General features: G+C 33.5%; 8 protein-coding genes across 21 annotated transcripts in view; 7 read left to right on the top strand and 1 right to left on the bottom strand.

Annotated features, from left to right (window-relative positions):
* LOC123200561 (casein kinase 1-like protein HD16) overlaps nucleotides 1-7,915 on the top strand; it is an 8,604-nt gene extending 689 nt beyond the window's left edge. For 2 of the 4 annotated variants that reach the window (XM_044615788.1, XM_044615786.1), the window contains exons 2-20: nucleotides 593-743; nucleotides 817-1,001; nucleotides 1,636-1,761; nucleotides 1,856-1,929; nucleotides 2,010-2,079; nucleotides 2,194-2,249; nucleotides 2,387-2,458; nucleotides 2,545-2,639; nucleotides 2,765-2,831; nucleotides 3,065-3,194; nucleotides 3,302-3,520; nucleotides 3,612-3,742; nucleotides 4,134-4,308; nucleotides 4,401-4,491; nucleotides 5,000-5,068; nucleotides 5,193-5,350; nucleotides 5,432-5,620; nucleotides 6,591-6,694; nucleotides 7,461-7,915. In XM_044615788.1, the coding sequence (XP_044471723.1) occupies nucleotides 641-743; nucleotides 817-1,001; nucleotides 1,636-1,761; nucleotides 1,856-1,929; nucleotides 2,010-2,079; nucleotides 2,194-2,249; nucleotides 2,387-2,458; nucleotides 2,545-2,639; nucleotides 2,765-2,831; nucleotides 3,065-3,194; nucleotides 3,302-3,520; nucleotides 3,612-3,742; nucleotides 4,134-4,308; nucleotides 4,401-4,491; nucleotides 5,000-5,068; nucleotides 5,193-5,350; nucleotides 5,432-5,620; nucleotides 6,591-6,650 (2,070 nt within the window). In that variant the 5' untranslated portion in view covers nucleotides 593-640 and the 3' untranslated portion in view covers nucleotides 6,651-6,694; nucleotides 7,461-7,915. The other 2 variants (XM_044615789.1, XM_044615790.1) reach the window with 2 other exon arrangements.
* Nucleotides 7,916-8,658: 743 nt separating this feature from the next.
* On the top strand, nucleotides 8,659-11,815 carry LOC123201087 (FRIGIDA-like protein 4a). 2 transcript variants are annotated; one of them, XM_044616540.1, is made up of 3 exons: nucleotides 8,659-9,673; nucleotides 10,797-10,972; nucleotides 11,072-11,815. In XM_044616540.1, the coding sequence occupies exons 1-3, from the start codon at nucleotides 8,845-8,847 to the stop codon at nucleotides 11,645-11,647; spliced, it is 1,581 nt and encodes a 526-aa protein (XP_044472475.1). In that variant the 5' UTR covers nucleotides 8,659-8,844; the 3' UTR covers nucleotides 11,648-11,815. The 2 variants fall into 2 exon arrangements, with proteins under 2 accessions (XP_044472475.1, XP_044472474.1); XM_044616539.1 differs by having other exon boundaries at nucleotides 8,661-9,688.
* Nucleotides 11,816-12,839: 1,024 nt separating this feature from the next.
* On the top strand, nucleotides 12,840-17,895 carry LOC123200334 (aldehyde dehydrogenase family 2 member C4-like). 3 transcript variants are annotated; one of them, XM_044615485.1, is made up of 10 exons: nucleotides 12,840-12,964; nucleotides 13,088-13,270; nucleotides 14,211-14,353; nucleotides 15,267-15,650; nucleotides 15,736-15,825; nucleotides 15,912-16,085; nucleotides 16,199-16,336; nucleotides 16,518-16,655; nucleotides 16,734-16,795; nucleotides 17,420-17,895. In XM_044615485.1, the coding sequence occupies exons 2-10, from the start codon at nucleotides 13,171-13,173 to the stop codon at nucleotides 17,691-17,693; spliced, it is 1,503 nt and encodes a 500-aa protein (XP_044471420.1). In that variant the 5' UTR covers nucleotides 12,840-12,964; nucleotides 13,088-13,170; the 3' UTR covers nucleotides 17,694-17,895. The 3 variants fall into 3 exon arrangements, with proteins under 3 accessions (XP_044471420.1, XP_044471419.1, XP_044471421.1); XM_044615484.1 differs by having other exon boundaries at nucleotides 12,840-13,270; XM_044615486.1 differs by having other exon boundaries at nucleotides 12,842-13,188.
* Nucleotides 17,896-19,681: 1,786 nt separating this feature from the next.
* On the top strand, nucleotides 19,682-23,945 carry LOC123200862 (ARF guanine-nucleotide exchange factor GNL2). Its single transcript, XM_044616250.1, has 2 exons — nucleotides 19,682-20,736; nucleotides 20,824-23,945. The coding sequence occupies exons 1-2, from the start codon at nucleotides 19,682-19,684 to the stop codon at nucleotides 23,918-23,920; spliced, it is 4,152 nt and encodes a 1,383-aa protein (XP_044472185.1). The 3' UTR covers nucleotides 23,921-23,945.
* An 11,880-nt stretch (nucleotides 23,946-35,825) lies between these two features.
* On the top strand, nucleotides 35,826-40,225 carry LOC123200861 (probable sulfate transporter 3.5). The gene is made up of 12 exons (XM_044616249.1): nucleotides 35,826-36,135; nucleotides 36,370-36,577; nucleotides 36,660-36,831; nucleotides 36,955-37,020; nucleotides 37,158-37,271; nucleotides 37,832-37,948; nucleotides 38,046-38,172; nucleotides 38,541-38,827; nucleotides 38,921-39,111; nucleotides 39,201-39,283; nucleotides 39,639-39,715; nucleotides 39,789-40,225. The coding sequence occupies exons 1-12, from the start codon at nucleotides 35,826-35,828 to the stop codon at nucleotides 39,978-39,980; spliced, it is 1,944 nt and encodes a 647-aa protein (XP_044472184.1). The 3' UTR covers nucleotides 39,981-40,225.
* Nucleotides 40,226-48,936: 8,711 nt separating this feature from the next.
* LOC123199891 (leucine-rich repeat extensin-like protein 3) lies at nucleotides 48,937-51,639 on the top strand. The gene has a single exon (XM_044614917.1). It carries the CDS (start codon nucleotides 49,191-49,193, stop codon nucleotides 51,234-51,236), a length of 2,046 nt encoding a protein of 681 aa, XP_044470852.1. The 5' UTR covers nucleotides 48,937-49,190; the 3' UTR covers nucleotides 51,237-51,639.
* Nucleotides 51,640-58,492: 6,853 nt separating this feature from the next.
* Nucleotides 58,493-64,548, top strand: LOC123200065 (probable serine incorporator). 7 transcript variants are annotated; one of them, XM_044615168.1, is made up of 13 exons: nucleotides 58,495-58,686; nucleotides 60,041-60,312; nucleotides 60,555-60,628; nucleotides 60,988-61,147; nucleotides 61,271-61,295; nucleotides 61,447-61,536; nucleotides 61,805-61,976; nucleotides 62,067-62,140; nucleotides 62,635-62,704; nucleotides 63,145-63,216; nucleotides 63,303-63,427; nucleotides 63,566-63,639; nucleotides 64,109-64,548. In XM_044615168.1, exons 2-13 carry the CDS (start codon nucleotides 60,123-60,125, stop codon nucleotides 64,168-64,170), a joined length of 1,188 nt encoding a protein of 395 aa, XP_044471103.1. In that variant the 5' UTR covers nucleotides 58,495-58,686; nucleotides 60,041-60,122; the 3' UTR covers nucleotides 64,171-64,548. The 7 variants fall into 7 exon arrangements, 6 of the variants coding, with proteins under 6 accessions (XP_044471103.1, XP_044471102.1, XP_044471098.1 ...); XM_044615167.1 differs by having other exon boundaries at nucleotides 63,300-63,427; XM_044615163.1 differs by having other exon boundaries at nucleotides 58,497-58,686; nucleotides 63,294-63,427.
* A 1,570-nt stretch (nucleotides 64,549-66,118) lies between these two features.
* The window catches only part of LOC123200655 (probable ADP-ribosylation factor GTPase-activating protein AGD14), a 7,988-nt gene continuing 4,773 nt past the window's right edge, over nucleotides 66,119-69,333 (bottom strand). Inside the window, exons 8-15 of one of the 2 annotated variants that reach the window (XM_044615967.1) lie at nucleotides 69,021-69,333; nucleotides 68,743-68,969; nucleotides 68,487-68,648; nucleotides 68,300-68,401; nucleotides 68,137-68,217; nucleotides 67,780-68,038; nucleotides 67,619-67,664; nucleotides 66,119-66,796 (exon numbers count right to left, since the gene is read on the bottom strand). The exon at nucleotides 69,021-69,333 is cut by the window's right edge and continues 117 nt beyond it. In XM_044615967.1, the coding sequence (XP_044471902.1) occupies nucleotides 66,658-66,796; nucleotides 67,619-67,664; nucleotides 67,780-68,038; nucleotides 68,137-68,217; nucleotides 68,300-68,401; nucleotides 68,487-68,648; nucleotides 68,743-68,969; nucleotides 69,021-69,333 (1,329 nt within the window). In that variant the 3' untranslated portion in view covers nucleotides 66,119-66,657. Of the gene's footprint in view, nucleotides 66,797-67,618; nucleotides 67,665-67,779; nucleotides 68,039-68,136; nucleotides 68,218-68,299; nucleotides 68,402-68,486; nucleotides 68,649-68,742 lie in introns of both variants that reach the window. The other variant, XM_044615966.1, reaches the window with a different exon arrangement.

Genomic DNA, 69,333 nt, shown 5'->3' with positions numbered 1-69,333 from the left:
ATTTTTGGTAAGCTCAAAATATCAATGATTGTTTTCATTTTGTAAGGAGGAATAAAGTAGACATTGGCATAGTCAACCGGTGCATTATTTTCGAGAATTTTCATAGTTTGATTTCTAATGGATACAAGTTGGCAATGCAATTTCGGAGAACACAGTTGTATTTTTCTGTTTGGTAGCACATGGTTGTCTATTAAAATGTTTGATGATGCATCTTTGCTGTGATGAATTCTTGTTGTGTGGGCATCTTGTGTATCTTTGATCTGTTCTGATATATTCCTGTTGGCTTGTTGTTGAAATGCAGATAATGCATATGTATTTGTTTATACCAAGTTTTAACTTTGGATTAAAGGTCTAAATTATCTGCCATTTTAAACACAGTTTGTTATGTAGAGTTTCAAGGAATGCAATGTATTTTATATTTGATCATTTCTTAAATTTAACAAATGGGGAGAGCTAAATATCTGAACTTGAGGTCTGCTGGACAAGTTTAAATTTGAATAATTACTATTGGATAGTTTTTCTTTTCTTATTAATGTTTTGTTATTTGTATTTTCTTGCAGTGTAAATTCATTGATTATTAATCTTTTTTCAGGCTTGGAGATTAAGGATAGACTGAGATTTACCTTTGTATGGGAAAAGAATGCCAGATTTGCAAGATGGAATTCGTCGATCAAAGAGGATTAACAAAATCCAGGGGAACAATGTATGTTTAGCTCAAACTCCACAGCTTGGTGCTGGTAGAGGTATGACTCCCAAGCCTCCTCTTGATAACTTGTAAGAAATCCATTAAACTGGTTTTTCTTTGTCTATATCCAGCCTCAGCTGGTAGAGGTAGAGGTTCTAGAGCAATGAATCAAGAGAATACCAAGCGTTTTGCTGCTGGGATTCATGGTAGGGGTGGCAGAGGTTTGGATTTGCCAGCAAAACAGATTGTTGAGAAAAAGGCTGAAAAGTTGTTGGCCGCTGAGGAAGAAGGAAGCATGAGTCCACTTCCTGAAAAGGTGGTTACTTTTCATTGTTTCTTTGCAGTTATCTGTATTTGTAGGTGCCTCAACTTTCTGAGATCTTTAATTTTTTTACCTTCAATTTATTTACTAAAACCAACTTATTGATGATGATTTGTTTTATTTCAAGCTTATTATATAATTTATGTTATTGGATCATTAATTTGATTTTTCATGCTTAAGATCACAATGCAGGAGGATGTGCTGTGAGCACTTACTAAGTTAAATGAGTAGATGCAAAATCAATTGTGCTTATCATTATCTAAAGTGAAAGGCACACTTCTTTGAGCCTGAACTAATGTTTTATCCTTCTGAGCTATTGCCTTTGTAGTTAATTCTTACATTAAGCTTAATAACTTTGATGGGATCTCTTTGCACTGCTCCAAGTATTACATATGTTGTTCTAAATGTGAGAAGTAGTCAACGTATACATTTTCTGTGCTGAATATTCTGAACTCTAGTCATTAGTATGTGCACTTAGGCTGTATTCTGTTTTCTAGCATAACTTATGTAGTTGTTAAATATTGACAACATTGGTTAATCATGTTAAATGTCTTTCTGGATTTAATGTAGCATCACCTATTTCTTTATTTAGTTTCTGTCTAATCTACCGTCTGTATTTCTACAACAGATACAGTTTGGCAACTCCCCTGTGTACAGGGTAGAGAAAAAGCTGGGAAAAGGGGGATTTGGACAAGTTTATGTTGGAAAGAGGGTGACCGGTGGTGCAGAGGGAACTGGGCGTGATGCCTTTGAGGTTTAATTCTTGTTTGCAGCTCTGGTGATACTGTGTTAGAATCTTTTTGGAAGTTGATTCTGTTGTTAATGGCATCCTGCTATTATGTTTGTAGGTTGCTATGAAGTTTGAGCATCGAAATAATAAAGGGTGCAGTTCTAGCCCTCCTTATGAGTGGCAAGTATACAGGTAAACATTCTTTCTTACCATTTTTTAAATTCTAATTTTTATGACCTAACTATTCTATTGGTTTCAAAATTACTGTTTAGCACCCTTAATGGTTGCTATGGAATTCCTTTGGTCCATTACAAAGGTCAGCAAGGAGACTACTATATCCTTGTGAGTTTGCACTTCCTTTACATTTAATGGTTACAGATAGAAGTTGTTTTATTTTTCCTGGGTGATCTTCGTTGATCTGACTGTACTATCTTTTTCGGGTATCTCTGAATCCAGGTCATGGATATGCTAGGCCCAAGTCTGTGGGATGTCTGGAACACTAACAACCAGATGTATGGAGCTATTATTGTCCTTTTCACTTTTTAATATAAGAATATTTATTGTAGTTTTCCAAAGCTACATTCTGTCTTTAGTTTCGAAGTTCTTCAGATTGACACTTATTTTTCATTGTCCTTGCTACTGGGTACAGGCTGTCTGAAGAGATGGTGGCTTGTATAGCAGTGGAGGCAATATCAATTCTGGAGCAACTTCACCTCAGAGGGTAGCATCAAGTTATTATGTTCCATGGGAGTTTTTTCCTTCATTCTTTTTCGTATCTTGTCTACAATTTGTTGGTTTCTACCTCAGTTTTGTACATGGAGATGTTAAGCCGGAGAACTTTTTGCTTGGCAAGCCTGGAACAGCTGAAGAGAAGAAGTTGTATCTGGTTGATCTTGGTTTGGGTATGGCTTCTTTCTCAATAAAGTTTGGAAAGCACACTAAATGGCATATCAAGATGCTACTGTATTTTCTGTCATGTTTAATTGTAGAATGAATTATAACTGGTCTATTATTGTGTCTACTTTAGCTTCGAGATGGAAAGAGGCAGCTTCTGGACGTCATGTAGATTATGATCAAAAGCCTGATGTTTTCAGGTAATTACATGATCCCTAACCAGGGATTTAAGCTGGTACCTTTTTATGCAGTGGCTGATCAGGTCAATGCCATGTTTCATATGTTACATATTAGGTGGTTATTCCATATGATAATATTGTCAAATTATGCCTAATTGGATATCTAGGACTTCTTTTTCCAGGATTATCTTCCTTATGATCAAATGCTCAAAAAAAAAAAAAATGTTGTAAGAAATATCTTATACTTGTTACAGGGGAACTGTGCGATATGCTAGTGTGCATGCTCATCTTGGTAGGGTAGGAAGTCGAAGGGATGACCTTGAGTCATTGGCTTATACCCTTATATTCCTTCTCAGAGGAAAACTTCCTTGGCAAGGATTCACTGTAAGTTGATTCCACTTTTTATGCATTTGTAATGTAACTTCCTAGCTTTTGACTGCTGAGCATTAATCTGATTATAAGATATTCTTTTCCATTTTCTTGATACGCAGGGAGAGAATAGGGGATTCCTTATTTGTAAGAAGAAGATGGGAACTTCCCCAGAGATGCTCTGCTGCTTGTGTCCTCCTCCTTTCCAACAATTTCTGGAAATGGTGACCAACATGAAATTTGATGAAGAACCCAATTATGCAAAGCTTATTTCCCTTTTTGACAATAGCTTAGGCTCCAATGTGTTGTTGCGACCTATCAAAACTGAAGGAGCTTTTAAGGTTTTCTCCCGGCATCTAAGTTGACTTATTACTTTTTCTATTATACATGGTTTCCCTTAAATATTTTTCATAAATCTTTTATGCTCTTTAGGTGGGTGAAAAAAGGGGAAGATTGCCTGCTGGGTTAGAAGATGGTGAACAGCTTAAGAAGAAAGTTCGCCTGGGTTTTCCAGCTTCTCAGTGGATCTCTGTCTACAATTCAAGAACACCAATGAAGCAAAGGTAAAGGATACAATGAAATCCAAGTATTATAACCCTAATTTCTCTACCAAGTTAGTGAAGATGGATATAGAAGTTACTCAGTTTATAATCTGTACCAGTGAACCGGGCACAATAGTAAATTTTTAGACGGTACTGGTGGGACATGTGGAAAGATACAAGCGTTTGCTCAGTTAATTGATTAAGGCTTTTGGTGTCACTATTAACCTTTGTTGCGAGTGCTATCCTGTTCTGCATTCTCAAAAACTAATTTTTATTTTTTAAACAAAAAAGAAGAAATAGAGATAGAAAGCCAGTGGCCAGTTATAACTATTTTCATGAGTTTTTGTGTCTAATTATTATTGTTACCAGAGGGTTGTTTGCATGTCATTTGTTATGGGTAATCTTACTGCAGGTATCACTATAATGTTCTTGATTCGAGACTGCACCAACATGTAGAAAAGGGCAAGGAAGATGGTTTGTACATTAGCTCTGTAGCTTCATACAAAAATTTGTGGGCCATTGTTATGGATGCAGGAACAGGGTTTTCTTCCCAGGTTTATGAATTATCTCGCAGTTTTTTGCACAAGGTCGGTATAATTAAAATCTCTTTGCCTATCATTTAGTACTACTTTAATCATTTCAGCAATTTCATTTCTTCTACCCTAATTATTTTTGTCAGGAATGGATAATGGAACAGTGGGAAAAGAATTATTACATCACTTCGGTTGCTGGTGCATGTAATGGTAGTGCCTTGGTAGTTATGTCTAAGGGTAATAAAAATTTACTAAATTAGTCCTATATTTGTCTCTTTCATTTTACTGATACATTCATATTGAGTCTGGCATCTGAGATAGTACAGCTTGGTACTCTAAATTTGTTTTCATGATCAGAACAAATTTGCTATGCGCTGGGGCTGGTGCCTCTGTGGACTATTACACCACTTGATCAGCTTGGACATAATTGTTCCATACTTGCGTGGCAGAAATTACATTTGATTCAGAGGTTCCTAGATATGATATTCATGATTAGACCAGATGTGCTATGGCATTTTTCTGGTGCCTTTCTGTACCGCTTAAGTCACTTGAATTACCTTTAGACTTGAGCATTCCGTGTTTGCGTGGCATAAATTGTGCTCTAATTCATATTTCGAGATTTGATAAGTAGAATTCTTAGGATGTTTTGATGTTGCATGATCAATATTATTGATGGGCTTTTTTTAATTTCCCCTAAACTGGTTGAAGGTTTTTGACTTTTTCCTGGATGGTGCATCTTTAGCAGAGTCCACTTATTCTAAAGAAGTATCTTCCAGTATGTTAGACTTAAACACTAAATCAAGTAGAATTAGTGGTAAGATGATGCCATGGGTGAGGAAGCTTAAATCAGATAAATTATTTGACATGGTCTTCAGAATGATTGAGTAATGCTTATAGTCTAATCTGCTAATTTATCCTTTTCCCACTTGCTTCTGAAGGAACGCCTTTTACTCAACAGTCCTACAAAGTTAGTGATGTATTTCCTTTCAAATGGATCAATAAGAAGTGGAGAGAAGGCTTCTCTGTAACTTCTATGACTACAGCAGGTAGCAAATGGGGCATTGTCATGTCCAGAAATGCTGGTTATTCTAGTCAGGTTGCTAAATTTTCATCTGTTATACACTCGTCTGATGGAAATTTGCAGAAAGCACTTACATCTTTTGTATTCTGTTATCAGGTTGTTGAGCTTGATTTCCTGTATCCTAGTGAAGGAATCCATAGAAGATGGGAAAATGGATATAGAATTACTTCAACTGCCTCGACAGAGGATCAATCTGCATTTATACTTAGTGCACCCAAGAGAAAATCGCAAGACATAATGCAAGAAACTCTGCGGACAACTGCTTTTCCTTGTACCCATGTCAAGGTACACCTAGATTGGATAATCCCAAATTTTAATTTCTGGGACTGTTTTTCTGGGGAGAGTGTACATTACAGTATGAGATGATTTGATGCTATATGACTTGGTTGTTTGCTTGTGTGCTTTATATGCTTGTTTCTGAAACTTCTTCTAAAATTGACACAATTCTGAGATTTTTTTCCCAAAAGCTGCTTGGTTAGGATTAGGGCTAGTAGATCTATTTTCACGGAGCTCGTCATAGGAATGATGCATACAAAATATCTCTTGGTCTCCCTATCTACCAAAATCCTATCATAATGCCTTTTGGTATCAAATATATTACATTCCTCTGAGGTGGAATTGCAAACTAAGGATTCTCTAGTTTTGTTGATAGGCTTTTGGGAAAAAATTGTCCTTACCCCTTTAATTGAGACTGAGGTATTCTGATTTAATTATATTTTGGTGCTACCTACATGCCTTAAAGTTCAAGGAGTGATTTTACTGTTGCCAACCGAACAACAATGTGCACCTTTGAATTATGTTTGTATGTGGTTGGAAATTTGTGTCTATATTTTAGTCATATCTTTTTTTTTTTACTATGCATGCAGTGTCTGTGTTGCTATCTTCTTAAATAGCTTCATAATTTGAATGGTATAAGGAGCAATTGCTATCTGCAGCAAGGTGGTGTATTGATCTTTTTATTTTATCATTGAGTGGAAGGGATGTAATAATTTGGGGAGTAAAACCTTAACAATAGTTTTTGCTCCAAATAATTTCACAAGTGCTCATGATTATTCATTGAGATCCCTTTGTAAGCATTTTAATGGGTGCCGAGGGCTGTTGTGTCTTAGTCTTCTGGCATTGCAATGATTGTTTTCTGTGTAAATGTTGAAACTTTTCAAAACATAGTGGTTGGAGTTTCTGTTCAGTATTTGCTGTGAATGATTGGTTTCATGTTATAGATGATAATGATTTTTTGTTCTTGTCTAAATGGCAGGACAAATGGTCAAAGAATCTCTATATTGCATCTATCTGCTATGGGAGAACAGTATCTTGAATTCAATAATTGGAAGGAGAAACTGCACCTGTAAATCAAACACGGTTAGATATTCCTGTCTAAGCCCACACTAAATATTCTGTATTGTTTTTCCTGTGTTACTGCATCACAGCCGTTTCTTCTTGTGTTTTTTGATGATATGAACTGTAAGCAATGGCTTGCAGTCGTGGTTGCACTAATGCAGACAGCATTGCATATCATGATCATTTCCAAATTTATGTACCGCATGAATTATCCATTACTGTGTTTCTTTGCTGAGTTATAATATGTGATCAATTCCTGTATGGCTTAGATGAAGAAACTCTGAAGCCAAGTCCACTCAATCGCAGCTTAGTGCCCAAAACTCATAAATCAAAACCAGTGAAGGATTAAGTAAACCAATAATTTTTTTTTTGCCATCTCTGCAATTGTAGACACACGAGATATACTTCTCATTTCAATTGAAAATACCTTTGAAAAATTTTTTCCAGTCTATAGATTATTGTTGGTTGATATTGCATTGCACCTTTCTTGCAAATTGATTCTATCAGTGTCCATATTCTCGGGTCGGTCTAAGAGTTTATTATCAGAGATGAGCAATTCCTACATCTTATGGTTGCTAAGATACTGATGACTTTGAATCTGCTTGGCATAAGAATTCTTACACTCTCTTTTTTATCTGGGCATTGTCTCTGCAATAATGCCTTTTGGCTTGATTTAGCTGCATGGCTGCGTGTAGATACTAAATATTTTAGCACATAAATCTTGTTTTAGGCTGTATCTGTATTATAGAGATTTTTGACTTTGTACCATCATTTCCAAATTTTACAGGTTGTTGGATTGCCTAAGACTAAAGGTTCTATAGTAAGCAGAGAGAAAAGCTGTTGTCATGTAGAGATCACCTTTCTGGGGATGTTTTGAGAGACTTGAATCAGGCGCTGTATGAAAATCCAGGCTCGTGGAGTTTATACTGTGCCGGAGCCATCTCTTTAGGATCAGTTCCAGAAGGCTTTGCTGACACCATATCAATGACATTGACCTCTTATGCATTTGAAGAGGTTCTGTAGTATCTCAACAGCTTTGTGAGGCTTCAGAGAGTAACCAAAATATCTAACGCCACTACTACCATTGCTGTAGTCGATTGTGAAAATGGAATTGTTGCAAGCTTTTGTATAAAAAAATTGTTGAGGCATTAACTATTGGGCCTGCTGGTCCTCTATATGTGCAAACGGCTGTATTTATAGAGCCTCTACAAAACTATGGAATGGGCAAGTTTTCTTTGTTTCTGTCTGATTCTTTAAAAGTTCAATGAAATTATGTGTATGTATTTTTGAGTATACAATTAGGTACACAGATTATATGATCAAGTGAACTCGGACAGAGACAGTAGAATCATTTGATTGGATCAGAGTTGAGGCAAAATTAGACCTGTGAATTCATCCTCTACCTCTGGACCAACCAAGTTAAGGTGGAAAGTTCTGTGGAACTTTAAGAAAGAGAAGAAGATGCTTGAGTCTGTGTCTCCTTCGAGATTCCTAAACCTACGGAATTTTGATGAAGGGTTCACATGGGAAGCGCCTGATCATCTCTCCCGATCATTCTCTCTGCGTTTTACTGATCCTTCCAGGATCTTTCTTAAGAAAACAGAGATGTAATGGAAGATACAGACGATACCACAAATTCCCGAACTTGGTTTGGTTTCTATCTTGTGTATAAATATCAATTTTACTTTATTACATTAAACATTTTTATTTTTAATAAAATTATATAAATAAATATTATGTATTATTTTATATATAAATAATGATGTATTATTATATAATTAAATATTATTTTATTTTAATTTAAAATTATTTAATCATCTTATTATTTATATATATAATATTACCCATTTATTTTTTACCATTTTAACTCAAATTATTATTTAATATTATTGGCCTTTTAAATATATTATATATTATTTGATATTATTGCGTTTTACTGTCCCTCAACAAATTGATGAGGTTAAAAGCAAAAAATACGACATCGTTCCCTCTGTTCACACTTCACGGAGTCTTCTTCCTGGTAGAAAATGACGCCAGACAATTAAGGCAGAGAAGAATCACAAAAATTAAAAAAACAGTACCGTAAATATCTTCTTGTTTTCATTTCTTCGCTTAGGTTTAGGGTTTCGGGTTTTTGTTAACCATTGAAGGCTTCACTAAATCTCCTTACAATGGCGACTGAGTTATCGATCAAAACAGACACAGTGGAGCAATTCTTTGACGACCTGGAGGCACAAAGAGCGATTCTTTCCTCATGCACTCAGTTATTTAAAACCCTATCTTCCCATTTCACTTCCCTCCAAGAGTCCCTTTCCCGTAAGTCCGAATCCCTAGATTCGAAATTCCTCTCTTTGGAATCCACCTCCACCGAAACTCTCCAATCCCTCAGCCAGCGCGAGTACTCTATCCCCGAACGCGAGGCAGCCGCCGTAGCTCTCCTCAACGACCAAAAAGAAGCCGCCGTGGAAGAATTTCGAAAACCTGCGAAATCCACCGACCTATCCGAGACCTTAAAATCCTTATGTCGTAAAATGGACTCCTCTGGACTATTAAAATTCATCATCTCCAAACGTAAGGAATCCATGTCGTTGCGCGCTGAGATCTCTGGGGCAATAACGGAGTCCGTGGACCCACCGAGACTGCTCCTAGACGCCGTGGAGGAGTTTTTAGTTCAGAAGATGGATAAAATTGGGGTTACTGATAAAAGGTGGGCTTGTGGAATGCTGGTTCAAGCTTTGTTTCCGGAAGGAAATAACTGTAAAAAGGCGGTGGGGCCTGAGTTTGCGAGAAGGGTGGTGGACAGAGCGGCGGGGATTTTGGAGAGGTGGAAGGAGCAAATGTTAGATACTGAATTGGGCCCCGCGGAGGCTGTTATGTTTTTGCAAATGGTGGTCGGTTTTGGGTTGAGTTCGAGGTTTGATAACGAGTTTCTAAGAAAATTGGTTTTGGATTTTGCCTCCAGAAGGGATATGGCTAGGCTTGCAGCATGTTTAGGTTTCGGTGAGAAACTAGGAGGTTTGTTCTTTATAACTTTAAAGAAAAGAGTTATGTGGAGTGAAATGAAAATTTCTTTATAAACTGCTATTTGCATTTTCTTGTAAAAGATGAAAACTTTCTTTATATGACTGTATGGCATACAGTGTAGTTGTTCAAATTTCCTGCGGTAGACAAATATGAGAATAAGACATCTTTAATACTAAATTTTCCCATGAGAGAATCAATATTTAGTGTTCTCAGTAGTCTAAGAATCATATTAGAATGCACAATGTTGCATTTTCTTCTGCTTGCTTTCTTATTTCAGGAAGATACACACATTTATTCTCTTTCAAATGTATATAGCATCCCATGCTCTCATTACATTACTCTTGGTTTTGATACAACATGGTCAGGTCCAGGCAAACAAGGTTTTCAAAATCTTCATGAGAATATATAACTGATACTTTTTCCATCTCTCGGAGTATATGAATGGACAATCTTTTCCTACCGCCCAAACTTAGCGACTTTGTAATTCATGTTGTATACTTCTTCAAAATATGCATTAGTACAGATTCCACACATCTTGATTTTTTTAGAGGTTCAATATTGGAAAGTAGGACTCTGATTTGCTATATGTGAAGTTGCATTTATGCTGATTTTAAATAAATAAATGAAAAATATGTACTTCATTATGTAGTCTCTATACCCTCTTTTGTTACTTAGTTTACACTAGGGTGCCCCCCCAAGGATCAAAGACGTGTGTTGACGGTGTAGATCATTGCAATATATTGAGCATGCCATTTTATTTAGATTATAGAATTCAGATTATCAAAATTAATATGTTGAAGCAAAAACCCAATGATATAAAAAAATAATGATCTATGGGATATTGGGTTTCAGAATTTACTATAATTTGTTGCTAACTTTGTTGAGTTTCAATGCTTTCGTGACAAGAAATCTAACCAACAAGACTATCTCACGAGGATTATATAAAATCAAATGCTTAAAAGGAAATGCTATTATAAAGTAAAGATGAACTAACAGAAAGTGATTTCTCTGGTTTTGTATTTTTTGGTCGGTTGCCTTTTATTGTATCAGAATTTTATCAGTTGCCTCACTTGATTGAAGAAATCTATTAATTTTGCAGATATAATTGATGAATTAGTGAAGAATGGTAAAGAGATAGAGGCAGTGTATTTTGCTTCTGAATCCAGCTTGACTGAAAGATTTCCTCCTGTTTCTCTGCTCAAGTCCCATCTCCGGAACTCCAAAAGAAAATCCGCATCTATATTGAAGAATGGCAATTATAGCAATGCTGCAACAGTATGTTGACTTTTTCCTTCTGTTTTTCAATTAACTGCCACATGCAATACAACCAATAAACTAAGCTTTTCTTAATATCTGTCAACTATTGTACTTCAGGAGGATTCAACCAATATGGAATTGAATTCTATTAAAGCCATCATCAAATGCATAGAAGACCATAAGCTTCAATCAGAGTTCTCTGTTGATAGCTTAAGGAAGCGAGCTGCTCAGCTTGAAAAGAACAAGGCAGCAAGAAAGAAAAGTTCAGCAACCAATAGCAAACCCCAAAATAAGCGAGGTCATGGTTCTAGTAGTAGCCGTAGTGGTGGACCACCTACCTTTCGGCCGGCTAAAGCAGCCAAGTTTTCAAATGCTTACCAATCTTTTGGTCGCAGGAACCCAGCCCCTCCTACTCTGCATAGCCCAGCTGCAAGATATTCTACCCCATACAACTATCCTAACCAAACTGTCTATGAAGGTGCTGCTGCTGCTCAGTATGCAACAACTTATGGTGTACCACACTCTCAAAGTCCTGCTTCTATCCCTCAACAGCACTACTCACTTCCAGTAGACAATATAGTTGCTGGTGGGCTCAGAGCCAGTGGTTCGAATAGTTCACAGACTGGCTATGGTGTGTATGATTACAGTTCTGCACCAGCTTCCTCTTACCAGTCTCAATCATATACACAATAGTATGCAAGAAACACTGGTCTGACCATTAGTAATTTGGTTTTTTTAGATATTTTGGTAGTTGGCATTATGTTTTTGAATTCCTTTGTTTATTACCTATTACTACTTCGGAATTAAATCTGGAAATGGTTCAGATTCCCCATAGAGGCATTATAAATTACTTGTTTGGAAGCTGGATCTGATTCCTGTTCTCAAATTTTGACCATGCTGATTTCTTATTATCCTTGTGAAAATCTTTAAGTTGGTGAATTCCATATGGATGAACTTGACCAGCAATGCTGTCATTTTCTATTCTTCACTAGTTGTATTAAAAAAAAAGAAGTAAACCAGAATGCTGAGACGCTCTCCCAAATTTAAAATTGTAATATAATATGGAAAAATGTTATATATGTATATTTTTAATACACAATTTAAGTGCATAAATAATATATTATTATATAATTAAAAATTATTTTATCTTTAATTTAAAATTATTTAATTATATATATGATGATAAATAATTTATATATTTAAATTATATATAAAAAATGTGTATCTACAATTTTAGTGTATGATGTGAAGATGACAAGTCTTCTTTTAGTAGCATTTCTCTTCCTACTTCATTATAATTATCCTTCTGTTTGGAAGGTTTAAATATAAGCGGCTAACCCCATAAACTGAGGTCCGTAGGTTTAGCAAGTTAGGCGATAATTTTTGTCAGTGATATTATACAAAATAATATTATATATATCTAGTTTAAACATATTTAAAGATATATTTATATATATTATTATATAATAGAATATTATTTTATTATTAATTTAAAATTATTAAATTATATAATGATACATTAAATGTGTACTTAAACTAAGTATACTGTTTTATTGTATTATATATACAAACAAAATGTAAAAACTCATTCGTATAATTTGATATAATAATATCTAATTAAATAATTTTAAAATGATCAAAAAGTATTTGATAAATTTATATAATTTGTTTTTAAACGTAATTTTATTATTTCTCTTATTCTCAGCTGGGGCTTCAGGGAACTTTGTAAGAATTCAAGATATTAAACTGATTGTTCTTATTGGTTATTCACCAAAATCTGTTGACGTTTTGATAGCAACGTCTATGGATGAAAAGGTTAAAGCTCATATCTGAAACGCTATACATCTACAGAAAGTCCAAAAGGAAAAAATAAAATCAAAGCATCAGGAAACAAATTAATTCAAATAAAAGTTGTTGGTAACATATGCTCATATATCAAAATATTTTATCAGGAAACACAGACACCCCATCTATCTTCTCCCCCATCCAGCAGGAATCATGTTACTTCTGGTATTTGCCAAGAGGCTACAATGCTGTGAAACTTAGAGTCATAGGCTGTGACAGCAGCAAATCTTGAATGACTTGCTTATTGTTATATATTTATTTATATTTTCTCCTTTTTTAATTATCTAGGGCCTACAAATACTGCCATTGCGTTTTAAAAAAGAGATCAAACACAGGAGTTGGTAATGCCAGGTAGAGAGACTTTGTAAAAGATGGCAACTTATCCCAATGTAAGTTCTTCCGAGTTTAATATCCCCAAGATCAGGTTTACTAAGCTGTTCATCAATGGAGAATTTGTTGATGCTGTTTCAGGTTTTTTTCCCTTTCTCTTTCACTTGTTTGACAAAATCAGTTGAGATTCTGTGACTGACTTTTAATTACTTTTTCTGTTCATCAATGCTTCATTCTTGACCTGTTGAACAATATTCCATGTCTTTTCTTATATCTTATTAATACAATCACTGCTTATATTTTTTATTTCTCAAAAAGAAAGAAAAGATCTGTCATTATTTGCTATAAGCAAGGCTAATCAACTAAGAAGAATCCAGCTGAAAATGTCCAAGTCAAAACAGTTTAGCCATAGATGTTAAACTGAACTGATTCTCCTATGCATATGTGTTTTTGTTAGTATCTGTCAGTGCATGCTTTAATGCATGTTAAGCTTGTTTTCACTTGAAAAATCTAGTTCGGAGAATTTCCCAACTTTTATCTCTTCATATGAAGGTCTGTTAATGAACAGAATCTTGCCTCTGTTCTCATCCTCTCTGATTTTCTCCTCTTCCCGTTTGTTTTATGAACACACCCATTTCACCTTTTTTTTTTTTCTTTATTATTTATTCACTTCCAGAGAAACACTGAACGAGTTGAAATGGCAAAAATTGAACATTTCGTATTCAGGCTTACCTATGCTCACTACCAACTGTTTTAGTTGCTGCCTTTTGCAAGATTGGTTTACTTGATTTCTTTATTTACCATATTATAATATATATATATATTTTGCATTTATGAAAATAGAATGGGGTTCTCTGGTTGATGTATATTCTGGGTTTCTTGTTTGAGTTAGCAATAACTACATTTATGATTATTTTTTCTATTAATTTATCAGTAGAGTCGGCTACTCAGATATTCTTAAAAATATATATTGAATTCTTTTACTGGTAGGTTTATGATTAAGTAGTTAGAGCATGTGATATTCAATTATAAAGTGGTTGTCGGTGTGAGATCAGAAAAGGATAATTTTGTTTCTTAATAGGGAAAACTTTTGAGACAATAGATCCAAGAACAGGTCAAGTGATAGCAAGGATTGCCGAAGGAGACAAGGACGATGTTGACCTTGCAGTCAAGGCTGCCCGTCAGGCCTTCGATTATGGCCCTTGGCCACGCTTGTCTGGCTCTGTAAGTTATGTAAAAGTAAAAGGCTAAAGGACTTATTCCCTCCCAAAGTATTTTTTTTTTTTCAACTTTCATCCTTTAATTATGAAAATCTAAAACACCCACCCATACGAGGTTAAGTCTATTAGTTTTAAGGGCAAAATCATTATTTCATCTATAATATTAAAAATAAATTAAAATTTAATCTCTTTTTCACTCTCATAACCCTAAAAACTAAATGTTTGCTCCCTAAAACAAGTTTTAAAAAATGACACTCCCCCCCTAGGGTTTAGTTTTCAAGCCCTAGCACCATTGCCAGTGACAAAGATTCTCTGATGCATCACCATACTTTAATAGTCTCTCTCCCCTCCTTTAGAACTTTGACCTATAAAGATCTCGTTTAGAAAGACGAAGACGAAGCTCTTCGTCTTCTTAGACAAAGACAAGATTTTTGTCTTTATCTCTCCAGCTTCATTCAATGCCGATCGGGTGTCTAATTGAGAGGAGAGAGATCGCCAAAGAGAAGAAGATTCAGGAGGGAGAGGTCGCTAACAATGACGCCGAAGTTTGAAAACTAAGCCTTAGGGGAGAAATGTCATTTTTTAAAACTTGACTTATGGGGGAAATAGTTAGTTTTTAGGGTTTAGGGGGGAGAAAAAAAAATAAAATTTTAAGAAGTTAGAGTTCTGTTAATTTTAACTACTCATGGGTGGATAAATGAGACTTTCAAAGTTAAGGGGTGGGAACTTGAAATAAAAGGAGGTCCTTTGGCCAAATTAAAACCGTATTAATTGGCAAAGGCAGATATGTAGTGTTAAGAACTTGAAATGGTTATTGTTATTTCAGTGAAGACTGCAAAGATTCAGCACTTTTAAATGTCAATATAATCAGACAGACTAATGCATTTTTCTGATTCTGATATACGGTGATGGAACAGGAAAGAGGAAGAATAATGAGGAAATTTGCGGACTTAATAGATGAAAACTTAGAAGAATTAGCAGCATTGGATACTATTGATGCTGGGAAGTTGTTCGGTTGGGGCAAGGCTGTGGATATTCCTCAGGGAGCTGACCATCTTCGATACTACGCGGGAGCAGCGGATAAAATTCACGGGGAGGTGTTGAAAATGTCACAGCCGTTTCAGGCATATACTTTGCTTGAACCCATAGGTGTTGTAGGACATATTATCCCCTGGAATTTCCCTACTTCCATGTTTTTCATGAAGGCTAGCCCCGCCTTAGCTGCTGGCTGTACCATGGTCATCAAACCAGCCGAACAAACGCCCCTTTCTGCTCTTTTTTATGCCCATCTCGCTAAGCTTGTAAAAACAAATTTTCTACTTCAATTTCATAAATATTTTTCAAATGATGATCAGACTCATGTTTTATAAGTTCTTGATGTTTCAGGCTGGTATACCTGATGGTGTGATCAATGTTGTTACTGGATTTGGACCCACTGCTGGTGCTGCTATTAGCTCACATATGGACATTGATAAAGTGAGACATAATGCATAGAAATTTCATCTTTTGCTAATTTGGGAAGATTAGGCTGTAAATTTAGTGAGCCTTGGTCTTGTTTACAGGTTAGTTTTACAGGGTCTACAGAAGTAGGACGAAAAGTAATGCAGGCTGCAGCAGCAAGCAATTTGAAAGCAGTTTCACTAGAATTAGGAGGCAAATCGCCTCTCTTGATTTTTGATGATGCTGATGTAGATAAAGCAGCCGAACTTGCTCTTTTGGGTATCGTGTTCAACAAGGTTTAGTATTTATATATTCCAATTATGCACAAACTAGTCGCGCATAGGATCGTATACATACATATATTTATATACAGCTTAGCTAACTCTTCTTTGGGTTATGAATTCTATAGGGAGAAATTTGTGTGGCAAGTTCACGTGTCTATGTTCAAGAAGGGATTTATGATGAATTTGTAAGAAAATTGGTAGAGGAGGCCAAAGCTTGGGTAGTTGGGGACCCTTTTGATCCTAAAGTCCGTCAAGGGCCACAGGTATTATGAATTTTAAGTTTTACAATAAGTTTTTACTTTATAAAATTAAACGAGATAAGTCAAACATTTGATCTTAAAATAATACTATTAAATCTTGAACCCAAACCTCTTCACTTGCAATTCTACAATAAATTTAGCTAGTAAAACCAACAAGATTTTGACATTATAATTTTTTCGACAGGTCGATAAGAAGCAGTTTGAAAGAATTCTGTCTTACATTGAGCATGGAAAAAGAGAAGGAGCCACTTTGCTAACAGGGGGAAAGCCTTGTGGGGAGAAGGGATATTATATTGAACCTACAGTTTTCACTGATGTTGAGGTAAAATTTTAAGCAGTTACTGGAAATTTTCATCAAAGGATTTGCCTTTTTAACCTGCAAATCTCACAACTTGTGCAGGAGGACATGCTGATAGCAAAAGATGAAATCTTTGGCCCTGTCATGTCATTGATGAAGTTCAAGTAATTCCCTGAACTTCCTAGATCAATCAGAACGGAAAATTTTTACCACTTAACATTGATTTTATTAGAGTTATTTTGCATAAATAACATTTTTTTAATATTCTAAATTAAGCATAAATAATACTTTTTCATCCAAAATTAAACTAGGTTAATGAAACAACAATATTAAGGAGTGAAATTACCATTTTTTCCCTACTATTTTATTTTTCAAAATTATCATACAACTCTAAATTAACAAAAATTAAAAATAATCTTATAAATATTCAAATTATATAAGAATCATTTTATCTTCCACCCTTATTGCATCTTCCTCTCTTCTTATGGATATAAGTGTTTTTGTTGTATAATCGTATTTTAGGGGATAAACATAATTTTTTAAAATATTGAGATTCTTTATGAAATTTTTAGGGGGTTGCTGAAAATTTGGAAATATTTAGAAAGTCTTTTGATAAATTTTTAATCAATTTTCCTTCTAATAATTTCAAAATTAACGGTTGATCAATTTTAACCAATGTTTTAAAACCAAACCTTGGGTGGGACAATGTTATGTTATTTACTCATTTTATTAAGCTTAACATATGATCACATTAAAATGTTCTTATATTGTTGGTAATTGATTTACAGGACAATTGAGGAGGCTATCAAGTGTGCCAACAACACTAAATATGGGCTAGCAGCAGGAATTGTGACCAAGAACATAGACGTGGCCAACACAGTGTCAAGATCAATTAGGGCAGGCATTGTCTGGATCAATTGCTATTTTGCTTTTGATAAGGATTGCCCTTATGGAGGATACAAGATGAGTGGATTTGGCAGGGATTTGGGATTGGATGCTCTTCATAAGTATCTCCAAGTCAAGTCTGTTGTCACTCCCATTTACAATTCTCCTTGGCTCTGAACACACTCGGTTTATTCGAATCTTAAGTAATATGAATGTTGGAAATTGCAACACCCTACGAGTATATCTAAATTGGATAATATTTTGAGCCTACTATAAAAGTATGAGTTTATATTCTTTAATAATTGTAATAATAATTGCATACTTGAATATTAAATTCACAATTTGGGTTTGAGCTTTACTTAAGCTCATGCTTTTGCAAGTTGAAAGTGGTTTGAATGAGAGCAACGGTTATAAACAAGTTAAACCGACTAATTAAGATAAGCTCAAATTTGAGTCATTCTAGTTCAGCTCTTGAGCTAAGCTCAAGCTTTATATTGTTTGGTTTGGTGAATTCACAAACTTAAGTTTAGTTTGAGTAAAATATTAATGAACTTTTATTAATTTAAAAATTTGTACTTACATATCTAAAATCATATTTTCTGACTTTAAAATAAGGTGTAATTGATAGATATATAACTTATGATATTTAAATGCAATATTTTAAATTTTACAAAGCTTAAATGTAATTTTTTAGGAGGGCTCAAGTCATTCATTCTTGTTTCGAGTTTGACTTTGAGCTGGACCTCTTTTTTAACCAAATACTATTTGATATGATTGTACTCGGTTTAAGAAAATTTGGCATCACGTAAAATCTTGAGTGTCAAAGTTTTTTAAATTAAAATTTTTAGAAAAACGATTCAATATTTTAGGGATGTGTTACTAATTTATGTTAAACCTTTCTTAGAGAATTGAGGATCATTAATAACATTTTTGATTTTTAAAGGGAAAAGTTAAGGGTCCAACTTTAATAATAGAAGGGTGTCATGAGATGTTGAGAGCAAACAACCTATGGCACGAAAGGTAAGTGGTAGAGATTCGAATCTAAACTTTTTTTTGAAAAGTTTTAATACTTCACCAATTTTGCTAATTGTTGGAATTGATAAAGAATGTCGGATATTTATTTTCCCAACACGAGGTGATGATTTAGGATAATTTGATTGTTGTTTTAAGGGACACAAGTATAGAAACAACAATGAAGATACAGTGAAGTTAATACTACTATATTGTTTGCACATCGTATTACTAGGTGCGGATTTGTAAAAAGTCATGAAGTAAGAGATTATGCAATTTGTGCATTATCTACAAGAGTTTAACAAATGCCTATGGGGTATTCGAGTTTGGAAATTGACTGTCGAGTCACTCAACAAGGTAATTTCACCATCGTACAACTAGGTTATCACCAACAAGAAGTAGAAGATAAATCTCAAGTTGACTAAGTACAATGTAATGGGTTTCTTACTAGCATTCCGGGTAAGTTTCATGTTTATAAAATTATTTATTTAATTGTCCATACCTTCATATCTTTAGTGAGGTTGTTTATTGCAAGTCTGGATATCGGAGACCTTGCGTTTATTAGTTTTCAGTTTCTTCTACTCCAAAACAACACCAAAACAGCATGCAGGAGCTTGATTCAGAAGCTGTCAGGCTTTTCTCAGTGGAAAAATACCATGAAAGAGATTGCAAGCATGAGAGAGTAAAAGTTTAAATCTTTTTTAACGATATTTTAAAATTAAATTAGTATCTGGGTTGTGGGGTTGATTATGTAGTTTTACAAAATAACGTGGTTTGTTTAAGATTTACCAAAACACTGTTTTGTTGGGAAATTTGTTCAAACCAAATGGAACCCAACTCTGCACTCTCCATTTTGTGGACAAGAATTTTGAGCCTTCAGCCACATCCATTCGGTCTTTTCTCCAATACAACTGAATAAAATCAGGAGATATTAATGGCGGAAATTTTCAAATGTCCATCCATAACCATGAAATATTATCAAAAAATTTAGAAATAATTAATAAATAAAACTGACCTCTTGCTCGGCAAAGCATCCGGCCGATTGTTTCCCGGTGAAATTGCTTCGACAAAATTCTCAGTTCCAAAATTGTCACCCAAAATCAGCCTCACAACAATAAAACATCAAATCACTTTCTGCAACCGTGTTTTGAAAAATGGGAGAACTCTATGGAGAAGAAGATAATGAGGATGGCAAAATGGAGGGAAAGAAGGACATGGAGAAATTCAAAAGAAAAGAGCTCGGTCTGTCCTGCATGTTAAACACGGAAGTCGGGTCGGTTCTAGCTGTGATCCGGCGGCCAATCGACCCGAGTACCCAGTACATACAAGAAGAGAACTTTGATTCCTCGTTAGTACACTCTTTAAGATCATTACGCTCTCTGATTTTCAATCCTCAACAAGAATGGCGAACCTTTGATCCCACCATTTATCTCTCTCCATTTCTTGATGTTATACAAAGCTGCGACGTTCCAGCTGCCGCCACTGGGGTTGCTCTCTCAGCCGTGTTGAAGATTTTCAAGGTTGGAATCTTTGATGAGAAGACCCCAGGAGTAAAAGAAGCCATTAATGCTGTTGTCACGGTCGTTACAAGCTGTCAGCTTGAAAGAACAGACCGTGCATCTGAAGATGCTGTGATGATGAGGATTTTACAGGTTTTTATTTCTATCATGAAACACCCGGCCTCAGTTTTGCTTACAGATGATTCCGTTTGTGTTATTGTGAATTCTTGTTTTCAAGTTGTTCAACAATCTGCAAGCCGAGGGGATTTGCTGCAACGTAGTGCCAGATATACAATGCATGAGTTGATACAAATTATATTCTCTCGGTTGCCTGAAATTGAGGCTAAATCAGAAGATGCATCAGAATCTGATTCTGAAGATGTTGATTTTGACCGAAATTTGGATTCAGGGTATGGAGTTCGTTCTGCTGTTGATATATTTCATTTCTTGTGTTCTTTGCTAAATGTACTGCAAATTCTGGAGACAGAAGGCTATCACTCTGTTGATGAAGACGTTCAGCTTTTCGCATTGGTTCTGATAAATTCTGCCATTGAATTAAGTGGGGATGCTATTGGAAAACATTCGAAGCTCTTAAGGATGGTTCAAGATGATTTATTTCACCATTTGATCCACTATGGTGAGGGTTCAAGCCCTCTTGTGCTATCTATGATTTGCAGTACTGTGTTGAATGTTTATCACTTTCTTCGGAGGTACAATAATAACTCTAAATTTTCTTTGTTATAGACTCAAACTGATCCCACTGGAGTGTGATTCTAATGCTTGATTAACTTTCATAGGTTCATTCGTCTCCAACTGGAAGCTTTTTTTGCTTTTGTACTTCTAAGAATTGCAGCTCGAGGGCGATCTCTTCAACTCCAAGAGGTTGCTCTTGAAGGCATAATCAATTTCTGCAGACAACCCACATTCATAGTTGAAGCCTATGTGAACTATGATTGTGATCCCCTTTGCCAAAATATTCTAGAGGAGATAGGAAGGTTGCTTTGCAAGCACTCGTTTCCAGGGGCTGCCCCGTTGACGAGTTTACAAATGCAAGCATTCGAAGGATTGGTAATCCTGATTCACACCATTGCAGAAAACATTGACAAAGGAGATTCAAGCCCTTCCGGACCATTCCCAGTTGAAATTACGGAGTATAAACCCTTTTGGGAAGAGTTACCTAAAGGCGATGATCTTGATGCATGGGTGCAAAGTGTAAGGCTTCGGAAAGCACAGAAAAGGAAAATACTGATCGCCGGCAATCATTTTAATCGCGACGAAAGGAAGGGTTTAGAGTATCTTAAACTTAGTCAATTGGTCTCGGATCCCCCCAATCCAAAAGCCTATGCTTTCTTCTTTCGCTATACTCATGGACTAGACAAAAACTTCGTTGGGGACTTTCTTGGTGACCCTGATGAGTTCCACATCCAAGTTCTCAAAGAATTCACTGAAACCTTTGAATTTTCTGGCATGGCCCTCGACAACGCTCTACGAAATTATCTAGAGACATTCCGTTTGCCTGGAGAATCTCAGAAGATTCAACGGATCCTGGAAGCCTTCTCAGAAAGATTTTACGATCAACAATTCTCAGAAATTTTTGTAAGCAAGGATTCAGTGTTAATACTTTGCTATTCTCTCATTATGCTTAATACTGATCAGCATAATCCGCAAGTCAAGAAGAAGATGACTGAGGAAGAGTTCATCAAGAACAACAGAGCAATCAATGGAGGAAAAGATCTTCCCAGAGAGTATCTCTCGGAGCTTTTTCACTCTATTGCAAACAATGAGATAACGCTTCTTGAGCGATCCGGCCGCTCAATTGAAATGAATCCAAGCAGATGGATTGAGTTAATGAATCGATCCAGGTCTATGAACCCCTTTATTCTATGTGATTTTGATCGTTGGCTAGGGAGAGATATGTTTGCTTGCATTGCTGGTCCATCAGTGGCGGCCCTTTGTGCCTTTTTTGAGAATGCTGATGAAGATGAATTGCTTGAAGAATGCATAGAAGGATTAATCTCAATCTCTAGAATAGCTCAATATGGACTAGAAGACACTCTTGATGAACTTCTTGCCTCATTCTGCAAATTCACTACCTTGTTAAATCCTTATGCCACAGCAGAAGAAACAATGTTTACTTTCAGCAATGATATAAAGCCAAAAATGGCTACGCTTGCTGTGTTCACCCTTGCAAATAACTTCGGAGACTCGATTCGAGGGGGTTGGAGGAACATAGTGGACTGCTTGTTGAAGCTAAAAAGGCTCATGCTACTACCCCAATCTGTGATTGAATTTGATACCTCTTCTACGGCTGATGCCCCGTCACACTCCAGAACTGAATCCGGCATCGTCACTCCCTCGCAAGAAGCTAAATTCGGAGTTGGAAGCCACCAGACTTCTGGCATGATCAGTCGGTTCACCCATTTTCTATCCCTTGATAGCCCGGAAGACGCCATAACCCTTGGCATGAACGAGTTAGAACAAAATCTCAAGATTATCAAACAGTGCAAAATTGGAAACATCTTCAGCAATTGTTCCAACTTAGCTGTTGAAGCTTTACTAAATCTGGGGCGTTCTCTGATATTTTCAGCTGCAGGAAAAGGCCAAAAGTTTAGCACCCCAGTTGAAGAAGAGGAAACAGTTGGTTTCTGTTGGGATTTAATCACCGCCATTGCTTTAGCCAACACACACAGGTTTCAAGCATTTTGGTTCTTTTTCCATGAGTATCTTCTTGATGTTGCTCAGTTTCCTCTGTTTTCCCCCATCCCCTTTGCAGAAAAGGGAATTGTAGGCCTCTTCAAGGTGTGTCTGAGGCTTCTTTCTTCCTACCAAGTAGACAAATTACCAGAGGAGCTAATTTTCAAGTCCATAAATTTAATGTGGAAGCTGGATAAAGAAATCCTTGAGACTTCTTGTCAGTTCATAACACAATCAGTCAGCAAGATCATCATTGAATACCCTGCAAATTTGCAATCCATGCTAGGCTGGAAAACTGTTCTTCATTTATTATCAGTAACCGGTCGCCACCCGGAAGCCTATGATCAAGGGGTCGAGACTTTAATCATGTTAATGTCTGATGCCATTCATGTTTCAAAAACAAATTATGCCTACTGTATAGACTGTGCATTTAGTTTTGTGGCACTCAAGAACAGCCCATTGGACAAGAACTTAAAGATTCTAGACTTAATGTCAGAATCGGTAAATTTGCTGACAAATTGGTATAAAAATGCCTGCCTAGAATCAGGGGCCACTATCACCGTTGCAAGCACTTCAAGTGGCTCCCCCATTGAGGACTCCAAAAGTCTTGCTTCTTTAACCATAAATTTATTCATCAAACTAGGGGAAGCACTCAGAAAAACAAGCTTAGCCCGCCGAGAAGAATTGAGAAATCATGCAGTTTTATCTCTTCAGAGAAGTTTTACACTGGCTGAAGGGCTAGATCTTTCATCAACAAACATCATCAATTGTTTCAACCTGGTGATTTTTGCCATGGTTGATGATTTACATGAAAAGATGGTGGAGTATTCAAGAAGGGAGAATGCAGAGAAGGAAATGAGAAGCATGGAAGAGACTTTAAAGCTTGCAATGGAGCTCATGGCAGAAGTGTATTTGCAGTATCTAAAACAGATAGTAGAGAGTGCAGGCTTCAGGACTTTCTGGCTAGGATTGTTGAGAAGAATGGATACATGCATGAAGGCTGATTTGGGGGCATATGGGGACACCAAATTACAAGAAATAATTCCAGAATTGTTGACCAAGATGATCACAAAAATGAAGGAAATGGAAATTTTAGTGCCAAAAGAAGGTGATGATTTATGGGAAATCACTTACTTTCAGATACAATGGATAGCTCCTTCACTCAAGGATGACCTTTTTCCTAATGACTTTGGCATCTGATACTTAACACCACCATCAATTTTTAGACAAAACAAGCCAGTGCTTCATTTTTGAGCAAATATTTAGTGAGTTCAGAGTACTTTTTTTTTTCTTTTCTAGCCTTGAAAAGTATGTGAAAATTTATAATAATAATAATAACAATAAATGTTGCTAAATTGTAAGGTTTTAAGATTACAAAGCATCCATGAGAATCAATTCCATGAACATTTATTTCATCTTCTTTAATAAATCATTCACTTCAAATCAAAATTTATGCTATTAAAATTCCCCATGATAAATGTTATTTTAAAAAAGGCTGCTATTCAAGTCCTTGAACATTCTCAGATTAACCATATTATAGCCCTGAAATGAGAAATTTCAAACTTTTTTAGGCTAAAGTAAATTCTATTTCTTTACAGAGTCTAATATTTCAGAAGCAAGAAGTGCAGAAGGATGGAGGTTTAGATTGGCATCCCTCCATTTGATGCTTAGAAAGACATCAACATCTCTTCCCATGGCAGCAAATGGAAAAGGTGTTATTTATTCAAAGTAATGTAGGCTTTCAGGAGCAACATGCTGTCTTGCTAATGGGATGGGAGTCATTATGCCATTATAAGTTAAAGGGGTAAAAATTAACTAATGTAGGTTTACAATAAATATATAACAAAAGCCTCTAAGGGATAACTTGACTGACAAAAGTTGTGGAATCCTCTCATATTTATCCTAGAAAGCATAATATCGATACAAAGTAACAAGAAACGTGACTTACATTTTGGTCAGGTTTACTGTAGAAGAAATTGGATAACTTCCACCCCTGCTACCATTAAGTGTACCTTGGATTTACCCAAATAGATAATCCCAAGTTTCTTGTATAATTGAATTTGTCCTTAGTTGCTAGTACCTTGTTTGGTGGCACTATATTTGAGTGGCTTGAGTTTGGTTCCTTGCCACCCTCATGTATGACACCCTTATATCACATATTGTTCAAAATGTCCTTTTGCATTTGGGTACCATCATTGCAAAATTCCTCTGTCTGTCTAGAGAGGGCTCAATTGTTTTATACCATGGGCAAAGGTATGTCCATTGGCCTTGCCTCACTCATCTATGAACAAATAGACGGTTTTTCTCTCTTCATATAACCGCTATAAGCAGAATAGGGCAGTTGTTATGAAAATGGTCTGTAACTCCTCACTTCTCCAGTTTTCATCCTTAATGGGAGAATAGATATAAGCCAATGTTTTGAGAGGTCCCTTGGTGAGCATGTTTAACAAAAACACATACACCATTATTGTGAAAATTGAATCACTTGGAAGACTATTACATCCATGGAAGATTTTGGTCATTTTCTGCAGCAAATTCATCAAGAAATGGCGAAAGGATAGTGTTAATATTCCACATGTCTACAATTCTGTTTCTGTTATGTATATTTTGAATTTAGTGCATAGATAGAGATTTAATTTTTGTCCGACACAAATTCTTTAGGACTCCAACAGTGACAGTTTGTCTCACACTTTGCCATTCCTATGTCTGATCTATAGATTAATTACTCTTTCCAAGCCCAAGTCCTTCCCTAATGAAGAGTCCTTAAAGATCAAAAGATTAACTAAAACAACATTTCATGAACCCTTTGAAGTTATCCCTACTACTCCCAAAACCACGACCTCCACAAGTACTGATTTTGGTTTTAAACACAACTCCTAGCAATCAAAGTTGTTCCAACATTTGCAAGACTTAGGTACTTCCATTGGTAAGTTACAGTCCTAGGTGGAATGTTGAGGCTCTTTTACTGAAAAAAGAGTGCCCTATAACAGGAACACAATTTACACTCCATTTAAGCCACTGCTTAGCGCTCATGATTCAACAATTGCCCATATGAGGAAACTTTTACAAGAACTAGACACGTCAATTGGGTCTGGCTTTCGAAACACGAATTTATAGTCCGGCACGATAAGACCTGACTCGATACTATAGTATGTCAAGTATAGCCCATGGGTCTTTTGGATCAGATTATGAACCTTTATATTAAGTCCATAGGCTGGCCCGGCCCAACCCATTACTATTTAAAAAAATAAAAATTAAAAAGAAAAATCAGCGGGTAGAAGCAATTGGCTTCTGCCTTTGTGTGGCAGAAGAATTAAATATATATATTTTTAAATTTATTTATTTATTTATTTTTCTATGTATAAATCAATCCAACTTTTCATCAATTTCAATTTCTTTCAATTTTGATTTTTTTATTATATTATCAATCTTATTTTCTCTCATTAACTCTTTTTAAAAAATTATCTAAATTCATAAATAATAATTTTTTATGTTTATAATTTTATTTGCATTTCAATTTTATCATTATAAAATATTACAAATAGATCCAATATCAAAAGAATTCAAAGATTTGGATGTTAAAAATGAGTAGATAAATGTTATAGTATATATATTTTATTTATGTTTATAATTTATATAGTATATAAATTAATTTATATGTACTATATTATAAACTTATAATATTTTTTATAATGTAACCACAATATTCCTTCACTACAAATGAGGGATTACAAATAAAATATTCTAGGTATTGTTTTTGATATTAATAATTGAAAATTAATTTATATTTAAAAATTTTAATTAAAATTAAAATTTATTTAAATGGGTCGGCGCATTTATCTATGGGTCAGGCTTTGTGCCTTCAAAAATATATGGGTCGGCCCAACTCAAAGGCCCATTACTATATGAGTCTGGCCCGACCCATAGCCGGATGGTCTGAGTCGGAGCCAGCCTAACTCATTGCCATCTTTGACAAGAACCATTTGATGAAACCATGCATGACCCTTACGGTCCCTAAGTCCAGCGTAAAGACTCATGTTTAAATCATTGTTTAGTCTCTATGATCATCTGGAAAGTGAGTCGCAACTATTGCCCAATACAAGTAGTTTTCTACTTCATCTCCCTATTGCTCCAACAGACTCAAGTAATGGTTGGAAAAACTTCAAAACAAAGAGGGGGAGTAGTTTTTGCAATTTTTAGCTTTGTGTTTGGACTTAGTTTAATGTCTTTAATGTTTGTTTTCATGTTCATTATAAGCTCTAGTTTGTTTATTAAAGATTTTATTGGTTATTTCTATGTTGGTTAAAACCTTGCGTTGTTTGATGTTGTTAGAATATATTTAAACTATAAGGTTTCCTACATTAGAATATACCATAATTATATGGTTTCTAAGGTTGAATGTGTATTCTAAATATATATTTTCACATTATACATTATTATATGAGCAATATTATGTGTACCCACTTTGGATACACAAATATATACAAACTCATATGTGTCATCATATGATTGATTATTGTTTTATTCTCAATTCAAAATCATTCAATCACATGATGACTTATATAAATGTGTATATATTTATGTACTCAAAGTGGGTACACATAGTTTTATTGTTATTATATATTGATTATATTGATTTGTGTCTTTTAATATAGGATTTATAATATGTATAAATTTGTATCATTTATATAGTTTAATATATACCATAAATACAATTTGATTATATTTTATCATAGTATCAAAGCCAAGTATTCCTGTTGATATTTCTTTTCGGTACACTCACATATCACCTATGTGAAAAGATGAGTTTATTAGTTTGACACACTCACGTTATCACCTATGTGAAAATATGAGTTTATTAGTTCAACACACTCACATTTTCATCTACTTAGAAAGATGAGTCTATTAATTTGGCACACTCATATCGTCACCTACGTAAAAAGATTAGTTCATTAGTTTGTTACACTTACATCATTATCTTGTCAATGGGATATTTCAACTCACTTTTAAACTAACGTGATAACATATGATTAAGTAATACAATTGTTTATTTTCTTTTTTATTTAAAAATTAGTCAATCACATGTCATATCATTTATATTGATAAGTTAATAAAATTTGTTTATACAGATAATAATACTCTAATTTAAGTCAGAAATGGACTTATCACCTCAGGAATGGCCTAACTTGGTCTGTTTTCTGGAAAAATTTCAACGTAGTACATGTATAGATAAGATATAGTGGCATCTTACCTTCTGCATGGAAGAATGGTCATTGCCAAGTGAAGAAAAATTTTCGATGCACTGATTTTTGAAGGGTTATTTTCCAACTTAATTTCTAAACGACTACTGTGTCTGTCTACAATTGCCTGTCAAGAAAATCTGTCCCTGATCTTTTCACCTTCCATAATATGACTTTCGCCATTATCATATTTTCATACCTCCACTAACGCCGAAAACTGAAAACTCTTCTAATCTGTTGCCTTTATGAATAACCAAGTCCACATGAAAACAATTATAAATTTAGATTATTGCTGAGTTGGGAAAACTGTTGCTTGCATTTTAAGTCACCCTCCTACAAATTGCTGAGACGATTTCACGTTTTGTTGTGATAAACATTGTGAGAACTAGCTGATGTGTAGATTTGGCAATGCACATTAAGATTCTTCCAAGTTTTTGGACTTCTTGGACGCCCCTTTGACCTTCTATCTGCTTGCAGTTAATCTCATATTTATCAACGTTTATTATTTCAGTTCCTTGCGGTATTAATTCTGTATAATCTCTTGTTTCTTTTCTAGCTAATGTCTAGTATACAAAGTGGCTAAATCCCATAAAAGATTGGATAAAACTTCACTTGGCATCCCTTTTAAGATGGGTTATATGTATTGATGCCGGTTGACATAGTATATTTGATAATGCAAATTTTGAAACTGTGTTTTAGCTAATTAAATATTTAAAAAGTAAGACAGAGATGGCAACAGATCAAATATAGTTGAGATCAAATATCTTAATCCACATCCTCATCCTTGTAGAAGAAACCTTTCCTTATTCTCGATACAAGATTGACGGAGAATCTTTATTCCCTTATTGTAGGAAAATTTTCTCTTTCCCTTCTCTCTCCATCCTTAAGAAAAAATAATGAAACATTTATTAGATATTAAAATAAATTTTTTTATAAGTAATTCAATATATAAAAGTTTAAAAAATATGTAAGGTTAGAACAAATTGGGTGAGGGATGAGTCAGGGATATATTTATCCCTGTCCTAGCCCCATCCTTGGCTGTGTGGAATCCTTGTTTTTATTGCGTAACATGGCAGGCAGAAGACCCATTTCGCTGATCGAATTATCATCTTTACATATATATATATATATATATACACACACACACACACAGTAGATTTTCAGTTATCCTACATAAAGCGACAAGATAATGCAACAGGCGAATGGTAGACCTACTGATTAATTGCACTATTCTGTATATCTCTATCGTCCTACAGTGAATCCAGACCTTGAAAGCCAGTGCTCAATTGAATGCTGCAAGTGCACGTCTGCCTATTTATTTTTCCACATTAATTTAAGCCCTACAACAAATTTTCTGCTAGAATCCTGCAGGAAGACGACGAAGAATAAGGTCGTTCTCAAAATCTTCTGAGTTGTCCTCAACTTCTAATCCTCTTACTACATCTCACAGGTCAAATACTACACGAATATTGACTTTTCCAGCCACCCACCAATGGTCAACATTTAACAAACCTGGCAAAGGCCGGCCTCTGTTTGAAAATTAATATTTTTATATATATAATAAAGGCCACCATAATCAGTTTAGAGCTTTTACAAACTACGCCCTCATGCTTAGAACCCGCCACCTAACACCATCAATATTCTTTATAAATTTACATCCAAATAAGAATAATGGAGCGGCATCATAATGAATTCTTGTGTTAACAGAAAATTGGAAGTTGGTGAATATGGTGGCAAGATCTTCCATGTCAGCATGAATTCATATTCAACTGGAGGTAATGGGGAACACGCGTCCTTCCATTTAAAGAACATATCTGAGCAGTCAGAGTCAGAGAAAGATCAACTGATTCAACTGAAGCAATTCAAGTCCTTCTTGGGCTCTTTAGAAGAAAATTTTTATACGGTGGAAGCAAACAAAGAGTCTGAAAAAGTCAAAGAAAGGCCTCAAGATAAATAATTACGTGGATATAATTAATCAGGAGTGGTTTGACTTTTCAGGGAAATCCTTTGCGTTTGCGATGATGAAATTAATATAATACGTGGCCACCAAACCTCATGCCGAATGGGAGGGAACTAGCTTTTCATCACGTTGTTATTTTTAAGTAATATTTTAATTAAATTATTTGACACTATTACATTTTATTGAGGTGGCTAGAATCTCACCGAATAAAGTTATGCAATCCCAACTATAGAGGACCTACATATAAATTATAAAATTTAAATTAGATCCTTCGGGATTATAAAAATATTTAAAATGTTATATAATTTGAATCTGTAAAACTATTGAGATTATTTTTTGATGTGATTTACTCTTTCACTTTAGATGTCTTCCTAAATAACAGTTTTCAATGGGACAAGTTATATTACAATTATACTGTATCAAGTTTCGAAGTGAGAATCTAATCAATATATAGTAGGTTAATTAACAACAACCCATATTAATACTATCCACCCAGATTATAATTTTTAAGTTTATTGAGATCAGTAAACTATCATTTGACTATTTAATTATTTGATTTTATTAAACTAAAAATATAACTAATATTAACCCACATCAAAAAAATTTTAACAGTAAATATTCACAATTGCTCAAGAATTTACTCAGATAAAATACCAATGAAAAAGTTACTAAATGATTAATACTATTAAGATGAGTGAGTTGCGAAGGTATATAATAGTATTTAGTATTTACGTACACCAAACATGTATTTTGATTTTCAAGGAAATAAAAGAAAATATAATATATAATCTTTCGATGAATGGATACCATGATCGAGATAAATGATTATGTAAGTGGAACATAAGTTAGTAAAATAGCATTTACTTTCAAAAGAAATAAAAATATACCATTTACCAGACTGTTGTGATACATGTGAAACATTATAAACCAAGCTCCAATCACCCAAAAAAGTAAACGGTTCATGCTGTTCATAATTTCCTACACTGAATTTTATTACTGTTTAATGCACGTCTCTTTGGTGTAATTTCCAACAATAATAGATTGCGTTGAAGGTAAGTTCTTATCACAATTGTGATACATGTGGTTGGCAAGTTCTTCCCTTGAAATTGTTGTTTCTACGGTGTTGTTTTATCCTCCTCTAGAGTTCGATTTTTGTATGAACTTTGATAGACCTTTAAAAGAAGTAAACTAGATTTTTGTTGTGTGAATTTCTTGTCAACCTAAGTTTTTGGTTTGCTGCCCTTCCTCTTCGGGACGAATGAGCTAGATTGTTTTTGGACTCTTCTTTTGAAGACCCGTTTCTTTTTTTTAAATACATTTTCTTATTTATCCAAAAAAAAAAAAAAACAGTTGTGATACATGTTGCATCAAGTACTAATATGGATATGATCCTGAATAAATAAATATATTATGCACTTTGAAACATATTTTAATGATTTGGCATGATTGGATATAAGTGTATAATGTGTTACTCATTTTCGTTGTAGCACGAATTTAACTATTTAGGAGGCTACGTCAGGATGCACTATTTGAGCATTGTGCTATTCATCCGATAATAAAAAAAGTTTTTGATCAATTTAAAAAAATAATAATTATAATAAGAAAATAGAAATCATGATAATATCGTTTATTTTATAATTTGTAATAATAAGAAAATAGAAATCATTTCTTTTTCGGAATAAAAATTTTACTTTTTTTATTAGAATATAAAATTTTAATTTGATTTATCACTATGTTATTAAGGAAATAAAATTTGGAGGAGGAGGAGAAGAAGAGAGAACAATGAAAAGACAGTTTCGGAGAAGGAAAATTTTTAGGTTTTGAGACTCAAATTTGATTAATTGTTTTGATTACAAAAGCATGTTCCTTTTTGTCAAGATTATGTGTCCGTTCGGCACCTTATGATTGTTGTATTATGAATTATGAAAATAAGTGAAAATCAAAACGAAATCTTCGTTTAGATGATGAAAATGTCATCTAGACAAATCATTTTCATTTGGACTTTTCCATTAGAAGATAGTGTCAGAGGAAGAGACATCTTTGGGAGGGAGAGAGTGACCGTCATTTGCCAGAGACATTTAAAACCCTAGGGAGAAATTTGTAAATTTCCAAAACTTAATTCTAGGAAAAAATTGTTAGTTTTTCAAATTCAAAGTAAAAAATGATATAAATTTTTATATTTTTTAATATTACTGGTTAAATAACGTGTTTACGTTTTACATTAATAAAAAATTTTAACAAAAGTTGGATGACGGATGGTATTTGTGTTTTTAAATCTTTGTGGATAGAAGTTTGAGAATTAACTAAACCTTGAGTGATAATAAGTCTTCTCGGCTATAAGTTATTTAAATAAGATATAATAAGCAAGTACTATTAGATTTTGAAATTCTTTGTTAGTAATATTATATATACAAATAAATTATACAAATTTATTTATATAAATAGAGGTAATAGTATTTGATCAAGTGATTTTAAAATCACTCGAGAAATAATAAACAATTATATCACTCAATCATAAGTTGCCATTTTAATATATTCAGATAAATTTATATAATTTATTTATGTACATAGTTTTATTCTTTCATTTTTGTCAAGATTGTTTCATCACAAGAGTTGTTGGTGCATAAATGAGAATTACTTATACAGTATCGAATAAAGCACTAGTATTAATTACGCCATTGGAGCTGACCACCACCAGATATATCAACCATGCGTCTCTTTCCCTTCTGCTTAGTTTAAGCAAGATGACTAATCTACGTTGACTTATTAACTAAAGACGATCGATCAATCAGATGAAGTGATACACGCTTGGGAGCATATCTCTCTACCTTCCAGCCGGTTCAAGAAAGATGACTGATCAACGTTGACATATGAACTCAAAACGACCGATCAATTCAATGTGTTGGAAAATTTGTAGATGTGATATAACATTAACTATAATTTTGATTTAATAAAATTAGATAATTAAATAATCAAATAATTTTTTTTTAGAGATGGGCTTAAATATAAATCAAGACAATATTATTATAGATCTTAAAGATAAATTCAATATACTTAAAAGTTATAATCTGAGTATATAACATTAATATGAATCTTAAGATTTATTAGATCGTCAATGAGAAAATTCAATAACTTACTATATATTAGTTAAATCTTCTTCCCGTAATTTATACAATATAGTTTTATCCTATCCTTTAGAGATGTTTCATAAGCAGAAACCCATTCACTTCAATGCAGGTAAATTTAGCTTTACGGATTCAGAATACATAATGTTTCAAGTATATATAATTCAGTGTTTTATAATTTATGCTTAAATCTTGCAAGATTAGGAAAGAATGTCTTTATTCAGTTCATGCATTTAAAATCTTACGCATGAACTGATGTATGTTTGGAAGAATTTAGCGAGGTTGAAACTGCTTTATGCTGTAAACTTTCACGAAGTTTCTAATAAACTATCATATCCTGAGAATGCAGACATGTAGTGGAGTGATGGGCAGGTTAATTTAAGCACTGAAATTATTTTTCTTTGTAGACTTTGAGATGGGAATTATGCAGGCCAGCACAGCAATAATTGAGGGTGTAGAAGTGGTGCTGAAAAAGTAGTCTCTTTGTTAATGATATGTCACTAAAGAGTTGCGTTTCAAACTTTCTCTAGATTTTTGCCCTTCCAATATGATGTGCTACACAAAACACACTATCAGATATGATCACTACAAGAAACAAGGAAAAACTTCCTTAGTTACATCTAAACTGAGGAAGGTTTATTTGGTGCCACATGCACTAATACTAATTTGATTTCTCCATTTTGGAGGCTTTTTGGCATCACAAAACTTTACGCTACACGTTGGCATTCATCTCATAGATGAACTAATTTGAACCATATAAGGATAATAATATTATTTTGAGGTATCACTTTTCTTTTTGAATAAAACTATATGTACTCATTTTGAGTACACAAATAAATACACACTTAATATATGTTATTATGTAATTAGATAATTGTGAATTAAAGATAAAATAATACTCAATCGTGTGATAACACATATAAAAATGTACCCATTTGTGTATTCAAAATGGGTACACATGATATAGTTCTTTATTTTTTTATTAAATTGACCGAATTTTGTTTTTTTATTTAAATTATTGAAATTTTGTATATCATTTAAATATAATTAAACTTTCTAATTTTCTTATTAAAAAAATCGAACTCTCAGTGTTTCTTATAAAAGATATCAAATTTTGAGTATTTCAATTGAAAGTACCAATCAAATACAACTAGATTACTTATTTTATAAGTAAGGTGATTAGTTTAGTTAGAAAAAACAATAAAATTATATGTGTAGACTTTTAAGTACATAAATCAACATATATTACATGATTAAGTGATTTTGAATTAAATATAAAATAACACTCAATTATATGATAACACATTTGTGATACTCATAAAAAAAAAAAAAGTCAATCTTTTCAAAAAATTGTAATATTTGAATGTTTCAAAGTGATGTTATCTTATATAATATAAATGAATTTGGGATGTCTAGAGGAAGCCAACATAATTACGCTAAGAAACAGAAATGTCTGCAAGTGGGAATCCAATTTAACCGTTTGTTTTATGATCTTTTTCCATTGTCATTCATCCGGTAATACTTGGTTGAACAATGGAATTCTTTTAGTACTTTTCATTCTCTAATGAATCAAATCAAATTTTGTCTTTGTCCGGTTGAGAGACTTTTGTATAGTAATGTCTATTGTCATAATCTAGCCACCATAATGCATTGACTGTAGCCATGCGTATGGTGCCCATCCCTGTCCAAAATTTTGATTTTGAAGTATTTGTATACGGCCATGGGTAACTTGAATTATAAATAAGAGAATTTTTAAATATAAAAGTAAGGGTTTAAATCTCTTTCAATAATTGTTTAGTATAATCAGTTTAACAATTCGATTCAAATAAGATTTCTTTATTCAAAAATTCAGTATAAAAGTTTAAATAGAATTACTATGGAAATCAACATCTTTTTAAATTAAGTTATTTAGTTTTTTTTTTTTTTTTTAAATGGGGCACTTATAATATATTTTAATATTCCCCTTAAAGTGCAGTTAAATTATGGATTTTTTAACTTAGTTTGAATCATGTTTTAACTTTGATTGGTTAGTCTTCACATTCATATGGGTTTTAACCTAAAAGCTAAAGGAGTGTTAGACTTTTTGCAACTCTGATAAACCTTTATGATTGTTAATTATTTATGATTATACATTAATCATAGATGTCAACATACATGAACCCTGATTATTAAAATAAATTAAATTAATCTAATTTTAATACCCATTATATTATATATTCTTTTATTTTTTTTATTTTTTTTTCTAACATAGAACTTTGGAATTAATACTAAGATTATCTTTTTCAGTAATTAACCAGTGGGACAGAATCTTATTTTAAAATGATACCCAAAGACTAATAAACCCATAAGTTAAAATATCTTAAAACCAAATCACAGTTTTAATCTCAATAATATTTCATGCATTAATCATTAATATAAATATAAAATATATATTAAATAATTTTAAATTAAAGATAAGTTTAATTTAATCATTTACACCTTGATTTTCCTTATATATGATAGTTTTTTTATTATTACCAACTAGACAGGAGATTATTTATATACTTAACATTTTATTTATATGCAGTAATTTTTTATATATATATATATATATATATATATATATATATATATATATATATATATATATATATATCAATTTTAAAGTAATATGTATAAGGGGGTAATTTTCTAGTTTGGGTAAGAAAATCTAGATAAGCTTTCCTATTTCTACGTCATTATCCATTAACTTGATTCGCTATAAAAAGGTAACAACTCTGCGAACTTCTCATCTACTTTCCATGGCGGTCACAAGTTCAACTCACAGGGTGAATTTCGGAGAGCCTAGGAACTTTGTTACCACGTTCAAGTCTAAATGCAAAGAGACCCTTTTCCCAGATGATCCTTTTGCGGAGTTTAAAGATGAAAAGCCAAGTCTCAGAGCTAGAAAAGCTGTACAGTATTTCATTCCAATCCTGCAATGGATTTCTACGTATAATTTCAAAATGTTCAGATATGACGTCCTCGCCGGCATTACTATTACCAGCCTTGCTATCCCTCAGGGCATCAGCTATGCGAAACTTGCCAACATTCCTCCGATCATCGGCCTTTGTAAGCTTCTTCTCCATTTTTTTTTTTCCTTTTTTCGCCATTAATTGAATAAATTTACCAGTGTGATTTGGGTGATATTTTTTCATAAAGGTAGGTGACACTACAAAATATCCGGTTGTATTAAAAGTATATTTCCCATTAAAATGTTTTAAGAAAAATTCTGCTGTCGCCTGTCGTTAACTTTAAAAGTATTTGCGTCTTTAATATAATTGACTTTTTAAATTAATGTATCAGATTCGAGCTTTGTTCCACCCCTTATATACGCCATTTTCGGGAGCTCAAAGCATATAGCAGTGGGGACGGTGGCAGCAAGCTCGCTGCTGTTAGCCGAAACAATCGGAGAAAAGGTATCAGCTAACGATGATCCTGACTTGTACCTTCACTTGGTTTTCACGGCAACCTTCTTCACCGGCATTATGGAGACAGCTCTAGGTTTTCTAAGGTAATTAAGCTTAGCAATTATACATCTATATCTATATTTTTTTCAGTAAATTAATCAGAGTCATATTGGCTTATCTATGCAGGCTTGGGATCTTGGTAGATTTCTTATCGCATTCCACCATCACAGGCTTCATGGGAGGCACTGCCATAATAATTTGCTTGCAGCAATTGAAAGGCCTCCTTGGCATGAAAACTTTTACTCAGAAGACCGATGTGATTAGTGTCTTGCATGCAGTCTTCAAATACAAACACGAGGTGCGTCATCTTTAACTATCACCTCAATTTCTACAAAAATATTTAAATAATTTTTTTGTGTTCATAATTTTGTCGGAAAGTTAAAGCAATGGGAAATGATGAGATAGTCTTTGTTGCATACAGTGGAAGTGGGAGTGCGTAGTTGTAGGTGTAATCTTCTTGGCTTTCCTGCAATTCACAAGGTTCCTGGTAATTACTTCTCTTAATTTGCCTCTTGAGTTGTTTATTATTTTTTCATCACGCCATAACTATATGATTTAAGTAAACTTCAAACTTGATCTTATATGTATTATCTAATTTTTTTTCACCTGTAAAATTAATCTCAGAGGCAAAGAAAGCCAAAATTATTCTGGGTATCAGCAATCGCTCCTATTATCACTGTCATAGTTGGCTGCCTTTTTGCTTATTTGGCTAAGGCAGAGAGATTTGGAATCCAAATTGTAAGTGATTTTTTTTGTAGCTCTTGCAGGATACTGCACAGCAATTTCTTTTATTGTCAAACTAGAAATATGAAAAGGATAATTGCAAAAACTGATGCAAGAAAGGGAAGAACTATGATGTAATTTCCCCACTAAAAATTTTTACTCAATGCTTTTAATTATAGCTTAATAATTAAAATAGAACTGTTTATCTTAGCTTGCCTAGATAGATCAAGGCAATTTCCCCAAAAAAAAAAATTTTAAATGACTTGCAACTTCTAAAATAAAAAACAAAACGATGAAAAAACTTTAAATAATTATAGAGTAAATTATAAAATGTAATTGTCACCGTCACCATTATTGAAAAGGATATATGATGTGATTTTGATACTATTTATCATATTTTTTATCTAATAATTTAACTAATTTTAATATTTTCTTTGATATAAAATATATATATATATATATATATATATATATATATATATATATATATATAATTAACAATTTTTCTGTATTTTATTGATGAGGAATTTATTTAAAGTGTTATAGTAATGTGTGTTTATTGTTCTTTGTGTCAGGTGGGTCATTTGAAAAAAGGGTTGAATCCCCCTTCCCTTCACTTGCTAAACTTTGACTCTGAGTATTTACCCATTACATTGAAAGCTGGGATCATTACAGGATTTGTGTCAATGGCGGTAAGATAACCTTACTTTTTTCAAGTGAACTCTCTTCTCTACTTTCTTTAGTTTAGTTGTAGAATTTTTTTTAACATATTTAACATTATTTAATCAGGAAGGAATAGCAATAGGAAGAAGCTTTGCAATTATGAAAAACGAGCAGGTTGATGGGAACAAGGAGATGTTGGCTTTCGGTCTCATGAACATCATTGGCTCTTTCACTTCATGCTACTTAACGACTGGTAAGGTTTTTGTTTATAATGTTGTTAATTGTAGTTAGAGATGGCAATTCGGTGTGAAAAATCGGGTCTTTGGCCTACGTTTGCATCTCCCTGAATGGAGAGGGGATTCTCCAATAAAAACGAGAATAAGGATAACCAAAATTCTTGTATTTAGATATAAATATTTCATTATTTTTCTACTGGAGATGAAGAGGGGAAAGTGTGAAAAAATTCCCCCATGCGGAGAAATTTTCCTGCATGGAGGGTAAAAGGAAGGGGAGAGAAATTTTTCCTATAGGAGGGGGACTTGGACAGAGATAAAGGTATTGCCATCTCTAACTGTGGTTAATCATCTAAGCAATAACACCGTGTGTGCGCATAATTTGCAGGACCATTTTCGAAGACAGCAGTGAATTTCAATTCAGGCTGTAAGACTGCAATGTCAAACATTATAATGGCATTATGCATGATGCTTGTTCTTCTGTTCTTGGCTCCTGTCTTTAGCTATACTCCTCTTGTTGCTCTATCCTCCATTATCATGTCTGCAATGCTGGGACTTATCAACTATGATGAAGCTATCCACCTTTTCAAAGTTGACAAGTTAGATTTCTGCATTTGCATGGTTTGCTTCTTTGGTGTCACTTTTATAAGCATGGATGTTGGCCTCATGTTATCGGTAAAGATTTCATCAGAAACTTAAATAAAACTCATCGATTGGATCTCATATTCCATCTAATTATATTCAACCATAAATTTCCTTTCATTCCAGGTCGGCCTTGCTCTTGTCAGGGCACTTTTATATGTGGCTAGGCCAGCTGCCTGCAAACTTGGAAAAATTCCAGGCTCGGAACTTTACAGAGATATTGAGCAGTATCCTGGTTCAGTATTGCTTCCAGGGGTCCTAATTCTTCAACTGGGTTCCCCTATTTACTTTGCGAACTGCAATTACTTAAGAGAGAGGTAATTGCCTGTCTGTGTGTGTTTTTGTTGCAATTATAAAATTAATCAACAGGGCAAAATATGAACTGCTCTGCTTAATTTTTGTGCAGGATTTTGAGGTGGGTTAGAGAGGAAGAGAGGTTTTCAGATTCGGGATCAAATACCGTTGAGCATGTGTTACTAGATTTATCAGGTAAGATCTCTAAAAAGATTAAGTAGTTGTTAGATCATAAGTCGTAAGGGATTTGATCCCACATTAGAAAATATGGGCTTCTAGTGAGAATTTATATGAGTTTGGGCTTTCCAATCTCAATTGTGAGGTGTGATTCTCCCAAAGTTTATATTATTTGGTATCAGGGTTATCATCACATATCCCAATTGTAATCGTGTAGTGTGGTGGTGACACTGGTATAGCAATGTTAGCTTGGGGTTAGCAGGGAGCTAGTGCACAATCTGTGTGGGCAGCGAGGCTGTTTTCCTAAGATTCATATCATATTCATTCAAGTCTTAACTGAGTATAATAAAATGAATGATGGTTGATTCTGCAGGAGTTTCATCCATAGACATGACAGGCATTTCATCCCTCTCAGAAATAAACAGAATTCTTGAGGCAAAGGGCATCAAGGTATTCCTCTCAAAACCCTTTTAATCAACATCCTTCTTTATATCAAACATTGATTTTCTTTTTATTTGTACAGATTTCACTCATAAATCCAAGGATTGATGTAATGGAAAAAATGATATTGTCCAAGTTCACTGAGATCATGGGGAGAGAACGTTTTTTCTTGTCAATTGAAGATGCAGTTGAGGCATGCCGGTTTTCACTTCAAAAAGATAAGAAACTGGATCAATCTGCCATTGCTTTAAGGGTCAGTGCTGGTGATGAATAATTGGATCAGGCGCTGCCCATTGCTTCGGAATCAGAGGTCCAACTTGATAGGTTAATGTAAAATGTTTCTTGTATCAAGTAATACAAATACTAGAGTTGCTTTTAGTTTCAACAACCAGCGTTGTCGATGGCTTTGCAACTCTGTTTGATGCAGAATTGCAGATACCTAGCATTGTTGGTGTTTTGTGATCTCTAATCTAATCAATACAGCAGGGTCTATTGGCCCTAAGGGTGGGTTGTTATACATATGAAAAGAGGGTTTTAAATTACAAACCCGTGATTGTAATCTCCTTCATGCAGAGTTCTATTCGGATTCGTCTTGAACTTTTCCAAAACTCCTAAAAATATGGTAAAGCCCCTATTCCTCCATATAGAGATAATCACGAACACACACAAATATGAAGACTTATTTGAGGCACTCTTATGACTATTCGATCTCAATATTTATCACATAAGATGAATGTTTCAATTTATTTGCCACCGTTTTATTCAATATATATTTATAATTATATTTATATGAGTGTTTAGTCAATTAATCAACCACTTTTTACTAAAAAGTTATAAAAATTATGATTGATTGATCAGTCAAACACCTAATCAAACAACTTTTATTTAAAAAAGGAAATCAAATATAAATGTGACTATAAATATATATGTTAAATAAAATGGTGGTTAGATATAAACAGTTGAAAATGTGGGTAAAATAATTAATATTCGGAAATTTTGCTCTATTTTTCTTTTTATATTTTTTTTTATAAAAACTTATTGTGCCACGTCAATACAGCTTGTTCCGGCTGTTATACACTACGGTTACTCCTTTATTGAAGCCTTCTCAGCAGCAAGAACTTCAAAACAAGTATCTTTGACAACATAAATTGAAAGGTGGGCGTTGATGGTTCATATAGGCTCAATCTTCATCAGGGGTCGCCACTGCCCTGCTTGTTTAATAATGTGAAAATTGATCCAATGTTGTATTTTTATTTTTCGTTCGTACGGGTTAATATTTTAGAGGAAAATTATATTTACTAACGATACTGTATTAACATGTGATTAATTAAATTTTATCATATTTTTAATTCAAAATTATTCAATCATATAATAATATATTATTTTTAGTATACAAGTTAATAACATTAGTAAGACACATGGCTTTGTTGAATATTTTAGATGATTTTAAGTTAAAGGTGACAATTTAATATATGAAGCTAGGTCTTCGATTTGCCTGTAGCAAAATAGGAAGAGATTTTCCAATAAAGAGGGGATGGGGCTAGATAAGGATATATATATTTTTGTGTCGTCTCCTTCCTGACTTATTCTCTTCCCATTTCATCCCCTCCTCCCCTCCCTCTTCATATTTTCAAAATTTTTATATATTAAATTATTTTTAAAAGTTTTGATTTATTATAAATATATCTTTACACGTAATAAATATTTTATTATTTTTTCAAGGTGAATGGAGAGAGGAAATTATAGAGAAATTTTCTTACGAGAATTGAGAGAAAAAAGGGAGAAATTTTTTTTTACAAAGAAGAAAGAGCATTCCCTATCATCCTTGCATCAAGGACGAGAAAGATTTTCTTTGCGAAATTAAAATATTCAATCTCTATCCGTCCCGTTATTATATCTATTTAGGGCCAAGAATTATGAAATTCATTAACCCCCACTCAAAAGATCTGCCACTGATAAAATATATACTTAAAACAGCACAGATTTAAATCTAATAAATGGCCCATAATTGTTGGGTTGGCCCAGAATTTAGTAAGTGGGTTCCATCCTTACAACAGCTTACTTATCCTTCATAAAAAACCTCTGCCTTTATCCCCACCTGCCTAACAGCTGGGACCTGTAACATAATGCTTTGCATCTTCTTCCTTTTCAATCTCAGACTTTCAACTTTGGCGGAATTTTCCACCCCCCTTTTCCAGGACGACCTGTATCAGTTCTTTTTATTGCTCCCAACCAAGCATTTCTTGTGATGCAAAAACGACATTATATAAATTTAAATTTAAATAAAAAATTTTAACACGGAAGGACCAACATTCTCCAGGCTGCTGGGTAATGTTTTTTTTTTTTTATAATGTTCAGATGGTGGAATTTGGTTAATGATTGTTAAATCATGCTTAATCATTTGAGATTCTGAAGCATAATTTACAGGAAGATGATTAATATTTATATATATGAAAGCTGCGTCACAACTCAACTCACAGGATTCAGGAGCATCTTTTTCTCTTCTTTTTCAATGCTGTACAATAGTTGGTTTGCGAAATACGCGTATACAGGAGAATTCAACTAATCGATTATAGAACTGATTACTAAATTAAAGATTTTACTTATTTAATGTAGATAATTTAACCCAAAAAAAATATCCGGCTCAAGTGAGGTTCGTAGTCAAAATGAAACTTTTAGGTTCAGTAATATCAAGTCTTTTGTTGTCACGTGCCGACAGTTTTTAAGGATGAAAGATGACGACACTCAACTTCACGTTAGAAATTTGAAGAATTTTGGGTACATTTTAGATTTATGTAAGTATGTGGGTAACCACACAGTAGGAGGAATGTAGGGTTGTCAAACAAAACAGGGCTTTTAAAATATAAATATTAATGCCTAAACACTATTTCCTACCCCAGGTTTGCTAAAATGACTTGATATCCTTTGTGTTTCGAAAAGTTAAATTCTTACCCCGTTATTCTGTTACGCAAATAAATTCCATCAAGTAAAAGGACAATAAGGTTATTTACATAAATTTTTTCTATTTTCTTGAGATTTTGAAGCATAATTTACAGGAAGATTATTAAAAAATATATATGAAAGCTGAGTCACAACTCAACTCACAGGATTCAGGAGAATTTTTTCTCTTCTTTTTCAATGTTGTGTAATGGATGGCTAGAGTTGGGTTGAGCACTATCAAATATTTTTGTTCTCATCTGCCGACAGTTTGCGGATGAATGACTTTCTCACTCAAATTCACGTCAAATTTTTGAAGAATTTTGGTACATTTTAGAATTACGTGTTTGTATGTGGGTAAAAATGAGAATAGTAGGATTGTGGGGGTCTTAAAATTAGGAATAGATATAAATCGAACCGATTTAAACATTTCTTGACTCGAGTTTGATGAAAAATGATTTAATTTGAGTTTGGTTTGAGTTTGTCAAGTCAAATTTGAAAGTGGTTCGTGTTCGACTCAAATAAATACGATTTATTATGAGTTTGATTTAAGTTTATAGTTTGAATATGTTATTATAATTTACGATTTGAATTTACAACTTATTGATAAAATAATATCGTTTTATTTAATAAGAAATCAAACAATATTATATTAACAATTACAATATAACTTGAATCAAATCATAAACTAAGTTCGAACCAAATTAAATGTTTTACTTAGCTTTTAAACTGTATCAAATTAAATTCTCTCTAAATTAAATTTGATTTAATTTAAAAAATAAATTGAATATTATTATTCACATTTAACTCAAACTTAAATTCAAATTAAAGCGGAGTTATAAGATATTTGAATAGAATACAATTGCCTCAATAGTAAAACCCATAAAAAAGAAAAAAACTTCAAAAAACAATTAAACTGCCGACGAAATGTAACGAGGAAACCGTGGAAGTCTAATTTGAATCCGGAAATTGCGCCATTTGTTTTTTCCTTCACTCTTGGAATGGCTTGCGTTTTCGGGCTTTTGCCTTTATTTTTCCCCGATTACGTAGCCAATCTCTGCGCACTTATTTGTCAAAAGGTTGAAAATAATTTTTAAGTTAATGTTTTGGACCTAATTTCACGCAGATTAATGCACATGCGCCTTCGTTGATAGCTTCATGTGTATTATAAATGGGTGTAATGTTATATATACAAATAATATTTATAATTTTATATATAAATAATTATTAATAAAATTATATGTATATATTTTGAATATATAAATAAATATATATTTATATGTATTATTATATGATTAAATATTTTGAATTAAAAATAAAATAATATCTAATCATATGATAACACATATAATTATATGACTATTTATGTATTCAAAATAATAACACATAATATTATTCAATAATAATAAACCATTATATGATTAGATATTATTTTAATTCTATTTTAAAACTATCTAACTATATAATTACATATCATTATATATTAATATAATTTTTTTTTTCATAAACCATGAGCGGCCTTTAAAAGACATTATGGCCATGCAACTAATGAAAAATCAATGTTAAATTGATTATATTTTTCAAAGGTACGATTATTGTTTATTTGAATTTTTTCATCAACCAATCCCTTATTAAGGTAGAGACACATAAACAGTATTTATCTCATATAATCTTTGATTTTAGTATTTGATACTCAAGCAACAACTAAATTAATTTGGATGAGAGACCAGCTCACCCGCAATACTAATAGATTTTGATATATTGTCATAACCAAACTTCACAATGAGATATTTGCTTTTGTACTCAAAAAGTGATAAATCATACGTCAATCTACCAAACCCTAATACGTTTCTTAACATAGCTAACAACTATTGTATTGATAGCCCTTAGTAAAATATCATATTAGGTTAAATTCAAACTAGATAAATTGATATATATATTAATTTGATGATCTCAAATCGAAAGATTATATGCACAACTGTCTATTAGAGGATTTGTTTCACATACACTAAGACTATCAACCATATGAATTCCTCTAGTGGATCAATCTAGTAAATATGTGATCAATATACACCTATGTGTTGTATTAAATTGACACTAACAACCTCGACACATTAGATTTATTGTCACATTTCGTTAAGGGCCTTCAATACTAAGACAACTTTATCGTATCATATGTGTCCTTGGTTAGGATAACACTAGGACTACAAGCATTTTTAAATTAACCACCATATATCCTTATATGGGCCTCATGATCTAGCTATATATTTACTTTAAAATATGTTTTATGTTCTTCATAAAATATATGTTTTAAATCATCGCACACCCTCCAAGTGTAAATCTTCTAAATTTGTTGTAAAGGAATACTTGGAAGGTATCAAATTAAAGGGGGATGTTACATCTCCACCAATTTCGCCAAAGTTTCTAATAAAACAAAATTCTCAAACTCTTATTTCCTAATCACATCATATTTTGTCTCTTACCAATATATACCTCTTTTACATTTTCATACCGTTTTAAATCTTTTAATATTGTTTTACTATTTGTTTTCTTGATAGGTTTTGATTCTTTTGTGATTTTTTTAATTCCTTTTTTGTGTCTTATTTTGTCTTATTGTGCAAGTTAGATATGAGATTTTTAGTGTTTGATGTGTTGTGTTGGTGACTATTTTTGGTGTGGGTTGTGCTTGTAAGTATAAAGATTTGAGGCAAATGCGATAAGCTAAGCACAAAACTAAATTAATTATTATGTAATATGAATAATAATTTAATTATAGAGGAAGGTAGATTTGATAGTATATAAAATAAAATTATAAGAAAAATCTTTTTGAAAATAATTATAAATATATTAATTAATAATTAAGAAGTCTAATGTCCAATCCAACGGACCATAGCGAAGCAGTTTGAAATTAGAAAGTTCCATCAACGTCAGCCAAGAGCGCGTTAATGGTGGTTAACTGCTGTTCAATCAGGAAAGGGGCATTTTAGTCAAATAAACGATCTGTTAGCGTTGAATGCCGTGGAGAGCACTAACACGGATGCGGTTCACCTCATGAGCCAGTGAGGTCTTGCTTGAGCGCCGACGATCTAGCCGTGTAAGACGTGACACGTGGGGCCCAAAGAACAAGACAGTTTGGTTGATGTCGTTTTCTTTACACCGGACAGTCAACATGGAAACTCTGGGCTCCATTTTCCCCGGCACCAAACGGCGCTCGTAAATTATAGTGAGAATTGATACAGTAAGACGAATCAATGTGTGGTACGGAAACAGCATTGCTGAAATGCAGATAACCGTATAAATATAAAAAATAAAAATTTTGTATATAAATACTAAATTTTATAAAAAAAATTATATACCAATTTATATTTTTTCAAAAAATACAATAATTTTTAGCAATAATGAGGTGCGCATTCAATTGAGTAGCTCTATACCAACCAGTAACATAATAAATAGTATATTAATGATAATTTTATGAACTTTTTGTTTGTAACTAGGAAACATAGAAACGAAAAGAAAATGAATTTTAATACACTGAAAAAGAGAAGTTTCAAATGTCAAAACAAAGAAAAGATGAAATCAAATTTAAAATTTGAAATTATAAAAAAGAGTGAAACATAAAATCAATTAAAAAATAAAGAGAAAAAAATAAGTTTATTTTCCTAAAGCACGTTTTGAATTTTATTTTATATTTTTAAAACACTCTCAAAAAGTTTTATTTTAGTTTCAGATGTTTTATAAATAGAATGCCAAAAGAATTATTTCCACCTAATGTTCAGTGAATTCTCAAACTGGTACCTACAAAGATGAGGTAAAAGATGATAAAGAGCGAAAAGATCAGTTAGAGACGGATTGCGTTAGTCTCAAAAAGAGAAGGCACTCGACTGAAGAAGGAAGGTCATTGAGAAATTTTAAACCTAACAAGGGGGAAAAGTTTACTTTTCAAAATTATTAATGAGGGAAAGTATAGTATTTTAAGGTTTAGAGAGAAAAATGAGATAGAGTTTTCTATTTTTTAATATTAATAGTTAAATAATAATTTTATATTAATTAATTCTATTAATTTTACCAATCCACAAGTAAGAGTTTAATATTTTAATACTTAATAAAAACTAGTTTAAATTTTCAATAAACCTTTGGTGGGAAGAAGTCTTTTAGTCTAAGTATAAACATTTTACAAACGTTAAAGAACATCCCATGATACGTATATGTAGAGCTCGAAAAGAGCTGAACAGGGTCTGACTCATTTTCAACTCATTTTGGACTAGACTTGACTCAAGTTCGATTCATACTCGTCAAACTTGCTCAATTACATGTTCTTAATCGAGTTTGTATTCGTTGGCTCGGACTCATCTAAGCTAAACTCATTTTTAAGTTTAAACAAACTCACTTTGAATCCAACCATATCTTTAGATGGGGTTGGAAATGATAATCTTTACTAAGGATTCAAGCAAGCCATGTTTGGCTCGCAAGTCTAGCACTAGCGCAACTCTAGTTTAGCTTTAGACTCAAGTTCGTTTCTAATTTTCTTCTCAACTCATACTTGGGATATTGTTTGTTGTTTCAAACTCATGTTTAAACTTATTCGAATTAATCTCATTTCGAATTCAAATAAACCAATTTTGAATCTAATGCTACATACACTTGCGTCTTAACAGAATACAAATAGTCATACAATATAAATGATGATGTTGATTATGAGGTGATGTAGACTCGAAGAAGCATGCATGGATGACATAACGCATATTTTAATTAGTTTAAGAGGTCTTAATCACTAATTAGTTTTCAAACTGTCGTTTTATCATTTAGTTATTACGGTGAAAGCAAACGCGCGAGTACTATAAGTTATTACAAAAATTAAAGTTGGTGTGAATGCGGTAACTTTCGGTTTGACTCATTTATTAATTTAATGAAATAAAATTGACCATTGACCAAAATGGGGAAGAATATGGCAGGGAGCCAAATGCCAAACTGAAACGCGCACTACGAAACTGAAAGCCGGAAGGAACTGGAATGATGCCTTAAACATTACGTAAATGAAAATGCATAAGGCTACAATTGTAATTTCACTAAAATGTTCCATCCAGTTTATTTACGCCAATAGAAAGGCCATCAAAACCAACAAAACGACTCCACCACCACCGGCTGAAAAGTGGATTCATGTTTGTAAAAAAATCTCAACAAATTCAAATATTATTTTCCCAAACAGTAAATTACTGAAATCTTTAATAACTTTGGAAAATGACATGGAATTACTTGAATAATAAAATTAAATTAAAAAATAAATGAGAATGAAAATATAATTACTAAATTATATATATTTATATTCTATTTAATAAAAATGTGAATTATATATTTTTAATACGTGTTATTGTTTAATTTATATTTTAAACACGTATATTATACGTTTTTTATATTTGTGTATTTTTGCCTTTTCTTTACTTTTTCTATTTTTTAAAATAAAAAATATTTTTTATATTTTTAATTAATTATCATAATATTATAAGTATATAAAACAAAAAAATAATTTTTATCATTTAAATTTCTCTCATTTCCTAAAAAATTTTTTATGATAATTAAATCTTAATTATATATTAAATTTAATAGTCAATTAAATATTTTATATTTTAAATTATTAATCATAAAATTTATGAGAAATATTAAAATTATAATTAATATTATCATATTTTTACAAATATATTATTGATAATATACTGTATTAAATTTATATATACATACTTTATATTTAAATTTTATAACTCCTTTTTTATAAACATATTTTTTTATTATTTATGATGTTAAGCTTATATAATTTCCGTATTATATTTTTTTATGTATTTATTATATATTTAGAGTTAAATTCGAACTAAATTTAACTTAAATGAGTCTTAAATAAGCTAACCTCAAATGAGTTTGAGCCTGCAACTTTAACATTTTTGAGCTCAAGTTCAAGCTTGAGCTTTGAAGTGTTTAGTTCGTCAAACTCTTTAATTAAAAATTTTGATACAAAATGATATCCTTTTGATCTATATATTAAAACGATGTAATTTTAATAACAAACTAATTAAAAGTTTGGGTTCAAATTGAGTTCGAATCAAATTCTAGTTTAAAACGAGTCAAATTTGAACTTATTTAAAATAAGCTTGATAAGTTAGACTTAAGTTCGAGTTTAATTGCATCCAAATTAAATTAAATTTGAATTTAAACTTAATTTGATTTCAATCTAAACGCATATGTATCGTAGGTTTATTCCAAACATCATCAAATTTGAATAGAAGAAATAAAGTCTACCTTCTCAAGAGAGAGAAAGGGAGACTCTCTGGCTTTTAGCTGTGATTTAGCTGTCTCTTTAGTCTTTATGTAATATTTTCCCACACACGTTTCTCCAAAATACCTAGGAAAGAAATAAGTTAAACCCTCTCTTTCACCTTCTGTCTCTCTCGTCTTAGATCTCAAGCTGAACAATTTTTTTCTGCAATCTCAATTAGAAAAACCAGGAGCTTAAGAAAAGAAAAAAGTGGCATTGTGTAAATCAGATGTCTCGTATGAGATGAAGAACAAAACCCACTTCAGTCTCCGTTCTTCTTTTCATTTCTCACTTGTCATTGCTGCCTTTCTCAGCACCCTAGTTTGCTGCTGCTCTGCTGAGCAGGTGCCCATTGCTAGCCATGGAGGGCTCACTGATGCAGAAGCGCAGTACATCAAACACCGCCAGCTACTCTACTACAGAGACGAGTTTGGTGACAGAGGGGAGAGGGTCTCTGTAGACCCTTCTCTTGTTTTTGAAAACTCAAGAATTAAAAATGCTTACATCGCTTTGCAAGCTTGGAAACAAGCTATTCTCTCTGATCCTTACAATTTTACTTTGGATTGGGTTGGATCTGATGTCTGCAACTACACTGGAGTTTTCTGTGCTTTTGCTCCGTACAATAAGACCATCCGAACTGTCGCCGGTGTTGATCTTAACCATGCTGATATCGCCGGGTATTTGCCGGAAGAGTTAGGGCTTCTTTCTGATCTTGCATTGTTTCACATCAACTCTAATAGGTTTTGCGGCAGTGTTCCTCACAAGTTCAAAAAACTGAAATTGCTTTACGAGCTGGATCTCAGCAACAACAGGTTCGCCGGAAAGTTCCCTGGTGTAGTTCTCAAGCTGCCGAAGCTCAAGTTCCTGGATCTCAGATTCAACGAATTTGAAGGCACTGTGCCGAAGAAGCTTTTTGACAAAGATTTGGATGCTATCTTTATCAATAACAATCGTTTCCGGTTTGAAATTCCGGACAATTTTGGCAACTCTCCGGTTTCTGTAATCGTCTTGGCGAACAACAAATTCCATGGCTGTGTGCCTTCCAGTATTGGTAACATGTCAAGACTCAATGAAATTATCCTCTTGAATAATGGTTTGAGGTCTTGTTTGCCATCGGAGATTGGAGGGCTGAAGAACTTGACGGTTTTCGATGTGAGCTATAATGAGCTTAGGGGTCCGTTGCCGGAGTCAATTGGAGGAATGGTGAGTCTTGAGCAACTCAATGTGGCTCACAATATGCTTTCTGGGAGTATTCCGGCGAGCATTTGTCAGTTGCCGAATTTGCAGAACTTCACCTTTTCTTATAACTTTTTCACTGGGGAACCGCCGGTGTGCTTAAGTTTACAGTCGTTTGATGATAGGAGGAATTGTTTGCCGTCAAGGCCGGTACAGAGGTCGGCAGCTCAATGTAAGTCGTTCTTGTCGAAACGTGTGGATTGTTCTTCGTTTAGATGTACACCTTTCGTTCCTTCTTTGCCGCCACCGCCACCACCTTCACCGCCAATGCCAGTGCCTTCTCCACCTGTTGTAGTTCCATCACCTCCACCGCCTCCACCTCCGCCTCCTTCGCCCCCACCGCCAATTTACTCCTCACCGCCTCCACCTCCTTCTCCTTCACCTCCACCTCCAGTTTACTCTCCCCCACCGCCACCTCCTTCACCACCTCCACCACCCCCACCAGTTTATTCACCGCCACCACCACCTTATTCAGCTTCTCCTCCGCCACCATCGCCCTCACCACCATATTGTGTCCGCTCTTCACCACCGCCACCACCAAATTCACCTCCACCTCCATTATTCTCACCACCACCACCGAAATATAGCTCACCACCTCCGCCACAACACTCACCTCCACCACCACATTCACCGCCACCTCCAATTTCTCCATACTTATCACCTCCCCCGCCACCACCTGGCCACTCACCGCCACCACCATCTCCACCTCCTTGTATAGAACCACCTCCACCTTCACCACCACCATGTATTGAATATTCACCACCTCCACCTCCTTCACCACCACCATGTATTGAATCTTCACCACCTCCACCTTCACCCTTGCCAAAGCCGCCACAATCGCCATCTCCTCCACCGCCACCTGTAGTCTATGCCTCTCCACCTCCACCAGTGCACTACAATTCACCCCCACCACCATCACCTGCACCGCCAGTTCCATGTGAAAATCCACCACCATCTCCTTCACCGCCAGTTCCTACCCCAGTATATGAAGGGCCATTGCCACCAGTGAATGGAGTCTCATATGCTTCACCTCCGCCACCTCCCTTCTATTGATTCTTTTGAGAATTTTCGTCCTCTAACCTTTCATAAACTACACAAACATAACTGCTTTATTTTCCTCTTCGGGTTGGGCAATTCTCGTCGCTCTGCGGAGGAAGAAAAATAAAAGAGATTAAAAATGGTCTTCTGTGCATATATTGGAATTAAGTGATCTCTTCGAGGTGAAAAAGAAGAGAATAGAGAGGTAAGAGGAGAAAGTCTCTCCATATTTATTTAAATTGTTATGAATATTTTGATTTGTGAAATAAAAAATGGCAGAGAAAGAGTTTTAGATTGCAGAGAAAGTGCACGTATAGGGATGAATTGGTGACCATTATCATCACAGCTTACAGATTGCTTTGCTGGTGTTAGTGGTGGTTTTGGTTTACGAGTTTTTATCCATATTATCTCTTCTTCTTCTTCTTCTTCTTCTTCTTTATTACTACTATACTTTTGCTTTCTTTTCCATTTTATAGTATAATCATAAAATAATTTACCTGTATTTGATCTCAGAATTCTTCACATTCCTTTCTGTTCTCAATTCTTCTTTCTTATTTGTTAACCCATATTTGTATGTAGATTAATTATGGTTATTTTGGTTTCTTCTACCCCCCTTCACTCGATTAAAAATATATGGTGGGATTGGAAATATGTCCAAGCTCTTCTTTGGAATGTGAAAATGTTGATCTTGCCCTGCTATTCTTCATCCAAAGCTTACAAAAGTGTAGTCAGCTTGCAAGTCTCTTTCAGTTTTATAAATGCAGTTGGCTGGTGCTGTTGACTGTTGTCCCTATTCTTCAACTCAATATTTTTGTTGCAAAAAGTCTGCAAAACCTGTTAGTTTCCCCACAAGTCGATTTTTACTCTTTCAGATTATTTCCTTGCCATTCCTTTATGGTTGTGGACTTGTTTGTTTCTTTTCAATAATTTTCCAACATGGGGGACACTCAAGCCGTGCATAAATGATTCAATTGTAAATCTTCAGAATTTGTGTATTCTATAAACGCCATACCATTTGGTCCACCACCACCACCAATTTTTACCAAACAATACTTAAAACAATGATATTGGATTGAGCAATGTTGGAAAAGCCCCCAGGGGTCAGCTTTCAAACTAGAGAGCTTGGATTCAAGTCTCCTACTAACATATAACAACATAATACTTTTGATTTATCTAATCCGATGATTGAAGGGATAATCCAATTCGGATGAGGTTTTTCGTATTAAAAAAATGATTTCAAATTTGTTTATTACAAATACACTCTCATCTCATAAATACTTTTGTTTTCCTTTGTGGATTAAATCGAAGTTCAATTGGGTTTACTTTGTATACTAAATTTATGGTCGGATTTGAGTTAAACTGAGTTTATTTTAAAGGTATTCGAGTTCAACTTGTTTGAGAGAAGCCAAGTTTAAACTTAAATCAAGTTTTTTAGTTTGATTCAATATTAAAACAACGTCGTTTATATATATATATTGATTAAAACAATATTGTTTTAATTGATTTATATTAAATTTTTTAAGCTTGTGAGTTTTATAATTGAATATCCTTAAAGTTAAGAGTTTAAAAATATTAAACTATTAAGTTCAAACTCGTTTGAATTGAGTTGTTTTGGATTCGTTTGAGTTAAGTTCGAATTTGAATAAATTCAATTCGAATCCAACACTAATTAAATTGCAAGTTGTTTGTTTCACAATCCATTCACTCGAGGAAAAGTCCTAAAGATCTTCATGGAGCCACTCCTTCCTGGATCACGGTAAAAAGCTATTATTCTATGGAGAAATTGAGGAAAAAGTTAGCTTTCATAATCCTGTCTGTGGCACTTTTAGGTCATATGCATCTCCATAATACTGTTGCTTTTACCTCAATTTCTCCCTTCTTTTTCCGTCACTTTTTGCACAAATTATGCATTTAAAGTGTCTTATTCAACTCCTCGGCAGCTCTTCGCATAAGATTGATAACCCAAATGATTGGTAATATAAAAAACTTATACAACTAATTCCACATTACAGAATGATGGTTAAATATTTTCCATTCAAAGGTTGTTTCATTATTAATATCAATCTCATGATAGAAAGTTTGGTTCTGAGTATACACAGCAAGCATTATAGTAATTGCACGTGTATAACCTTTTGAGTATACAATTGAATTATGGGTCATCATACGATTGTGTGTTATTTTATTTTTAATTCAAAAACATTTAATCATATAATGATATATCATCTGTATACTTAATTATATAGTAAAAAATATATACATATAATTTTATTAACATCATAAGATGTTCATATGGGTTTATAGGGGTTTTCACATTATTTACGTAATTTTGTTGGCTTATTTGGATTAACCCAATTTAATTAGGGCTCTACAAGCAGCGTGTCATTTGGTCAAATTCATTATATCATAAAGGAAGATGCTCAAATTGGCCCGTCACCATAGAAGATAAATTTCTCTACCAAATCCTTAAAAGAAAATGACCCCTTTCCCTTTTCATTCTTAACATTACCGTTATAAAGAGAAGACAAACAGAAGCTTACAAATGCATACACGATTGCCACTTGGGATATGGTATTCAAATATACGAAGGAGAGACAAGATTAGATGGGCAGTAGAGCGAGAGGGTCGGCCCTTTTAGTATTTAATGTGCTAATTATACGTAATTATTATTCAAGATTTTTTTTTAAAAATAAAAAAGAATTAGCGGATTAAACGGGGGGCCGGCAACCTTTGTAGTGGTGTTTGCACACGAGATTCTCCTAAAAATGTTTGCATCATTTTTGGAATATTCCAAGTGATTGGAGATGAAAGAAAGGCTAAGATTTTTTATTATTATTATTTTTTAAATAATTCAAATTAGAATTTTATAAATATGATAAAGATTCGAACTTAGACATTTTCTTTAAAAATTTTAATACTCTATCAGTTTTACTAAAATTTAATATTATTTTAAATATTTTTTTCGTAAATATGTTTTTGGGTATATGGTTTGTTGGCATCATATTTGTTATTTAGCTCTGGTTAACATTGTTGATAAAACTATGTGCAAAAATTGAATACCATATTAACAAGAGGCCATCTAGAGGGTTTTTATATTAATCATAATAACATTTTTTATCGTTTTAAACATATTTTATCGTATCTTTAGAACAAAAATATATAAAATGTATATTATATATAGTATTTGAATTAAACACGTATAAAAAGGTCATATTTTGTGTTACTATATTTCTGAATTTTTCCTTTGACAAATGATAAAAAGACGTCAGTTTACGAATCACAACACCCACAACATAAATGCAAAATAATAGAGAAGAAATATGTAAAGCTCGCAACCTCAGCCTTTATATAGCATATATTGATATGTAAAATTACACTAACATAAAAACGTGTGTAGTAAGCTATGAGCAATTTAAGGATTAAAAGGGAAAAATCCTTTGCCCTTGTCTGCCTCTTAGTTTTTATGGCCAAGGGCATTATTATCAAGGTCAGTATACGCCACAAAAGTTGTTGGGTTGGGTGTTATTTTAACTCAATCACTTTATATTTTAATGGACTGTCATAATAGTATAATCACTTTACATTAAACACTGCATAATCCACCTGATTGGCATGGTGATGGTTATGCCCCATTAATTACCTATGAAGCCATAAGGGAGGAGTTTCTTCCATCTGTGTTCCCGCTATTGGAAGCTTGTGCAACCAAGCTTCTTTCTTGGTCTTCAAGAGTATACTTGATGGTCTAGTTGACAACTTCCACATGACCAGTAGACTGAAGAGAATAGCTCTTGCAGATACGTAGGTTGTCGCAAAACTCTCTAAACTCAATATTATCAAACTAATCACCAGGCCAGCTCGAATGGTGTGAGTTTAGGATCTTCAAGAATGAGATTTTGGGTATAAGACTGTACAAACCCATAACAAAATCAAATCTTAATTTATTTAATATAATAGCTATGGAATTGATTATTAGACTTTGAATTTGACTTATTTGGTGTGGTCTACCAAAACAAAGAATTATCAAACTGACTTTTTGTTGTCTAAAATGATCGAGCAAGGGATCCTAAAGTGAAATTATGGACTTATAGAGAAAGCCCTTGAGCTTCCTTGTCGTTACGGCAGCAAATGGCTTAGCTTCCACCTACTTGGTAGAGTAGTCGACTGCCACTACTGCATATTTGACCCTTCAATTTTGTTAGGTAGGTACTAATAAGGTCCATTCCCCAAATCCAAAAAGGCCGAAGGTTGGACATGACCGTTACTTCTTAAGGAGCCCTTGGAATATTGGTGAACCTAACACTTGTCAGATCTTCAAAGACAACTAATTGCATCTTTGTACATGATGGGCTTTGATGGAAAACTTTTTGGGCTGAGTACTGCCTTCATCCATGTTTCCAATGATGCAATCAAGAAAAAAATAGCACTTTGTGCAACCATAGTAATTTTTTAGGCCTTTTAAGATCACAAAGGCTCTGATACTATATTGTGTTTTTGGCAAAAAAATATTTTGTTGTAAATTTCTTGATACAAAATCTCATTCATAGGGAGAGCAAGTCGTTTAAAATTAGCAAGGAAAATGAAGTAGAAAAGGTACTAGCACTGCCATACATATTGATAATAAAACGCGGAGTGAATGAAAATTTCGGTCCCTCTTTGGTTTGAGCTAAGCCTAGCTGCCGTTTAGTCTGCAGACCTAGAAGATAGGTCTTCTTAAAAGAAGCCCACTAATGAGTGTGTTCAGTAATCACTAATTTCAAGCCGCCCAACTTCAGACCATCTGACTGCTTTTTGACATTTGAAGCTCTGTTGCGCAGACGGCCTGGAGACACTCCAATTTGTTATGAAAAGAAAAGGCAGGGGCTTCGCTTTGTTTTCTCAGCTACCTTTACCCTTTTCTAACCCTTGATGATTTCAAGTGGTAAACAAAACAGGTAAGAACAAAAAACAACAACAATAATAATTAGAAATGGGCAAAATGGCTAATGGCTTTCATGATAAAGTGTTGATAACTTTGGTTAAAGGTTCAAAGGACCATGATTGACGCTAATGGGTGCGACATCACAATCTTTTCCATTATAAAATTAAATAAAATTGTGTAAATCGTAATAAACGATTTTCCCATCATATACCTTTCAGAAATAATTTGAATAATAAAAAAATATTTTATATATAAATAATATAAGTTTAAATCTTTTATAATAATATATAAAAATAAATTTTTAATTTAACAAATTTAATAATTATTAAATTAATTATTAAATTCAAGATTATTTTATTTAATGTAGTTAATTTGATTTTTTTATTCAATCGAATAGAGATTTTTTTACTAACAAAAAATTATGTATTATATCATATATTAAAAATTAAAATTTTTATGTTATATCGTATATTATATCTATTATACCATATTAATTTAAAACATCTTAAAATTTGACGGTAATCCACAAGTAAGAGTCAAGGGATTCAATTTACGGTAAAAACTTGAACTTTTGAGGACATTCTTACGTCCACGTAGCTGGCTACCTTGGAATACAGAGAAAAAGGTGGGGAGTATGTTTGTTTGATGAACATGGTCAAAAATCATACACTAAAGATTCTGGTTAGTTTGTCTTTTTGTTCTTTTTATCACATGACCTTCCCCCATATAAAACTTAAAAAAGCGTAAAGTTCCTCTTCCCTTTGATATCTGTATGTATAATCTTGATTTTATACAAATTCTATGAACCATTTGAATGCATTATTTTTGGGAATAATTCAAACTTATCATAAGCTTTTTTGATGATACCAAACTATATATTATAATGAGAAGCTCCTCCTTTTACTTTACAAAAAGACTTCCCAGCTCATCATTAGACATAAGCCCATTGCCAGGGGAGGCATTTGATAAAAGTAGATGGTCGCACTAACGAAGAATTGGCGCTGACAGCGGCAAGAGCCGGGAGTCGGTGCCCGTGCCTACTTAGTTTAATGAGTTTAGTCGTGCCTACCATGTTATTATGTCAGTGCATAGTGCATTATGTGACTCATTTCGGTCTATTATTATTATTTTTTATCTATGTTCGTATTGATCAGGCAATAAATTTAAAATAGAATAATTAAATCAAATAAATCAATATTTTATAAATATAATTCAACCACTAACTAACTAACTAAAATATCACAAAGGTCATGTTCCATATGACTATTTTCCACTAAAGATTGATAAAATAACATATTCTTTTTGTTAAGTTTGAAAAAAAAAAACATATTTTTTAATTGATCTTATTAAAATTATTTTAATAATTAAAAAATATTTATATCATTATTTTTAAATATTATAATAGAAATATTATATAAAGTGTTTATATTGTTTTTCTTTTAAATTTCTAAAATCAAATATATATTTTTCTCATTTTATTTAGAAAATTATCATATTCATCTTATATATTTTAAAAATATAATATAACCTCAATAATTTATAATATAATGTTTATGTCCTTTGTTTTTTTATATTTTGAAGTTATAATTAACCATTTTAAAACTATTGTGGGGACATATTACAATTTTAAAAATTATCAAAAAATCTCCAAACTTTTGTCTAATTTCAAAAATCCCCTAAAAATTTTTTTAACACTAACAATATTTTCAAAAATTATCATTTATCTCAAATTATATAATTATACATAGTTGAGATATCTATCCATATGTGTACCAATAAATTTTTTTTATTGTTTTTAATTGAAATTTATATATATTAAAATATAAAATTATTTAATAAAATTTTTAGAGTAAGGTGTTGTTTAGTTTAAAGTTTTTTTTTTTGAAATTTTATAAAAATTAATCGAATTTATTAAAAAAATTAATAAATTGGTGAAAATTGTTTTGTTTTTAAAATTAACAGTCAAGAATATATGATTTCATCAAATCTTTGGTGGGACATAGTGATTTTGCCTGACGTTATTCTTAAAATCTTTTGAAAGAGAAACGTTTACTTGGACTCCATGGATTCCGTGGGTGGATGGGCAAGCCAATCCAACAATGGATTAATGGGATTTAAGTTAAGCAATGGCAGCATGCTTGAGATTGAAGGCTCGGTTTCCGTTTCCGTCTCGAAATAATTACTGTTCTAATCATTACACAGGCAACTGAGGTAAATGCACTAATTGAGCCACAAAACGTCAGACATAATTATATTTAGCATGCGCTCGCTTCTAACAGACGAAATAAAAAGAGGTTTGTTACGTTATCTCTTGAAAGATACGGTATGTAGCGGAAACAAGGACGCTTACGGCGGGAAAAAAGAAGAAAGCAAAGAAAAGCTCCAAAAGCAATCTCTCTTATCTCTATATTTCTTCTCACTTTCAACTATTTTAAAAGCAACGCAATATTGAATAAAAAACAGAGACATTGTTTTTGAGAAAGCTTGAGGAGCTTTGCGTGCGACTACGCATCCTCCATTCCTCCATCATCATCACCAACTCACTTTCAGGTACTATTTTCTTCTCCAATTTCTGTACACTTATCGTTTTATGGTCCACACATTGTCGTTTTGGATCTTTTCTGAGCTCAGATCGAGATCTGTTTTGCTTTGATGACCTAGAGATAGCTACATTACTTACAATGTGAGAACATGCATAATCTACTTGTGTTTCTGTTCTCTTTGCAATTGAAACAATTGTATAGAACATAAACTTCACCGGTTTTGTTATCTTTGAGCCACCGTTTCGTTTTCTCGGTGACGGAGTGCAATCAATCAAGCAAACACAGAAGAGTAAAGTAACGGTAACTTTTGAATTTTAGCTCTTCTGATCCCTGAACACGATCTGTTGTTTTATTGACTTAGGGTGCCTATTTCTGTTCCCGCTAATTGCGAGATCAATTTATTTTATGAATTGCGAATCCCTAGGTATGACAGCTTAACAGCTTCTCTGACATTTTCTAGATTTTGACATGTTCAGTATTCACTACAGGGTAAAGCTTGACAAAATAGTGGAATGATTAATCAGTAACCACCACATTTACTCCTATATTATAAATTAGCTTCCCCTACTTGATGCGGAGTTACAGAAGAGTGTGGAGGGTATAATCGTCTATGGAATTGTTTTTCCTTCAGAGTTGAGTTTAGACGACTTGCAAGCCAAGGAAAGATTCCATTTACGACTTTTAGAAAATTTGTATTCTTTCGAGTGTTCATTTATCGATGGTTGTGCCTGTCTGTCTCAATTGTGATCCAGTGATCCTCGTGTAATTTCCGGATAGAGATTTTGCCAATAGATCAATATTTAAGTGAAGTGATATTACATTAAATATACATCTACTAATGTCATCTAATTTTTGTGCTCACATGGGCCTAGCCCAGTCTAATCTCATCTTCATAGGATGCTGATTTCGGCAGAGAGCCCGTTTCAGCAACAGACAACTTTCATTAATGTGCCTGTTGAAAGAATGACTAAATATATCAACGGTACATCTTGAGAGCTTCAAGCTTCAATCTGAGTAAACTAGTATTTTTATATTTTTAGCAAATCTTTAGGAATTTGTTTGTTGTGTTTCGCAAGCTCGAAGCGCAAGAGCATATCTTAGGCCCCTGAAATTGCCCACTACGGCAAGAAATCTGCCCGAAACCCAGCTATGAAATCGAAATGAGCCAAGTCCGTTGTGTCTGTACTTAATGCTAAACAAACTCCTTTGAATGACTATGTCCAGAATTTGTGGTCACTTTTTCGCTGTATTCTTCTGTTTTGCATGACTCCGGTTCCAGTTATGATGCATATGTACAGTACCGATACATGATCATATGCGGAACTTATATGATGAATATGAGTTTGTTTTCTGCAATGCAGGTGAAAACTAATTAATCGAAATGATATCCGTTGCTTCTTTTCATTGATGGCTTTATGTGATGAAGAGTAGTTGGAAGGAGGAATGGAGAGTGGTGGTAGTTACGGCAACGAGAGGCGCGCAGTGTTTAAGGATGACTCATGGTTTAGCCAATTTCGGAATGGCTCCAATCCTTGGATGGCCAGATATGTTTATGCGTTGATTTTTCTGGTAGCAAACTTGCTAGCATGGGTAGTTCGGGATTATAGCAGCGGAGCCTTGCCGGAAATGGAGAGTAAGATATGACTGTTTTCTTGAACTCCAGTTCACCATTTCATTGGTTTTAAGAAAATATTGGACTATATGTTGCTTTTGTAGCTATTTATTATTTGTTTTCCAGTAATTGACTTAGAAATATTTTTGTAGACTGCATTACAATATGCAGAATTCTACCAACAACTTATTTCAATCCTATTTGCTGATTATACCATGTGTTTGGTCAAGTAAATTCACATTTGGTGATCAACTGTGGTGCAGAACTAAGGAACTGCAAAGGTGGGCATGAATGCTTGGGCGCTGAAGGAGTTCTTCGAGTGAGCTTGGGTTGCTTTGTATCCTTTAGAAGCTTGGAATTCAGTCGTCAAAACGATACCATTTCATTTTTCTTGGTTAGACAGATGACAGGATCTACCTCAATATCTTATTAAATTAAATAAAACGAAAAAAAAAAAAAGCGGGAAAAACAGTGTCAACGGGATAATGCAAATGTAGGCTTTGGCCGACAGAAAAAATTTTGGAAATAACTAACAAGCTTTCTTGTGTTCACTCAAACTGAATTCCTTGTTTGAAGGTCTGTACTTCTCAGACTGATTACCATGATGTGTCTTGACACTTGCTGACCCTAATTGTCTAGCTGAATCTTAGCATTAGTCCTTTCCTAAAATTGCATATTTCCTTAACGCTACCACAGATGTTTTTTATCATAATGTTCTTATCGACAGCTGGTACTTCGAAGTTATATGCGTCCAGAGATTTGTGGCATTCTGGATGGTGGTCTGCAAAGATCATCATGTGGATTACCTTGACAGTCATCCCCTTTCTAATGCCTTCTTCCTTTATTCAGCTTTATGGTTCGTTGGGCCACATTCTACAAATTCTCTCTGAATGTTATTTTGCATCAGGGCTCTTATTTCCTTTGGATTTCTTTCAGTTAGTTTATATCTTTAATCATTGTGTTCTTATATATTTGGCAGGGGAGGTCGCACACTTTGGTGCCGGGTACATTGATTCCTGTTATAATTTCCTGTCTACAAAACATGTACAACTTATTAGAGTTGGTTGTTTAGGAAGTTTGAGATTCTTCCCATCTAAGTTTGGTCAATGAGCTGTAATGTAACTTTTATTTAATATCCTTTCCAATTTCTTTCAGGGTCTTTCTCCTAATTCAGCTAATCAGTGTGATCAGCTTCATTACATGGTTAAATGATTGCTGTCTGTCTGAGAAAAATGCAGAAAGATGGTAAGACTTTTTTCCTCAATCCGGAACTAAGGCGGAGCAATTCACGTTTTTGCTCGTTTTTTATATATGATTAATGCCAAATCATTTATCCTCTTAGTTACCCATGCTACAAAACAATTTATACAAATTTGTTCTTCACCTGCAGAAACATTTATTTAAACATTTGAAACCGTAGTTTTATTTGAAGGAAAGAAATTTCAATGATCCATGTTCCAGTATTTATTACTTGGGTATCGATAGTGAACTAAATTAAGGTTTTAAACTGCAGCCACATCCATGTTATGCTAACTGCAACAACCGCATATGTTATATGCATAGTGGGGATCATAATGATGTACATTTGGTATACACCAGACCCTTCTTGCCTCCTCAACATTTTTTTCATTACATGGACACTGGTGCTCCTTCAACTCATGACCAGCATCTCTTTGCACCCAAAAGTAAGTGCTAATTAGCTCATACATTCATTTCGTTCAGATTTTCATGTTATAATACGAATTAAAATTGAATGACACATCTGCTTGAAACAGGTAAATGCTGGTTTCTTGGCTCCAGGGCTTATGGGCCTTTATGTGGTATTTATCTGCTGGTGTGCCATTCGAAGGTATCGTGTAGAAGTCTTTGGTTGCCATGCAATTTCACTAATTGATGCATTTTAAACTGCGTCCTCCATGGTTATCAGCTTTCAAAGTGCTATCTAATTTGTTCATGGGGAGGGAAGTGTCCATGGGTGTGGGTCTACCTCACCCACCGAACAATACAGAATTTCACATTTAATTGGAAAAAAAAAAAAAAAGATGAACAAAGAAAGTGAAAGCATGGAAAGATAAAAGTTCCTGTCGAGTCCCTTGGCTTACCAATTTAAAAAGAGCTTTACCAAAAGCAATATTTGAATGCAGTAGTAAGTTGAAAAGGAGGATTATGTCCATTGGTGAATCTTCAGTTTGCTTTCAACTTTATTGATAAGATTTTCTTTTGAATGAAGTGGTGGAACTTGCTTTGTAATGGATAAATGAGTGTTATTTATATATATTGCGACATTTTTTCATTTTTATATTTTTAGTAGTATATTAAATTAATTCCAGTTTGTTTATACAGTGAACCTGCCGGGGAAAGTTGCAACAGGAAAGCAGAAGCTTCAAACAGAACGGATTGGCTGACCATCATCGTAAGACTTTTCTCTCTTAGAAATCACTTAAATTTGTTACAAACTTACACATGCGGCTTTATTTAATGGATGTGTTTTAATTTTTTAAAAGTTTTAACATCAAAAGAGGTTTGGCAGTCAATATTATACTCAACATTTGCTTGGTTAATATTACTACAAGACTAGTAAATTTCAAATTTTGTGGATCAAACCAATTATCTAAGCACAGAAACCAAATTTTCTGACACATTCCATGAGTAGCATCTTATCTTATGTATAAATTGCAAAATTCAGAGAAATGATAAAAATTTGTGTGTATAATATAATTCAAAATTGGCCTTAAAAATGGGGTAGCTCATCTAATCGTGCCAGTGAAAATTTATAATTTTCAGAGCTTCTTGTTATGACAAATTAACAATTTCTACCTGGATTTACTAAGTGAAGTCTCGTATCTTTGACAGAGCTTTGTTGTTGCACTACTTGCAATGGTCATTGCAACATTTTCTACAGGCATCGATTCCAAGTGCTTTCAGGTATGTCCTGCCATCCACATGCTCTTTGAATCTTTTATCATCAAGATTTCGAAGAACATGTCTGACAACAACTGCAGCTCAGGAAGGACGAGTCACCGGCCGAAGATGATGTTCCCTATGGTTATGGTTTCTTTCATTTTGTTTTTGCCACTGGAGCCATGTACTTTGCAATGCTGCTGATTGGGTGGAATACTCATCACACCATTAAAAAGTACCTCTTTTAACAACCCGAAGCGTATCATTCTGTATTTCAATTTAATAGAATTCAAACTGATTTTCCATATAATTTCAAATGCTTCTTGTTTCCCAGCTTGAGTTTATGATTAATTTGGCATCTCTTGAGGTGCAGGTGGACAATTGATGTGGGTTGGACAAGCACTTGGGTCAGGATAGTTAACGAATGGCTGGCAGTTTGTGTATATTGTAAGCATTTGATCTGGAGTTGATTCATTTATAGAGATAATAATTCGATTTGTGAAATTAAGGTTTTATCCGTTATTTTCAAAATAGAGAGAAAATTCTCTAATAAAAATGGAGGAATGATTAAAATCCCAAAGACCCTCTCGGACATATCCCTTCCCTTATATTATTTAATTACACTTAAAAATTTTTAAATATTACAAAAATGTCATGATATTTAATAAATATCATATTATTTTTTTAACGGAAGGGCGAAGGTAAAGCATGGAAAAATTTTCATGTGGTGATGGGCATGGGAAAAGAAAGAAGTTTTTCTACGGGAGGGATAGAAATTCTTCGTCATCTTTGTATCATAAACAGAGAAAGGTTTCTCTATAAGGACAGAAACAAAGATTGAAGTATTTCACCCGACCTGCCTCATTGCCATCTTTACATTTGTTATAGTGAAAAATCTTTTTTCTTTTAATTGCAGTGTGGATGCTGGTGGCCCCAATCTTCTTGAAAAGCAGACAAGTAGATGAATCGCCCGTGTAATTAGGAAGCTCAAAACAACCATTTATTGTTCGCTTTGCAGATCTAGAAGAAATTAACACCATGATCCAAAAAATTCTTCAGGCCAGAACGAAATCCGCACGCAGGTGATTATCACATGAAATATAAATTCAATCTCGGCACCTCAAAGAGATGATATAAAAATATATTTGGGAAGTACAAATTTATTTGTACATATGCAAAGGTGGAAATCTTTTATATTGTTCTTATACCTTACGGGCTTGAGCCCTGCAAGAACAATTTTTTTGGCACGCTTCCTAATTCATATTATTTTTTTAAATATAACATATGGATGAATTTTGTGTATTTGCATTGGCCGGATTAATAATTTTAGATTCTGTTCCAAATTTACGTTCTCAACTTAACTGTGTATTTGCATTGGTCCTACTTTTTAATTTCTACTTCATTCTACTGTAGAATCATTCAGACTTTATTTAAAATATATAGAGAAAAATAAATGATAATAAATTCTGCAGAACCTTTTTTAATAACAATTAAAAATATTTTTCCACAAACAATTCATCTCACCAAATATACTAATATTTCAACGAAGGTGGGCTTTCACAATCCATTAAATAAAAAACAAAAATTAAAAAAAAAAAAGGAAAACAATGTTCTTCCTAGTTTAATGTTTAATGCAACACAACCAATTTGTTGATGTGATTTTCAGTGATACAAAAATATGCATAAATAAGTTACGATAGCAATAATTAAAATGTGAGAAGAGTTAGACCGCAACAGTTATTTTTAACCGTTAAACAAACAGACTCTCTCATAAAAGATTAAAGTTTAATTAGCATAATCTTTCTCTCATGCCAAAAGTTTGAACTGCTACAACAAAACAAGATTACTTGTTTGGCGAAGTCAAACAAAGTTCTTTAATCATAAAAATATATATATATATGAAAAAACTGGAGTTTGTCTATTGGAAATGCATGAGATAACAAGTTGAAATAAGCAAGAGAATATATGAGACACATGGTTTTTACATGATTTGACATTATCAAAATGTATACATCTACAGTGTTACTAATACGAGTATAATACAAAAATAATAAATATAATATGTAAAGTTGTAATGCTTATTGTGATTACACTCCTCTTCTCCCCCTCTCCTTTTTTATTTATTTAATTTTAAAATTAACTAATTTTACAATCATTGTTTTGCGAAAGGTGGAAAAAAAAAACTAGTTTTCGACTATGTGAAGAATTTGTTATTTTGATATAATTTAAGAGGTAAATAATGCTTCTCCGTTTAAAATAATTATTCATATGATAGTTTTTATTTACTTCATACTTGGAATAAAGAGAAAATTTGAAGTCCTAAGTGGCACAACAATCTTGTATTGCAATTTTTATCACTTTGATGATCAAATAAAATGATAAATAATGTGTAAATAATTAATTAGTTTGCACTCTCTTCAGTGCAAAAAGTGAAATGGATGAAACTTAAGGTAGACAGCATTATCCAAATGAGCATATTAAGGGTTGTCAGTATCAATATATTGTTGTGCATTCATGGCAGCCAAACCTCTTTTTCTTTATAAATTTGTATGTGAGAGCAGCCGTATTGAAACACATAAAGAATGAACTCAACATCTGAGGCCAATAACAACTTCAATAAAACTATGTGTACCCATTTTGGGTACACAAATACATACACACTTATACGTGTCATCATGTGATTGAGTGATTTTGAATTAAAAACAAAATAACACCCAATTATATAATAACACGTATAAATGTATACATATTTGTGTATCCAAAATAGATATGTATAATATTACTCTAACAACTATATGTATAAGTAATGAACATAAACTTGTATAAAAATAATGATATCTTACCATATGATTAAGTGATTTTGAATTAAAAATAAAACAATATTTAATCACGTAATAATATGTCACACGTAGTACTACTTTTCGGATAATATCTTAAAACTCATCTCAATCTTCAATAACATTAGCATTCAAACTGTACTCACCTGTAACAATTGAACTAGACACTTTTCACAGACTCAGATAACTCACCACAATAATGAATAGCTGGCATAATAATACAACAGAACAACAATAGGAAATTATACAACTTTTTGGGGCAACAGGCAGCACACGGATGACTCAATGGAACATCAAAAATATCAGATAGACAACATACTGCATAAAAATTTTAAAAAAAAAAAAAAACCCTTAATCCCCAATGGAGTTTTCTGCACCACTTTCAGATTAATTCTCTCCCTCCATGCCTTTTTTAGTAACAGCATCAATCTATCTTCCATGGTGGATATGGACATTTGGCCCTCAAAAGTTACCATGGGGTTGAACTTGACAAATTTTTCATTGGGTTGGATCATCTAACTATATATTACAGGAACCAAAACTTTCCCCCCTAGCAATTTGACAAGCAACAAGATGATGCTTAAACTAAAATATTGTTACCAAGTATTTTGTTCTTTGCAATTGCAATTTATCCAAATGGGTTCCCCTCAGTCGACGAGAAGGGTTGTGGGATAGCAGGAGCTGAGTATCTACCTGCCATCTGTTGATCAGGTTCCATAGGGCCGAAACCGGCCCTGTCACGCCCAAATCCCCCAACTCCTTGTTGCCTGATAAAGATCATTAAAATTTTCAATACATATGTTATTAAAACAATCTATGATGCAACCTAGACTGTATTCAGAAAACAAAGCAAGGATTCAAGATTAAGTTTAAGAATTTAGCGAGAGAAGATACTGAGAGAGATTCCAAAAATATAGAGAGAGAAGCACTTAGAAAATATTCATTGATTCCTTCTACATTTTTTCACCCCACGTATAACAATAACGAAAATAACATAATAATTAGCATATGACGTCATATTTCTTTATAAAATAAAAAACAAAACGCAGCATATTCTTTTAGTTGTCAAGTGACATTGTTTCCTCCAGTAAATAATTCAATTAGTATCAATCTACACCAGATCCCAAAAAAAAAAAAATCTAAATCTCTTTTAGGTAAGACATTATAAATTAGAAATGCAAAAATCATGTAAAAAATTTGTTAATAATGCAAATTTTTGTTATTTGTTATTCTAGCAATTTATTCTTTCATTTCAGCTTTCCTGTCAGAATTATGGTGGCCATTGTCAATCCAGTCACTTACCAGATCCAGATCTGATCATAAAACAAGAGGTTAATACCATCAGGAAAATGATAGTCAACTTGTGATATGGCTGTGCAATAAACCAAGAAACCCTAGGTCAAACCTCATTGACCTCCCAAAGAAAGAAAAACAGATTAAGCCAAGATTGACTTCATAACTATTTAAAGAGAGCCATATAAAGCCTCAAGCAATGGAACAATCTTATTAATTTGTTTTATGTGATCCTCGGATTAGCAAATATCTTAAGAAACATTAAAGACATGTGGACTTGTCAATCGAATAGTTACCTGGAAAATGGGATGTTACTGTGTGCTTGTGGCCCCATATATGCCCCTGTAAATTTGTATAAACCATAACTTAGCAAAATAAAAGGGCAAAGAAGTACAGACATAAATAAGTAAATAAATAAAGAAACTGGGAAAAGCACATCCAAAAGAAGTGATTTTACTTTGAGGGATCGCTGATGCATGTGTAGGTGCATGGGGAGGCATAGTTGACGCATAAGGCGGTGTCTGGGAAGGCAGTGCTGATGCATATGGCATCACAGATCCATATGTTGGAGTTTGAGAAGGCATGGCCAATGGATAAGGTGATGACTGGGGTGGCATCCAAGCATGTGATGGGGTACCTAGGCTGGATGTTCGTAATAAGCCAGAAGGATGCGACACATTTGGCAAAGCACCTTGTAAGGATGCCATGGAAGGAAACTGCATCATGGGGAATAGAAAACAAAATTTAGAAGAAAATACTTGATTTTAGATAACGAAAACGTCAACAGAAATAAACAAGAAACGTTCAAACATACCATTTGGGCTTGAACGGTTGGTGATTCACTGTTGACATCAAATGGGTTTGTTGACTTAGGCTGCACAAAAGTTGGTATGGGCTGAAACCATAAATTATATACAATTATGAGTAATTTGTCAAGCAAAATTATATATATAATTATCTTTGATATGTGAAGGTACCACTGCAGTATTATATTGCATTGAAAACCCCATGGGAAGAGGTGGACCAGTTTGCCACCCTGGAACAGCTTGATAGGATGAATAAGTTGAAGCAAACAAATTCTGCAGTCAAACCAGAATTAAAACAAATACATGATCCACACATACAGCAAATATATCAAAGGTGAAAACTTAAAGGAAATATCACCTGTGGCAGTTCTTTCCTTACAGTTGACTTTACTTCTGCAGGGGAAGGTTGTGAAACAACCCCAGAATTGGCCCCTGCAGATTTTGGGACAATTTGGGGAGCTTGCACAGGCGGTGCACTCAAAGGCCCTTGTGAATTCTGAGCATGAGACAAAGTCCAAGGCTGCCAAGAAACCCAAGAAGCAACATTTTCAGCAAATACTGGACTATAGTGAAATATCATCAAATATTTGGGGAAACTACATTATTACGCTCACCTGATGGCTTGAAGCCCCATGAACTGGTGCTGTAAGTTGTGGTGCAACAATTTGACTAGCAGCAGTAGAAAAAAAAGAATGTTGTTGATGCTGCGGGCTAAAGGAATTACCAGCATTCACAGCTTGATGCTGCGGGCTAAAGGAATTACCAGCATTCACAGCCAATACTGGTGTTATTCCTGGTGCAGCTGCCAAAGGATTAGGTGAGGGAAATGTAGCAAATCCACTTACTGGTGCAGCTGCCAAAGGATTAGGTGAGGGAAATGCAGCAAATCCACTTACTGGTGCAGCTGCAGGGGCAGCAGTACTGAAGGGAGAAAATGGTGTTTGCCCCACAGGTGCAACAGGTGAGTTATTACCAACCGATAATACACCAACTTGAGCCACAGATGAAGTTGTTTGAGCACCTGCACTACTGGGTATTCCAGATACTTCCAGAGAAAAGACAGATTCCAGCGTATTCAAATTTGGAGCTTGAGATACTTTTTGCCCGGGGGAAAAATCAAAAGAGGCCCAATTGTTCTCATTGGTATGAGTCGCTGACTGTGGAACAGATTGAGGTTGATTAATGTGCTGTGCTTGTGTAGCTGT

Source organism: Mangifera indica, chromosome 17 (assembly GCF_011075055.1).
Source record: "Mangifera indica cultivar Alphonso chromosome 17, CATAS_Mindica_2.1, whole genome shotgun sequence".
Lineage (NCBI taxonomy): Eukaryota > Viridiplantae > Streptophyta > Magnoliopsida > Sapindales > Anacardiaceae > Mangifera > Mangifera indica.
Note: the sequence above shows the minus strand (reverse complement) of the source record. Positions and strands in the feature narration are given on the sequence as shown.

Excerpts from the sequence above, each read along its gene's own strand:
- LOC123201087 (XM_044616539.1), top strand. The coding sequence starts at position 8,845 with ATGGCGACTGAGTTATCGATCAAAACAGACACAGTGGAGCAATTCTTT. Across the intron at positions 9,689-10,796 it reads TTTCGGTGAGAAACTAGGAG|ATATAATTGATGAATTAGTG; the intron begins GTTTGTTCTTTA and ends TTAATTTTGCAG. Across the intron at positions 10,973-11,071 it reads ATTATAGCAATGCTGCAACA|GAGGATTCAACCAATATGGA; the intron begins GTATGTTGACTT and ends ATTGTACTTCAG.
- LOC123199891 (XM_044614917.1), top strand. The coding sequence starts at position 49,191 with ATGAAGAACAAAACCCACTTCAGTCTCCGTTCTTCTTTTCATTTCTCA.
- LOC123200862 (XM_044616250.1), top strand. The coding sequence starts at position 19,682 with ATGGGAGAACTCTATGGAGAAGAAGATAATGAGGATGGCAAAATGGAG. Across the intron at positions 20,737-20,823 it reads GTTTATCACTTTCTTCGGAG|GTTCATTCGTCTCCAACTGG; the intron begins GTACAATAATAA and ends TAACTTTCATAG.
- LOC123200861 (XM_044616249.1), top strand. The coding sequence starts at position 35,826 with ATGGCGGTCACAAGTTCAACTCACAGGGTGAATTTCGGAGAGCCTAGG. Across the intron at positions 36,136-36,369 it reads TCCTCCGATCATCGGCCTTT|ATTCGAGCTTTGTTCCACCC; the intron begins GTAAGCTTCTTC and ends TTAATGTATCAG. Across the intron at positions 36,832-36,954 it reads TCTTCAAATACAAACACGAG|TGGAAGTGGGAGTGCGTAGT; the intron begins GTGCGTCATCTT and ends TGTTGCATACAG.
- LOC123200334 (XM_044615485.1), top strand. The coding sequence starts at position 13,171 with ATGGCAACTTATCCCAATGTAAGTTCTTCCGAGTTTAATATCCCCAAG. Across the intron at positions 15,826-15,911 it reads CACATATGGACATTGATAAA|GTTAGTTTTACAGGGTCTAC; the intron begins GTGAGACATAAT and ends TCTTGTTTACAG. Across the intron at positions 16,656-16,733 it reads CAGTTTTCACTGATGTTGAG|GAGGACATGCTGATAGCAAA; the intron begins GTAAAATTTTAA and ends CAACTTGTGCAG.
- LOC123200065 (XM_044615163.1), top strand. The coding sequence starts at position 60,123 with ATGGAGAGTGGTGGTAGTTACGGCAACGAGAGGCGCGCAGTGTTTAAG. Across the intron at positions 60,313-60,554 it reads AGCCTTGCCGGAAATGGAGA|AACTAAGGAACTGCAAAGGT; the intron begins GTAAGATATGAC and ends ACTGTGGTGCAG. Across the intron at positions 62,141-62,634 it reads TGCTGGTGTGCCATTCGAAG|TGAACCTGCCGGGGAAAGTT; the intron begins GTATCGTGTAGA and ends TTGTTTATACAG.